Source organism: Pyrus communis, chromosome 4 (assembly GCF_041283825.1).
Source record: "Pyrus communis isolate YQ-2024b chromosome 4, ASM4128382v1, whole genome shotgun sequence".
In the NCBI taxonomy this organism is placed as follows: Eukaryota; Viridiplantae; Streptophyta; class Magnoliopsida; order Rosales; family Rosaceae; genus Pyrus; species Pyrus communis.
This window is the reverse complement of record NC_142568.1, coordinates 23,314,535-23,384,784: the sequence shown is the minus strand read 5'-3', so window position 1 is coordinate 23,384,784 and position 70,250 is coordinate 23,314,535. Positions and strand designations below refer to the sequence as shown.

The 70,250-nt window shown below is 36.9% G+C and overlaps 6 protein-coding genes and 2 pseudogenes across 10 annotated transcripts; 3 read left to right on the top strand and 5 right to left on the bottom strand.

Annotated features, from left to right (window-relative positions):
* Positions 1-14,749: 14,749 nt before the first annotated feature.
* On the bottom strand, positions 14,750-15,563 carry LOC148697663 (uncharacterized; annotated as a pseudogene).
* A 12,328-nt stretch (positions 15,564-27,891) lies between these two features.
* On the top strand, positions 27,892-31,787 carry LOC137723583 (GRF1-interacting factor 1). Its single transcript, XM_068462782.2, has 4 exons — positions 27,892-28,412; positions 30,286-30,362; positions 30,926-31,010; positions 31,121-31,787. Exons 1-4 carry the CDS (start codon positions 28,332-28,334, stop codon positions 31,526-31,528), a joined length of 651 nt encoding a protein of 216 aa, XP_068318883.1. The 5' UTR covers positions 27,892-28,331; the 3' UTR covers positions 31,529-31,787.
* Positions 31,788-35,050: 3,263 nt separating this feature from the next.
* XIC (Myosin family protein with Dil domain-containing protein) lies at positions 35,051-45,837 on the bottom strand. The gene is made up of 38 exons (XM_068461424.2): positions 45,553-45,837; positions 44,775-44,903; positions 44,453-44,596; positions 44,196-44,341; positions 43,952-44,108; positions 43,763-43,821; positions 43,457-43,616; positions 43,206-43,355; positions 42,983-43,119; positions 42,743-42,889; positions 42,541-42,642; positions 42,315-42,372; positions 42,103-42,204; positions 41,884-41,921; positions 41,546-41,672; positions 41,296-41,466; positions 40,995-41,126; positions 40,782-40,891; positions 40,615-40,675; positions 40,235-40,412; positions 39,913-40,118; positions 39,681-39,800; positions 39,353-39,451; positions 38,918-39,139; positions 38,572-38,711; positions 38,201-38,312; positions 38,077-38,124; positions 37,721-37,972; positions 37,461-37,616; positions 37,161-37,367; positions 36,911-37,054; positions 36,675-36,745; positions 36,476-36,575; positions 36,341-36,397; positions 36,168-36,224; positions 35,995-36,075; positions 35,775-35,857; positions 35,051-35,498 (listed from the first exon to the last, which is right to left on the bottom strand). Exons 1-38 carry the CDS (start codon positions 45,553-45,555, stop codon positions 35,375-35,377), a joined length of 4,590 nt encoding a protein of 1,529 aa, XP_068317525.2. The 5' UTR covers positions 45,556-45,837; the 3' UTR covers positions 35,051-35,374.
* Positions 45,838-47,480: 1,643 nt separating this feature from the next.
* On the top strand, positions 47,481-51,117 carry LOC137722685 (Peptidase C13 family). The gene is made up of 10 exons (XM_068461746.2): positions 47,481-47,877; positions 48,555-48,596; positions 48,694-48,838; positions 48,925-49,154; positions 49,432-49,489; positions 49,648-49,725; positions 49,869-49,957; positions 50,076-50,157; positions 50,525-50,716; positions 50,809-51,117. Exons 1-10 carry the CDS (start codon positions 47,699-47,701, stop codon positions 50,947-50,949), a joined length of 1,236 nt encoding a protein of 411 aa, XP_068317847.1. The 5' UTR covers positions 47,481-47,698; the 3' UTR covers positions 50,950-51,117.
* LOC137722686 (phosphoribosylaminoimidazole carboxylase, chloroplastic-like) lies at positions 51,077-57,541 on the bottom strand. The gene is made up of 17 exons (XM_068461747.2): positions 56,862-57,541; positions 55,340-56,092; positions 54,996-55,211; positions 54,779-54,890; positions 54,459-54,521; positions 54,203-54,341; positions 54,060-54,115; positions 53,843-53,916; positions 53,558-53,705; positions 53,249-53,422; positions 53,009-53,096; positions 52,805-52,921; positions 52,304-52,401; positions 52,085-52,202; positions 51,901-51,995; positions 51,604-51,710; positions 51,077-51,510 (listed from the first exon to the last, which is right to left on the bottom strand). Exons 2-17 carry the CDS (start codon positions 55,564-55,566, stop codon positions 51,417-51,419), a joined length of 1,926 nt encoding a protein of 641 aa, XP_068317848.1. The 5' UTR covers positions 55,567-56,092; positions 56,862-57,541; the 3' UTR covers positions 51,077-51,416.
* On the bottom strand, positions 56,983-61,624 carry LOC137723249 (myosin-binding protein 1-like). Of its 4 annotated transcripts, none has more exons than XM_088693094.1 (5): positions 61,373-61,563; positions 59,387-60,579; positions 59,106-59,204; positions 57,669-58,982; positions 56,983-57,541 (listed from the first exon to the last, which is right to left on the bottom strand). In XM_088693094.1, the coding sequence occupies exons 2-4, from the start codon at positions 60,432-60,434 to the stop codon at positions 57,691-57,693; spliced, it is 2,439 nt and encodes an 812-aa protein (XP_088549220.1). In that variant the 5' UTR covers positions 60,435-60,579; positions 61,373-61,563; the 3' UTR covers positions 56,983-57,541; positions 57,669-57,690. The 4 variants fall into 4 exon arrangements, with proteins under 4 accessions (XP_088549220.1, XP_068318505.1, XP_068318504.1 ...); XM_068462404.2 differs by having other exon boundaries at positions 57,691-58,982; positions 61,373-61,506; XM_068462403.2 differs by having other exon boundaries at positions 57,669-59,204; positions 61,373-61,624.
* A 780-nt stretch (positions 61,625-62,404) lies between these two features.
* Positions 62,405-66,547, top strand: LOC137722982 (uncharacterized). Of its 2 annotated transcripts, none has more exons than XM_068462123.2 (2): positions 62,405-62,950; positions 63,984-66,547. In XM_068462123.2, exon 2 carries the CDS (start codon positions 64,103-64,105, stop codon positions 66,323-66,325), a length of 2,223 nt encoding a protein of 740 aa, XP_068318224.1. In that variant the 5' UTR covers positions 62,405-62,950; positions 63,984-64,102; the 3' UTR covers positions 66,326-66,547. The 2 variants fall into 2 exon arrangements, with proteins under 2 accessions (XP_068318224.1, XP_068318223.1); XM_068462122.2 differs by having other exon boundaries at positions 62,410-62,950; positions 63,974-66,547.
* A 257-nt stretch (positions 66,548-66,804) lies between these two features.
* On the bottom strand, positions 66,805-68,391 carry LOC137722208 (aspartic proteinase CDR1 pseudogene; annotated as a pseudogene).
* Positions 68,392-70,250: the final 1,859 nt, after the last annotated feature.

The window sequence follows — 70,250 nt, the reverse complement described above, 5'->3', positions numbered from 1 at the left end:
ATTAATAATTATTATAGTTTTTATAAAATTTAATATATATATATATAATTAGTATAGATAGACTTAATATTTTGGGGGTATAATTATTATAGTATATATAATTATTATAATTATTATAAATTTTATAGTTAATTTAATATATATATATATATATATATATTTATTATAATTTTTAGGGGTATAAAATTGTAAAATTAATGTATATAATTATTACAGTATTTTTTGAGGGTTATAAAATTATAAAAATAATATTCTGCTTATCGTGTATCGTGTTTACCCACGTGTATACCCGACCCAACCCGTTATCTTAACAGGTGCTTATCGGGTTACCCGATAAGACCCGATTCGTTATCGTGTCGACCCAAACACCTGTTAATTTCGTGTCGTGTCGTGTCAGAAATTGCCAGGTCTAGCTGGAAGTGTGCCGACGAGGACGTCAGGCCCCTAAGGCGGGTGGATTGTTAGATCCCACATCGCTCAGGGAGTGGATCCTCTTTGCCTTATATGTACATGCTCACCTCCATTTAGCACGAGGCGTTTTGGGAGCTCACTGGCTTCGGGTTCCATCGGAACTCCGAAGTTAAGCGAGTTCCAGCAAGAGCATTCCTAGGATTGGTGATCCACTGGGAAGTTCTCGTGTGAGTTCCCAGAAACAAAATCGTGAGGGTGTGGTCGGGGCCCAAAGCGGACAATATCATGCTACGACATAGTCGAGCCTGGGATGTGGTGGAGCCCGGGTCGAGATGTGTCCTAAAAAAAAAACCGTGAGAGCATGACCGGAGCCCAAAACGGACAATATCGTGCTACGGCGGAGCTGGTCTGGGATGTGACAATAACTATGGTCTACTTTCTTGAAAAAAAGTACCAAAATGTTGCATTTGCTTTCACAATATTGTTATGCGTATCTGGTTTCCATGAAGTTTTGGCTATGAGGTCATTAGAGGGAGATCACTGGACCGAAAATGATTCTCTTCAATCACTTCGGGGTAAGGTGCCTCTGACCGGGGGCAATCCTTGCACTCATATTCCGGGACGCGGCAGCGGACGGTGCGCATTTGGAATGGACGTTGCCGGTGGAGGACATGCAACGCAAGAAGCCTTCCCAGGTCACGTTGTTAGTTTTGCAGCGGCTACTGCTTCTGTTCCCAGTGACACAAAGAAGCTAAGACCAAATTAGTTCTTGATGATCATGGTCTCCCAAGGTAGCTGAATTCAGCTATAAATTGAAAAATATTGACATTGTAATTCTTTTTACTTTTTTTTTCCTTAAATTTGTTTATTCTTTATTACCTTTGAGGGCAAGCATAATGTTAAAGCTCAAGCAAGAAGCATGGTTGGTTGTTTTGCAACCCCATTTAAGGAATCCATTGTTTAACAATTTACAGGCAGTAGTGCTGAATGAAATTTAGATGATTTTTCTTTTTAATTTTCCGGACACTTTTTTTATTATTGATATGGACTTAGAGAATGCAAATTTGTCATGCATGAACAATTATGTAGGTTATTGGTATAGCCTGCAAGGTTTGGGTCATTGGATGGGGCCTTAAATTTTTTTGTCTTTCTTTGGCTCGTGGGGCCTCTTCTGGGTCTAAAAACCCCTACAAGCACTTGTATTTTACAACATTTCCTTCTCAATAGACATGATGAATTTGACACCTGTCTCCACTCATTAGAGGTGCAACTCGGATGGGTCGAGAAGGTTAGACAATCAACCCAATCTTCATAATACAGGTTTCAGTTGGGTTTAATTGAGTTCAAGCTTATTTCAGTTGGTTCGGGTTAGTCCAACTTTACGAGTTCAATCCTTTTTTTTTCTAAGTCAAATGTCGAGTTCAATTTTATAACACCTTATGCTGCATGATTTTTCAAATTTGCAATCAAACTATGTCAATATCAGTTAAAATTTCATTTACATATCACTATCCACACAAAAGTTAGAGCAAACAACTTGGAGACTATTTCTAATGTTTCAACCATGCAAAGTTGAAATTAAATTACAAGACGTTTACCAAAGCTTCAACCAAAGGAAATGTAAAAGTAACACTATCATTCATTATCCATATTAAAACCAACAATAAACTTCAAATATAATCATTTCAAACTTTCACATAATTTATAATATGATGAGGGATGGGTAATATGTGTATGAGCGATTTTGAGCTCAAAATCGGATTAGGTTTGGGATAACATGGGCGGCAAGGCATCAACCCAGCCCAACCTAATAAATGATGGGATTGATTTCAGGTTGGGTTTGGGCGCATTGTTCTTTCTTCTAACCCATCTGATTTGGTTCGAAATCAGGTTGGGAATTAGCTGATTCCCAACCCCTATTGTGTCTCTACCACTCATTAATGTATTACAATTACTTACATCATTGGAGATGATAGTGCTTTCTAGCCCGACCCAAGTACTAGTCCACCATAGGAAAAAAAAATTCTCATTTAAACAATGTCGCTTAGAAATTTCAAAAAAAAAAAAAGTACTTACCATTGTCACTACGACACTGTCAATGATTTGCTCCACCGCAAGCAAGCAACAATACCCAGAGCAAAGCTACCATCGAAGATCACATGGATGACTTGTCGACAATTTTGACACGATTTCCCAAGACCTCACCAAAACTTCCAAAGAAGTATTTTTGCTCGCATAAGCGGTGGAGAAAATCATTGACAATGCTTTAGTGACAATAGTTGGTACCTCTCTATAGAAATTTATGAGCGACATTATTTGATTGAGGAATTTAGGGCTTATTTTTTTTCTTTTATATGGTGGACTGATGTTTGGTTGGGCCAAAAAAGGTGTCTTCAATAATGTAGGTAATTGATTAGAACATCTTCCTCTCAATATAGAATATCTTTGTTAGTTTCTTCATTATAAGTTTCTTACCCAACTAATTAGCTTCTTAATAAAAAAATCAAGAAATTATTTCAAAAGAAACTTCTTTTCTCCCTAATAAACATTTTTGGCTGCCCCATTTCATATATGTTCCATTTTGTTAGTCCTCTGAGAATGAGATCTGTGCCTCCTTCCCATAGACAACAATCTCACTTTCTCATATCTGATACCAAATTAAGGACCCTGTTGCCTGCAGTTGCAGATTCACCCTTTCATTTTTCATATCGACTCATTGGTGCAGGTAGTAGGAGACTCCTCTCAGTCACGAAAAAAGCATCCAAAAAATGAAAAAACCGGCTCTTTTTTTTTCTCTTTTTATTCGAAGCCATGAGAAATGAAACTTGAAAACTTTATTTTGCAGTTGTACAACAAGTCCTCCCCTCTGAAAACATTATTTTTATTTTTATGTGCAACAAAAGCAAGTTTGTGTTGTGTGTGTCCTACCAAAAACAGTGTGTCAAACATATGGTACATGTTTCTGTGGCCAGTCACATGGTTAGTGCAGCACAGGGAAAAAAACAAAGTACTATATAATTACAAGTTTTGTTCGGCAATGGCCCTGCCCCCCGCCATAGGACCTACAAGTATATAATAATTTCAGTGTGACTATCATATCGACATAAGTGATCCTCTGATGTAGAATTATTCATCATATCATGATGCATTTAACTATTAACTATTAACATTATACTTTGATTATATGACTCCACAACTATCGATATACTGCTGGTAAGGACTGAGGAGTGTCAAAGATATATCCATAGGATGTTGGATACTGCCCTGGAGTCTTCGACGTCAACAAAAGCCTAGTCAAAGGAAAGAGCGACACCGCATTAAAAAACAGTTGGTCGCAAGTTAAAGAACCACATTTGGACCCAACCACAAATCCCGAACCTTTTGACAAAAGTCAACTTGCCATAAGTGCATCTGATGGATTCAGCCGACGCTCTACGTAGTTCAAATGTTACATCATTTTATTAATACTATAGTTTCATAGCATATTAACTGTTATTCGCTTGTTTTCTAATACAGTTACATTATCCATTATATCATCTATCCATATTATAACACGTAAAATATTAACATCACGTAACAGAATCCCATTAAAAAAAATAAAATAAAATCTCTCCCTGGGCTAGGGCCCAATGGCTATGGGATTGCTGTGCGAAAATAGGAATGTGGTGTAACATTTCAAGCCAAAAAATTATAGACATGTGGAACTGTGCATGTCATATTGAGCAGTACTCTAGCAGCAGGTTAGCTGTCGTTTTGACTGCAAAACATAGTCATATAATTTGGCACCCTCTTCTCTGTGCTTCGACTCCCACAATCCCACCTCCCACTTCTTCAATTCTAAACAAATGGTTGGTGACTTGGTTAAATTATTACTTTAGTAAACAACTGAACCTTTAAGGATTCTCAGCAAGGCTATGGGGAGGAGACCAATGCAACGAAAGTATCATCGAAATTGTTTAAAACGATTGCATGCATGATTTAGAACGGGTGAATGTGCATATATTGATAATGTATGAACAAAAATAAAATAATAGAGGATCAATATCAATGACTAAGATCATGTGATTACATGAGTTGTTATACTCGCCGTTTCCAATGCTAATACTAGAAATTTATGTGATCTCTATGAGTTGTATATTTAAGCGTTCTCTAATACTTAAAGACTCAAATCTTAAATTACGTAAAAATATAAATTAGGGGTTTTCCATTGCAACGTAAACTCAAAACTCAAATTCGACTTTTATTATAAGAGTAATGCTAAGGAGATTATTTATTTAAATATATTTTGTATTTCAAATGATGTGGTTGTTAGGGACGGATAAAAATAGAGACCAAGGTGGTCCTAGGACCACCCGATCCCAGAGAATATACATGTGAAGGTCTTTCGACGATTCTCCGAATGTTTGGTATGAGTTATTTTTGTGCCTACTAAATGTTTAATGTAATAGGCATATATCGACATGTTGTGTCAACAACACTTGACAAGTTCTCTCTATATCACTCATCAGATTATTTCGGCATATGTCAATCTCTGTTGACATGTGCACAACAAGCCCACCAAGTAAATAAACTGATTTTTTTTTTTTTGCGCGCTTTTGCTCTAGTTCCTATCTAAAATACTTGTATTTAACATTGGGACCACCCAAGGTTCAAATTCTGGATCCGCCACTGGTGGTTGTTGATAATTGAATTACTACTTAAATGTGAATTCACGTAATTATTTTATATTAGTAACACATCACATAATTTATAAATTTGGTCTAACAAGTTGGTCCAGCATTACTCTTATTACAAACTCAGACTTGTATGTGAGTGAGTCATGTCATGGTTGTCATCATTCATCATTTTGCAAAACCAGTCAACATGTGTTTGAGCACCTACAGATTAGTGTCGACACAAATATCTAACGACTTACATTAATTATAGTAGAGTTCTAATAGTCAAATGTGTGTTGGTATGAAGTGTTATCGTGTGTCGCACTCATAAATATGGCACCGACTAGTGTTTAAGTAAGCATCCATATTCATCCTAATACTCCAACAAAAGAAAAAAAATATCATCCCAGTACAGATTGCCTTGAACCTATTGCATCGGAAGTCAATTGTGATGCTTGAATGCTTCTATGCACCTGGTCTGTCTTTTAGCTTGGGTTTGATATAAAGGAATCAATATTTACAGTAAAGAAAACAGAATGAAAAGAAGGATTTGATGATTCTCTTCATAGTAAATTAAGATGAGGAAAATATCAAATTAAAGACAGTGGCAATGACAGCTTTTAGCTAGGGTTTGATATAAAGGAATCAATATTTACAGCAGCAAACAGCAGTACTCTCCTTTGAATTTAATACTCTTTCAATTTTCTTCTTTTCCTTTTATTTTTCTGTAAATATACTCTTTTATATCTTTAAAGAAACAACATTGCAGATTTGCAGATACTCTTAAAACGATGATGTTTTTGGACCTGGTCTGTTTACGTACTCTTAACCTTACACAACTGTGCACGAATCTTATTCTTAAATACTGTGTTTTATTAATTAATTAATTACTTTTAAGTTTTATTTAATTCGTATTTGCAGATGGAACCAGACCAGATATTCTTGATTAGATAATAATCTTGTGCTTCGTAAGAGCAACTCCAGCGTTGCAAAGGCCCTCTAGGGCTATTCACTATTGAATCCACCCAGTGAACAATAATTGTCCTTAATGAATAGTAACATCCTTTAGCATCCTCATTCCTAAAACTGAATAGCCCTGACAATAGGCAATAAAATATTAATATTTTTTATTTTATAAAATAATTTTATTTATAATTTCAAATAAAACACTGAGAACATCACAATAATTCCCTACCATTTCTTCACATCGTGAACTTGGAACTTGTATATTTGGACTCCTGACAACTTTAGGAACATAATTGGGTCCTTGCATGCACCATCGGTGCACTGGGAAGTGCAGTGATCGTAGACCCAAGAGCTTCAAGCTCTAGCTTGTAGTTTCAGGTGAGATTTCCTTGTTCCTTTGAATAATTGGGATTTTCTTGTTGGTGTTGTAATTTCGAGTGAAGACTTAATGGTTAAATTTTGTTCTTTTCGCTGTGCATGCTTTCTGTTTCGTTTTTCCAGAATCCAGCAAGCTTCGTGACCAAATCCGGCCAATCTCGACCACGGTTGTTACTCATAGTGGTAGAATCTTGTTCCTTTTCATTTTAGCATCACTTTTTGTGCTTAAATTACAATTTTTAATGGAGTTTTAAGTCGATATCGGAATCGGGATTAATCCTTACCAAATTTTCCGATGTTCTCCCTCAATGGGTCCGGTGACCTATGTTTTAAATCGTGGCTGACGTCAGCCTTGCATCATCTTCACCTCGGGCTCTTGGGCCAGCGATTCATGCCGGGCTTGTCGCTCGGGCCCCCTCCGGCGCCGAAGCCCACATGGGCTGGACTTGATCGCTCTAGCGATTTGGTCCTGTTCTGTCCACGGTCCATTGGGCTAAAGGCCCCTCTGGACTTGCTCTAAGTTGTACGTTGTATAAATATATAAATTCTGGTGTAATTCCATCACGTCATTGGCGATTACTGGGCTAAAAAAATGTATACTAGCAAACCCTAATCTGGAGAAACCCTAATATAATAAGATGAGATACAGTCATGTGGCTGTTATCGAGGAAACATACTTTGTGGGATCCTGACAGGAGACAAAAAATAATATTTATCACCAGAAAGGCCGAGTGGAATCCTGAGAAAATTAAAGTACAGAGTCAAAGTATGTATATATGGTTTGAAGTTTGAAGTTTGAAGTTTGAACCGTGGGACTCTCCTGTAGCAGTATGCCAGCCCAGTAAAATTCCACCTATGTACAAGTCCAAAGGCGAAGCCTAATCCTCCTCCACAACTTTTCCTTCTGACTCCTCCTCAGTCGTCAGTAAAAAACAACAAAAACGAGATCAAATTATGGGGTAAAATTAGGGTTTCTAATTTGGTTGATATCTCTGTTCAAATGCAGCAAACAACCAATCGTTTATAGGCTAGGGGTTTGTCAGTCCCTAGGGTTATAACTTACTTTTATACAATGAGAATATGAGAGTTCCAGTATTACAATGAGAATATGAGAGTTCCACTATTTCAAATTAATCACTGTATTATCGTGTTAGAAAATTATAATACAGGATAATGTGCAATTAATTTGAATATTGCCAAATTAAATTTTTTATTTTGATTTATTACTGTCTCTATATCTCTTGGGAGACAATTACATGATAATATTGAGGACTAAATAAATACGAAGGATATATCTCTGGTTATGAGATATAGCCTCTCAAGAGTCAAAATGCCTAATCCCCTTGTGGTTATCATAGTTTTGGTACAATAGCAATAAACAAACGAAGTATCATGCAGTAGAAATGCTAGATCAGTTGCTTTGACGTGAGCTTATCCAAATCATTCATATTTCTGTGATTCCGAAAGCATGAACAAATCAAAACCAGCACTCGTCATTGGTGCATTGTTGTAATGGTTAACCCTACTCAGACTTACGGGTCGAAGAGTGGGAGGAAGGGTCAGGGACAAGCCCCAGAGCCTATATACAAAGGTGGCAAAAGCATGAAAGTGAAAAGAAAAAAAGAAGCTAAGGACTAAAGGAAAAGACAGGATTGGAATATGAGTACACAAATCAATTGAGACACCCCAACCACCCATCATGTTAGCTATGTTGGGAGCACCACCAACCTTAACTATCTACCCATCAACCCATCTCCTTCATGATTTGACTTCATCATTTATTCACCCAATAACATGTTCCTATTCTTTCCAAGTTTCCAACACCATTGGGGACTCTGGGATCCCTCTTTAAGTAAAGCACTGTAATTCATATGACCTAGCTTTTTATCATAACGAAAATTATAACCTTAATTCTTAACTTAAGTGTAGAGGCACGTGATATGGCAAGTGTTCGGATTTCACGAATGCATGACTGTTTTGAAATATTGTTACTTTTGACATCTAATTTAGTCTTTTAGGCAAGGTTTTCTCCACGTGCTGGAGAAAGTAAGGCAACTTGTAATTGTTTTAAGGAAAGCATCATATGGTTGATGGTTCAGTGACCTTCTATCTCACAACCACAAAACGAAGCTGCACGATTAACCCTTTTAAGATGGTGATCCTCCTCAATTTCATTAATAGCTGATTTAAAAAATTTTGTGTTTATAATTGGAACTGTTCATATTATAATTTTTTTGTAAAGATTATCTATATAAAAAATCAATTAAAACAAATGTTGTTTAGTCAATCAATTGTACCAAATAAATAGATGGTTTTTAATACTTCAATCGAATCTATCCTTTTTTTTTTAAACAGTTCATTTACTAAATTGTCTCAAATTTTGATTTTGATTTTGATTTTTTTTTTTTTGCAAAAATGATCTTTACAAAATACTTCATAATATGAACAATTCTGATCATAAGTATAAAGTTTCAAAAATCGATCACGTAGTGAATTGATGAGGATGAACTCCTCTTTATCACGATTCTACGCTTTCCGGAAAGAAAAAAAAATCTAAAATCATTAAGGAGAAAATATGCCTCCAGAAATGAACGAAACGTGAAGGATGTGAGTCCCTTCTCATTTTAGATCTTTGAATGAGGCGATCAAGTAGTCCGCCCTTTGGACTGGATAAAATGTCCTTTTAATTTGTTCACATTAGCTTGAAATAATGCAACTATAGCATCTCGTCCCAGAACCACAAAATGAAGTTGCCCAGGATGTCTCTTTCAAGATAGTTAGATGGCACAATGCTCTCCTTATGTACTATCATGTTAAATTGTTCCGCATAATAATGCATGATTATATTGAAATACCGCAGCACTAACATGTTATATAAGCTCTTCTCAACAACCTCAAAAAGACTTGCCCAGCTGACCCTTTTAAAGTTTAAGGTGTATAGCTAGAGGGATAACTATTGATAGTAGCTTTAACATTGCTAAACTATTGAGGGGCCTAATGAGGGAGAGATAGGACAGTTGGAAAGGAGTGGAGGACACCACAGTACAGGGGACATGTGAACTCTTTGGGGTCCCTACTAGCAAGATTATAATTTCCAGGATTTAATGAATTTATACGATGAATCATGCATGCAGATGCCAATATATTTCTTCCAGATATTCGACAGGTTACTGAGATATGAGATAAAAGCAAATAAATATCTTTCTTTGAGGTATTCAAGTAACTGGTCGAGTAGTTCAGCAAATGTCTACACTTCAATTATTGTGCATTTGATGGTAGTGCTGTCAGGTCAGCTAGCTGTGACATTTTGCAGTAAATTTTCTTGAGCTATGCTTAGCGGTGGTTGTAAATTAATTTCTCTCCTCGACATGTACAAGAGAGCGAGGAGAGAGAGAAAGAAACTGACCCAGAAAATCAAAACCAAGCAAAACCCCAAAAGAGCTTTGCTTGGTTTGCTTTGCTTTGCTTGTCCCTCAAGTGGGCTTTCACTGTATTTCTGACTTTCGCCCTGGTTATGGATGTATTTAGTTCTCAAAAAAAAAAAAAAAAAAAAAATCCCAAAACCCCAAAAGGGCACTCTTTTCCATCATATATAATCCACTAGCTCTCTCTCTGTGCCTATATCTCTGTGCGGTGTTGGTGTCATTATATTTAAGGGGAGAGAGAGTGAAACAACAGAGAGAAAAAAAATAAAAAATAGAAGAAAAGAAACGGGAAAGGCATCCCTCTCACAAAAACTGTCTCTCTATTTGCTTGCACCCTTCGCAGTGAGGATGGCCTCTCAACTCTGTAAAAAAAGCCCTGTTCATACTTGAGGAGTGAGAAAGTTATAGAGAGAGAGAGAGAGAGAGGGGGAAACAAAGAGAGTGTCTTTCTGTTTGTGGTAGAGGAGCATAGCAGAGAGGTAGTAGACATATATAAAAGAGAGGCAGCAGAACCTGATGCAGATGCAGCCTATTATCCCAACAACGTCACTACTGATCACATTCAGCAGGTCCTCCTTCTCCTTCTTCTTCTTCTTCTTCTTCTCTGCTTTTTGCTGGGTTCTTTTTTTCTTCAGCTGTTTTGCTTCTGCATTTCTATTTGGTTTTTGCTTTCTCCTGCCACTTTCTGTATCCACTTTTATTTATTTTACAAGAATTAAACTTACCCTTTTCCTGCTCTAATGGATTTTTGATAGGCTAATGATTTTCTTGTTTGATTTTTATTTGTTTTTTGGTTTGTATGTACTTGTATGAATGCATGTTTCTTCTGTTTTCTATATGGTTTATCCAAGCACTTTCTTTTATCCCCGTTTTTTCAGAAGATTAATATTTGCTTCAGAACGTTCATGGGCTTTTGTTGTTTGATTTTCCTACACATTACCCTTCGTAATCTACTCAAGCTAGTTTCTGGTACCATATTTCTGTTCTTTATGGGTATTGAGACTAAATGGGTTTGTAGTTTAGTTGGTTAAGAGTATTCGTGAGGTCCCGAGATCGATTTCTCCTCCCAATCTTGCTTTTTTAAAAAAATGGGTTTTTAACGAAAAATTCACGCTACTGTTCATTTTAACGAAAAATCATATTTTTATACTAAAAAGTTAAACCTGTTATTATTCACTTTATTCTTTATTTTATCTTTATCATTAAAACTCAAAGTTTTTAAATATTTTTTATTAGTTTTTGTTTTAAAAAAAACACTTAAAAAATCTACTTTTGCTGTTCTTTATGGGTATTGAGACTAAATGGGTTTGTAGTTTAGTTGGTTAAGAGTATTCGTGAGGTCCCGAGATCGATTTCTCCTCCCAATCTTGCTTCTTTTAAAAAATGGGCTTTTAACGAAATGTCCACGGTACTGTTAATTTTAACGAAAAATCATATTTTTACACTAAAAAGTTAAACCTGTATTATTCACTTTATCCTTTATTTTATCTTTATCATTAAATTCAAAGTTTTCAAATATTTTTTATTAGTTTTTGTTTTAAAAAAACATTTAAAAAATCTACTTTTGCTGTGCAAAATAAATTTGTTAAGTGTTTGGTATTTTTTTTTTTTGTAAATGTGTTTTAAGGCAAAAAATAAAAATAAAAACCTATCGTGAAAGTTGTGAATATAAAACTTTTTTTTGTAAAAGTTGTTAAGTGTTTGATAAATTTTATATAAAATTATTGTCAATATGTTAAATGATATGATATTAAATGTGATATAATAATCGCAAAAAGAGAATAATTCAGGGGTAAAAATTGTAATTTTGTAAAATATGTGAGAATATACTTTTCTACTGTCATTGACAAGTTTTAAAAATAAAATAAAAAATTTGTTTTACATAACACATTCGGTGTTCATATTTTTTAATGAGCTGCTTTTTTTTAGATTCACAACATTCTCAAACCAACATTGAGATATGTATAAACTAGCTTCTTTAAAGTTGAAACAACACCCATCCCCAAACCTCACAAAAAAAAAAAACTAGATTCTTGAAAACTGCTAAAACAAATATGATGAGAAAAAAGAAAAAAAGATTTTATATTTCAAACATTTGTTTTCCTACTTTAACCCATTATTTCTAAGGGTGAAGTGCTAATTTAATCCCTAAAATATCTTCTCAGTGAAAATTAGGTCTCTTAATAATTTTTGCGATAAATAAGTTCCTAAATTTATTAAAAATTGCTAATTTCATTCCTAATATTATATTCAAAGCTATTTTATCTAATTTTTCGTAAACTTAAGCCACTTGACACACTTTAGAATTTAATACCGTCATTTTCTCGCCTATAAAGCCCTAAACATTTTATATATGTTGCGAATCTTACATCTAATTCATCTTCCAAAGTTAAATTCATACACTATTTCTTTACGGAAAATTACTAATCTACCTTTGTAATGTGTGTCACATCCAAGTAACATGACTTAAGTTGACAGAAAATTGAATATAGTAGTTTCAAATATGATATTAGGGATGTAATTAAACTAGTATTCGATATTGGTAACCGATATTTTTATGTCAATGGTGGCACACGAATAGAATGGCGTGCGTACATACGTGCACATTAGACAATCTTGTACACACCTTACTAAGGGAAACAAGTGTTCAATATTAGAATGATATGTGTACACTTGACAATCTTGTATACCTTACTGAGGAAACAAGTAATTAAACTACTACTTTTTATCTGAATCACTAGAAACATTTCCTATAAGAATACTGGAGGTATGCTATTGCCGCAACATCAAACATGTGTATCATGTGGTCAGGATATAATCCACACAACAACGCATCAATACCTGCTTCTGTCAATCCCTAAAACAAAATTAATAAAAATATCACTCATAAAAACTCAAATAAAAAATAAGAGAAAAAAAATCCAAACCCTTGCTTTATGCTCCCCAAGTTCCTTGCAACTTCTATGAAGTCAAGCAAGGAGTCTTCCTTGCTGCGATCAAATCCTTGAAACGAATAAGGTCTCAGGCCTTTCTTCCACTTTGGAAATACAAATGGCCCATGAATAGTTTTTTCATAACCAATCCATGCCTTCTCCAGTTTTGCTCTAGCCGCCTTCACTCATGTATTCGGCCCCTCACAAAGTGGGCTTTACCCTAATGTCTTGCAAGATCATCATCCATCAATGATGAATGTTTTTCCAGCAAGAACTAGATTGTGTTGTCTAATTAAAGAGAAAACACACATTATTTTTCAGCTATACTAATCAATGTGAAATTAATGTCTCATAATTTAAAATATTTGGGATACTTACAACTTTCCAGAGACGACACATGTTTTCATGTCGTGTAGCTATGAAGAAATTTTGTTCTTAAAAATATTATTCAGTAATTGATCAAATGCTTAGGATCTCGTTTAGCTTCACGACTTGTAGATTCTAGCATATGCGAAAAGCATAACTTTGTATCGCCTGCAAAAAAACACTAAAAATATTGTCACAAGATTAATATTTAAATGATCACTCTTTGTCTGGAGCTCGATATCCCTCATACCACACAAGATATCCCTAACATAATACAACAACAACATAAGATACAACAACAATAAAGAAAGCCTTACCCCCTAAGTATGTTGAGTCTCAAAATTTACCTAACTAATAGTAGCAAGTTCGAAAATAGAAGATGAGGATATCTCGCATTAAAGCAGGGGTTACACTTAACCCATGATTTTAACCAATCGTCTACTCTGGTTGTCAATAAGAACACGTGACCATTTTCGTCCTTTATCAAGAGTTACACGTATTTGCGTATTCTTATTGACAACCAGAGTAGACAATTAGTTAAAATCATGGGTTAAGTATAACCCTACTAATACGAGATATCCCCATCTTCTATTTCCAAACTTGCTACTGTTAGTAATGTAAATTTCGAGACTTAACATACTTAGTGGGATAAGGCCTTCTTTGTTGTTGTTGTATCATGTTATGTTGTAGTAGTTATATCATGTTAGAGATATCTTGTGCAAGAACCTACTAGTGGTGACGTTAAATGGGATATCAAGCATTTGATCAACAATTGATTGATATTTTTAAGGACAAAATTGCTTCGGAGTTGCACGACATGGGAACATGTGTCGTCTTTGGAAAATTGTGAGTATCCCAAATATCTTAATTTATAAGACATTAATTTCATATTGATTAGTGTAACTGAAAATAATGTGTGTTTTCTCTTTAATTGAGCAACACAATCCAGTTCTAGCCGGACAAACATCCATCATTGATGGATGATGCTCTTGCAAGACATCAGTGTAGAGCCCACTTTGTGACAGGCCGAATACATTAGTGAAGGCGGCTAGAGCAAAACTGGAAGCTTCATGGATTAGTTATGAAAAGACTATTCATGAGACATTTGTATTTCCAGAGTAGAAGAAAGGTCTGAGACATTATTCGATTCAGGATTTGATCACAGCAAGGAAGACTCCTTGCTTGACTTCATAGATGTTGCAAGGAACTTGGGGAGCATAAAGCAAGGGTATGGAATTTGGATTTTGTTCTCTTATTTTTTATTTGAGTTTTTATGAGTAATATTTTTATTAATTTTGGTTTAGGGATTGACAGAAGCAGGTATTGATGCGTTGTTGTGTGAATTATATCTTGACCACATGTTACACATTCCATGTTGCGGCAATAGCATACCCCATTATTCTTGTAGGAAATGTTTATAGTGATTCAGATAAAAAGTAGCAGTTTAATTACTTGTTTCCCTCAGTAAGGCATAGAAGATTGTCAATTGTACATGCTTGTATCATTCTAATATCGAATACTAATTTAATTACTTGTTTCCCTCGGTAAGGCGTACAAGATTGTCTAATGTATACGTACGCACGTCATTCTATTTGTGTGTCATGGCATAAAAATATTTGGAACACTGAATGATACTATTTCTCGATCCACTTTTTAATGATACTTTTAATGTTCAAAAATAGAGGAACTAACCATTAAACTTAATTTAGACCGGTAACTAAATTCCATACCTTAAAAAAGCAAACCCTAAATTTTGTTATGTGTGGGTAAAACACACACATGTAATTCAAGATTGGATCCCCACTCGAGTAAGAGACTACACAAGAAGGCCAATGCACAAACAACAACCCTAAACAAGGGAAAAGGAGGAAAGTTAAACACAACCCTTAAGCTAGGGAAAAGGAATCGACAACACAACCCTTAAACTAGGGAAGAGGAATGGACAAACAATCCATGTTTTTAGGAGATTTGCTTTTAATCTGGAAGTGGAACCGAGTGCTTGTGTCGCACAAAATGAAGATTTGGGTTTGGGTGGTAGTGAAGGAGCGAATACGGGTAGTAGACGGAGGAGGTGGCAGCAGCAAGGGCGGCGGCTAATTTCCAATTAATTGCTGTCTGTGATGGTTGTGCTGGTGAAGTTTTTAATGGTCTAGAGGAATTTAGGGTTTGGATAGAATTAGAAATGAGACGTGCGCAGAGCTGGTCCTCCCCCCCCCCGGGGGCGAAATTCCTCCTCGCCATTTTCGCCTCTCTCAATCTCGATTCCCTGATCCCTAAAACCAGCGTTGGTAACTAGGGTTTAGCCTGGGCGAATTTCCAAGGGAGTGCAAAAGCCCATTACATAGCCCATATTCAAAACTCTGTTTACGGCTACGTTTATTGTTGGGCCCAAAAATGTCACCCACAAGCCCAATCCCGTCTCAAAGTCAAATTGTTGTGGAAGCGTCACAAGCTGAGCTTAAATTCATGAATAAAGTGCAAAATGAAGAGTATGCAAATTTACGATCATGCCACACCAATAAAATAATAGTTTATTAGACGCCAAGCCTATACAAATCACATATATTTATCATGCAAATCTAATTTTCAGTATACTACTATGAAGTTTCTTCGTTTTCAATATTTTATACATTAAGTTTTTTTATTCCAATCTAATACCTAAAATAATAATTGTGGGACACTTTCATACATTCATTAAGCTTATTGTTTAAACAACCATTAACCTGTGTATGTGAGAAGTAAAATAGGGTGTAAGGATAGCACACCCCTTCGACTAAACCCCATGAATACTGACCGCTTAGTTGCATACAAACGATCATATGTTCAAAGCTCTCACAACTCTCAACACGGTTCACACTTACTCCAGTTGTATTATAAACTGGTCAGAAACAATATAGTAAGGGTTGACAATACGAGCAAAAATGTGTGCAATGACAATGAGATTTAAAACGAAAAAGCTAACATCTAACTTTTGAAGTGGAAGAATATGTAGCTAATAAGAACATCTGAATTCTTGAGCAATATTCAATAAATCCATATGAATTTAGCCTAATTGGGTTGAGCTAGCAAAAAATCTAAAACTTGAATCTAGGCTCAAACAAATTTTAGATCACAGGGTCAAAGAAATGAACTCACTCAAGCGCAGAGGAAGGCTTCTCATTGTGCTCATACAATGCAACCAGGACTCTTCCCCACATAAAAAATCACAAAAATATATGAAAAATAAAACAGAAAAAGAAAATGTGCTTCAAATTAGTCAATAAAAAGAACACAACCCACAAAATAAACCAGGAAAAGTCTCAAACTTTAACAAACCTTTGGTGAGGACATCAAGAACTCCACTGGATTCTAACTACTTCCTGAATGCGGAGGTGGGATGGGGGGTATTTTTCTGGGCTTGTTTCTTTCGATTTGGTCTAGCTGTAAGTGGAAGCTCTAATGGTTGGAAATGGGCCTATCTTGTTGCTGCTGCTAACGGTCCAAAAAAGATCAGCGATTCAAACCACAGTTTTTGTCATGTTAATCGATTGAATTTCTTCTTATTTTTGGGTAGTGTTCTTCGCACATAGATTTTGTTATATTAGATTTTAGATTAATCACTGACGGAATTTGAACCCAGGCCGTCATGCAAGGATTCAACTCCTTTCCACCACTGTGATAAAGGGCCATTTGCACATTTTTTTGGTATTTAGTTATTTACAAATGTTATACTTTGAAATGTTGATTCTCTTTATCATAATAATTTGCCTTTTTATTTTTCCTACCTTCCCGCTTATCTCATCACACGTGGAAAAGAAAGAAAAAAAAACTATCATTCGAACAATGTCACTTAGAAATTTCAAAAGAAGGGTACCTACCAAACGCTATCATGTTGGAGAAGAATTTAGAAATAATAAAATAACAGAAATACAGAACCAAAATACTTATACTTTATTATTAAAAAATACTTGCAATACAGAATGCAATAACACAATAATTACAAAAAATTAAAATGATACTAACTTGGATACTGTGATTGTAAATATATAGGATGTTTCACACCCTTTCAAATACATGTTCAGTGTATTTGAAAGTACACAACTCTTTCTAATAGTTGTGTCTTTTAATCAAAACGTACAACTCTTTCTAATAGCTGTGTCTTTTAATCAAAACGTACAACTCTTTCTAATAGATGTGTCTTTTAATCAAAACGTTTTTTAATTAATAAATTAATTAAAAAACTTAATCCGAAAATTAAAATTAATGAATCTGATTAATTTTAAATTCCAAGGCCCCTTGTCTTGATTAATTAATATTAATTGTATTTAGGCTATATTATATTCAAGCCTAATCCACACAACCATAAGGCCCAAGCTTTCAATTCATTTCCAAATGGTCAAAGTTCTAATTACTAAGAAGAAGGAATAAGCCTATATAAAGGCTAGTAAAAAAATACTGTTGACCAATGTGAAACAAAAGGGTCTCAAACTCCTACATATCAATGACTTGCTCCACCGCAAGCGAGCAACAATACCCAAAGCAAAGATACCATCGAAGATCACATGTATGGCTTGTCGACAATTCTGACACAAATTCCCAAGAGCTCACCAAAACTTCCAAAGAGGTATTTTTGTTCGTATAAGCGGTGGAGAAAATCATTGACAGTATTGTAGTGACAATAGTTGGTACCTCTCTATAGAAATTTTTGAGCGACATTGTTCGATTGAGGAATTTAGGGCTTTTTTCTTTTCTTTTATATGGTGGACTGATGTTTGATTGGGCCAAAAAAGGACGTCTTCAATGATGTAGGTAATTGATTTGAATATTTCTCAATATAGAATATCTTTGTTAGTTTCTTCATTATAAGTTTCTTACCCGACTAATTAGCTTAACTTAATCAAAAAATAAAAAAATAAAGAAATTATTTCAAAAGAAACTTCTTTTCTCCCTAATAAACATTTTTGGCTGCCTCATTTCATATATGTTCCATCTTGTTAGTCCTCTGAGAATGAGATGCTTCACAGTCTGTGCCTCCTTCCCATAGACAACAATCTCACTTTCTCATATCCGATGCCAAATTAAGGACCTGTTGCCTGCAGTTACAGATTCCCCCTGCCATTTTTCATATCGACTCATTGGTGCAGGTAGTAGGAGACTCCTCTCATTCACGAAAAAAGCATAAAAAATTTGAAAAAACTGGCTCTCTTTTTTATCTCTTTTTATTCGAAGCCATGAGGAATGAAACTTGAAAGCTTTATTTTGCAGTTGTACAATAAGTCCTCCCCTCTGAAAACATTATTTTCATTTTTATGTGCAAGAAAAGCAAGTTTGTGTTGTGTGTGTCCTACCAAAAACAGTGTGTCAAACATATGGGACATGCTTCTGTGGCCAGTCACATGGTTAGTGCAGCACAGGGAAAAAAAACAAAGTACCATATAATTACAAGTTTTGCTCGGCAAGGGTCCTGCCCCCACCTGTAGGACCTACAAGCATATAATAATTTCAGTTTGACTATCATATCGAAATAAGTGACCCTCTGATGTAGTATTATATCATAGGGATGTGATATCCACATATTCATTTTTACTTCTCTCACACCTTTTTAATTTTCGGCCGTCGGATTGGATGAATTGAGGAAGATCAACAGACATAAATTAACAAGAAGTGTGTAAGAAGTAAAAAGGGATGTGTGGATAACACACCCCTATATCATATCATGGTGCATTTAACTATTAACATTATACTTTGATTATATGATCCCATGACTGTCGTTATACGGCTGGTGAGGACCAAGGAGTGTCAAAGGGATAACCATAGGACGTTGGATACTGCCCTAGAGTCTTCGACATCAACAAAAGCCAAGTCAAATGAAAGAGCGACGCCGCATTAAAAAACAGTTAGTCGCAAGTTAAAGAACCACATCTGGACCCAGCTACAAATCTCGAACCTTTTGACAAAAGTCAACCTGTCATAGGCGCATCAAATGGACTCAGCCGACGCTCTACGTAGTCTGACTATTACGTCATTTTATTAATACTATAGTTTCATGGCATATTAACTGTTATTCGCCTGTTTTCTAATACAATTACATTTACCATTAATACGATTATGTCATGTATCTATATTATAACAAGTAAAATATTAACATTGCATAATACAATCCCGTTAAAAAAAATCTCTCCATGGGCTAGGGCCCAATGGCCATGGGATTGCTGTGCGAAAATGGGAATGTGGTGTGACATTTCAAGCCGAAAAATTACAGACATGTGGAACTGTGCATGTCATATTGAACAGTCTCTGCAGCAGCTTAGCTGTCGTTTTGACCGCAAAACCTAGTCATAAAATTTGGCACCCTCTTCTATGTGCTTCGACTCCCACAATCCCACCTCCCACCACTTCAATTCTAAACAAATGGCTGGTGGCTTGGTTAAATTATTACTTCAGTAAACAACTGAACCTTTAAGGATCCTCAGCCACTCAAGGCTATGGGGAGGAGAACAAAGCAACGAGAGTATCATCGAAATTGTTTAAAACGATTGCATGCATGATTTAGAACGAGTGAATGTGCATATATGGATAATGTATGAACAAAAATAAAATAATAGGGGATCAATATCAATGACTAAGATCATGTGATTATATGAGTTGTTATACTTGCCGTTTCCAATGCTAATACTAGAAATTTATGTGATCTCTATGAGTTAAGCGTTCTCTGATACTAAAAGACTCAAATCTTAAATTACGTAAAAATATAAAATTAGGGGTTTTCCATTGCAACATAAACTCAAAACTCAAATTCAACTTTTATTATAAGAGTAATGCTAAGAAGACTATCTTTTTAAACATATTTTGTAAATCATGTATGTGATTGTTGATGATTGGATTACTACATAAGTATAGATTAACGTTTATTTCATTTTAGTGATACATCATGTGATTTGCAAGTTTGGTATAAAAATTGGTCTAGCATTACTCTTATTACAAACTCGGACTTGTATTTGAGTCATGTCATGACAACCATCATTCTTCATTTTGCAAAACCAGCCACATGTGTTTGAGCACCTACAGATTAATGTTGACAAATATATCTAACGACTTAAATTAAGTAGTTGAGTTCTAACATGTCAAATGTGTGTGTTGGTATGAAGTGTTATTGTGTGTCGCACCCCATAAATATGGCACTTCCTAGTGTTTACGTAAGCATCCATATTCATCCTAAATTCATAATACTCCAACAAAAAAAAATTCATCCCAGTACAGATTGCCTTGAACATTGCATGGGAAGTCAATTTTGATGCTTGAATGCTTCTATGCAAGTCTGTCTTTTAGCTAGGGTTTGATATAAAGGTATCAATATTTACAGTAAACAAAACAGAAAAACTAAAAGAATGTTGAGAATGAGTCTCACATTGATGGGAGAAGGGATCTTGCATGGACTTATAAAAGGTTGGGATAGTCCCTATATTGCCAATTGGTTTTATGGTGGAACCTCAACCTTTTTTTATAGTATCAGAGCAGGTTGTCTCACATGTGAAGCCCAACGGCTACACATATTTCACGTCATCCCGTTGTGTTGTTCACGTGTTAGGCTTGCAAATTTGCTACACGTGAGGGGGCGTGTTGAGAATGAGTCTCACGTTGATGGGAGAATGGACCTTGTATGAGCTTATAAAAGGTTGGGCTACTTTTTATATTGTCAATTGGTTTTATGGTAGAACCTCAACTTTATTCAAAAAATAATTTGATGATTCTCTTCATAGTAAATTAAGTTGAGGAAAATATCGGATCAGGATCCTCTCCTAATCTAAGGATGATGATTCTCATGATTAAGGGATATGGGCCGTTGGATATTATAACTTTAAAAGGATCCCCTGTTTGTAGCCATTAGATTTTCATCCAACGGCCCACATCCCTTAGTCATGAGGATCCTCATCCTTAGATTAGGAGAGGATCCTGGTCCGAAAATATCAATTACAGCTTTTAGCTAGGGTTTGATATAAAGGAATCAATATATGCAGTGACAAAGAGCAGTACTACTCTCCCTTGAATTTGATACTCTTTCAATTTTCTTCTTTCTTTTTATTTTTTCTCTAAATATACTCTTTTATATCTTTAAAGAAACAGTATTGCAGATACTCATAAAACGGAGGTTTTTGGACTTGGTCTGTTTACGTACTCTTAACCTTACACAACTGTGCACGAATCTTATTCTTAAATACTGTGTTTTATTAATTAATTACTTTAAGTTTTATTTAATTTGTATTTGCAAATGGAACCAGACCAGATATTCTTGATTAGGATAATCATCTTGTGCTTCGTAAGTTGTAAGTTGTATAAATATATAAATTCTGGTGTAATTCCATCACGTCATTGGCGATTACTGGGCTAATAAAATATATATTAGCAAACCCTAATCTGGCGAAACCCTAATATAATAAGATGAGATACGGTCATGTGGCTGTTATCGAGGAAACAAACTTTGTGGGATCCGGACAGGAGACAAAATAATATTTATCACCAGAAAGGCCGAGTGGAATCCTGAGAAAATAAAGTACAGAGTCAAAGTATGTATATATGGTTTGAAGTTTGTGGGAGTCTTCTGTAGCAGTATGCCAGCCCAGTAAAATTCGACCTCTGTACAAGTCCAAAGGCAAAGGCTAATCCTCCTCCACAACTTTTCCCTTCTGACTCCTCCTCAGTCGTCAGTAAAAAACAACAAAAACGAGATCAAATTATGGAGTAAAATTAGGGTTTGTAATTTGGTTGATATCTCTGTTCAAATGCAGCAAACCACCAATCGTTTATAGGCTAGGGTTTTTGTCAGTAACTTACTTCTATACAATGAGAATATCAGAGTTCCAGTTTTACAATGAGAATATGAGAGTTCCACTATTTCAAATTAATCACCGTATTATCGTGTTAGAAAATTATAATACAAGATAATGTGCAATTAATTTGAATATTTCCAAATTAACATTTTTATTTTGATTTATTACTGTGTCTATATCTCTTGGGACAATTACATGATAATATTGAGGACTAAATAAATACAAAGGATATATCTCTGGTTATGAGATATAGCCTCGCAAGAGTCAAAATGCCTAATCCCCTAATGGTTATCATAGTTTTTGTACAATAGCAATAAACAAACCAAATATCATGAGGTAGAAATGGTAGATCAGTCACTTTGACATGAGCTTATTCAAACCATTCATATTTCTGTGATTCCGAAAGCATGAACAAATCAAAACCAGCACTCGTCATTGATGCATTGTTGTAATGGTCAACCCTGACTTAAAATCACGGGTCGAAGAGTGGGAGGAAGGGTCAGGGACAAGCCCCGGAGCCTATATACAAAGGTGGCAAAAGCATGGAAGTGAAAATAATAAAAAAGAAGGTAAGGACTAAAGGAAAGGACAGGATTGGACTATGAGTACACAAATCAATTGAGACACCCCAACCACCCATCATGTTAGCGAAGTTGGGAGCACCACCAACCTTACCTATCCATCCATCTCATTCATGATTTGACTTCACTATTTATTCACCCAATAACATGTTCCTATTCTTTCCAAGTTTCCAACACCATAGGGGACTCTGGGATCCCTCTTTAAGCAAAGCACTGTAATTCATATGACCTAGCTTTTTATCATAACGAAAATTATGTTAGCTAAGTTGGGAGCACCACCAACCTTACCTATCTATCCATCTCCTTCATGATTTGACTTCACTATTTATTCACCCAATAACATGTTCCTGTTCTTTCCAAGTTTCCAACACCACAGGGGACTCTGGGGTCCCTCTTTAAGTAAAGCAATTCATATGACCTAGCTTTTTATCATAACGAAAATTATAACTTTAATTCTTAACAATAAAAAAAAAGAACTTTTAGATCCAGGTCCAAAAACATATATGATTTTTAGGAGTGAGTCTAATTACCTAATTATATTTATTTTCTTTTTTAATGCTCATTTTCTATTTTCTAAAAATATTAAAAATCAATTAAAATCTTCTAATATTATGAATTTTCAACCCCAAAAAATATAATTAATATCTTATAACAAAATAATAATATATTGACATAAATCTATCTGCAAATCATTCTACCCTAACTCAAGTAACAAATATATGAATGTACGTATATCATACCTATAAGTAAGATATGAAACTTAACTAAAAGGTAGAAAAAACATAATATATCTAAAAGCAAGACACATGAATCTTACTTGATTATAAAAAAGAATGTCATATAGGTAGATAAATATAATTAACCTATGATATAGGTTGATTATAAAAATAAAAACTAAAATCTATAAATGGGGTTTAAAACGGGATAAAGAACAAGAAAGAACAAAATAAATAAATAATCAACGAGATAATTAGGAAGAAATTTGATTTTTATAATAAATCTTATCATTTAAGAGATAATTATTGATAATAAAATAATAAGATTTAAGGAATTGGACTTATTTTAATAAATTAGACTATTCCTACTATTGGCTCAAAAAATTGGACCTACATCAAGTTTCTCCTAAAAAAATAAGTAAAGTGTAGAGACATGTAATATGACAAGTGTTCGGATTTCACGATTCAACAATGTGTGACTGTTTTGAAATATTCGTACTTTGACATCTAATTTAGTCTATTAGGTAAGTTTTTCTCCACGTGCTGGAGAAAGTAAGGCAACTTGTTACTGTTCTAAGGAAAGCATCATATGGTTGATGGTTCAGTGACTTTCTATCCCACAACCACAAAATGAAGGTGCACAACTAACCCTTTATGATGGTGTTTTTTTTTTTTTAACTTGATCCATACTTGGCTTCTCAGGGATGAGGAGGAGCTCCTCCCCAATTCACTGAATAGCTGATTTATAAAATTTTGTGTTTATAATTAGAACTGTTCATATATATATTTTGTAAAGATTATCTATATTAAAAATCAATTAAAATAAATGTTGTTTAGTCAATCAATTGTACCAAATATATAGATGATTTTTAATACTTTTTACCGAATCTATACATTTTTTTTAACAATTCGTTAACTAAATAGTCTCATATTTTATTGATTTTTTTTTTTTTTTTTTTTTTTTTTTTTTTTGCAAAAATGATATTTACAAAATGCTTCATAAATGAACGATTCCAATCATAAGTATAAAGTTTCGTAAATCAATCACGGAGTAAATTGATGAGAATGAACTCCTCTTTTTCACGATTCTACGCTTTCCGAACAAAAAAAAATCTAAAATCATTAAAGGAAAAAATATGCCTCTGCACAAATGAATGAAACGTGAAGGATGTGAGTCATTTCTTTTTTAGATCTTTGAATAAGGCGATCAAGAAAGTACCCCCTTGAACCGGATAAAATGTCTTTTAATTTGTTCACATGACTACACGATTAGCTTGAAATAATGCAACTTTAGCATCTCGTCCCAGGCCCATAAAGTGAAGCTGCCTAGTATGTCCCTTTCAAGACAGTTAGATGGCACAATGCTCTCCCTTCGTACTATCATGTTTAACTCTTCTCAACAACCTCAAAAGAACTTGCCCAGCTGACCCTTATAAAGTTGGAGGAGGATTCTTTACTCTCTTATTTTTATTTTCTTTCATTATTTCCTCTCACACATTACTTTTTGTCTTATTATTTCTAAGTGGTTTAACCGTAGTTATTCAAATAGGAGAGCATGAAAGGATACAGAAATTAAGAGAATAAAGAATCATCTTTCTATAAAGTTTTAAGATGGTTAGATGCTCTCCCTTTGGAGGTGTATAGCTAGAGGGACAACTCTTGAAAGTAGGTTTAGCATTGGTAATCATTGAGGGGCCTAATGAGGGAGAGATAGGACAGTTGGAAAGGAGGGGAGGACACCAGAGTACAGGGGGCATGTGAACTCTTTGGGGTCCCTATCCTAGCGAGATTATAATTTCCAGGATTTAATGATGCAGATGCCAATACATTTCTTCTAGATATTCGACTAGTTACTAAGATCATCTTCGATCCTTGATTTAAAAATTAAATTTTTTAGTTTAAAAAATTTAGGTTTTAATTTAGAAATAGCTTTTCTACTTTAATTATTTTGGCCTAAAATTTTAACTTCAAATTATTAAAGAATGAATTTAAGTTTTTTTTTTTTTTTAAATTAACTTTAAAAAAAAATTATGTAGACTATTCTAAATTAATTTTATGAACATTTTAACCTAAAAATATTTAAATTCTGATAAATATTTAAATAATTTTTTTTTAATTATTTTAGCTGTTGGATTTGAATTTGGGCCGTTAGATCTATTTTTTACCATTAGATTTGATTATATTCAATCTCAGTTGTCGGATTCAATAAATAAATAAATAAATTGAATGTAGGCCGTTGGATCAACCAACGGCTTATTTATCTCAACCGTTGGATTAAAAATAGCCGTTGGGTCTCTAGCACAAGTGGCCAACATGCCCACGTGGGTGGGGCCACGCCGGTCTCAGCCTTGGCATGTCGCCCGCGTGCACGCGTCTCCTAGGGCTTCTGGTGCTCAAGCGTCGAGTTTCACTTGTGCTGGTGGGGCCGACACTATTTTATAGGCTAAATCTAGGCCGATTTCTATCTATTTTTTAGATTTTAGGTTTTAAGCCCAAATTAAAACTTGGAATGGAATGAATTGGAGGAGAATAAAAGGGACATTATAGTTTTTAGTTCATGGATTGGAGTTGGCCTAACTGAGATATGAGATAAAAGCAAATAAATATCTTCCTTTGAGGTATTCAAGTTGCTGGTCGAGTAGTTCAGCAAATATCTACACTTCAATTATTGTGCATTTGATGGTAGTGCTGTCAGGTCAGCTAGCTGTGACATTTTACAGTAAATTTTCTTACCTAGCTAAATGGAAATGATTAAAACACATGCACAAATTCCATGGTCAGTCGATGCAGTAACTTCGTTTTCAGGAGAAAACCTATTCTATGATACATATGTCTATGTGTATGTTCGTTTGTGAAGTATTTTTAATCAACTCAGTACTTTTTACACGAAACACATCAAGTGTTTTTGAAATTTAAAAATATTTTATCTAAAAACTTTTTTAAATTATTTAAAAACATTTTTCAAACGAACCGAATATCAATTATAATAACATGAGAGTTGGACACAAAATCATATACATAAAGAAAGATCAGAAGACCGACATATATCACTGGTTACAGGATATAATATCTTCTTAAATGCCATAAAATCCTACCAAATAAGCTAAATCTCAGTACTTGTACTTGATTACAGATGAGTTTACTACAGAACTGTCCATCCAAAGCTAAACGCCAATCTCCTTAATCACTGCCAGTCCAGTAAACATGTTGTTTTACCAGTTTTGGCGACGCACCACACTCCAAATTAATGTGCAGCTAAATATCCAAAGAACAATGGTTTGCTGCCGCTTGCAGAACTTGCGGTTGCAGACAAAAGTAGGGAGGCAAGCAAGTGAGATCACGTGCCTGTCATCTGGAGAGGAGAGCGCGGGCATTCATGCAAGGGGAAGGAGCCTTCATGGAATCTCTTGACAACGCCAATACGTCATCAACATTAATATGAGAGACCGCAAGAGTTTGGATTCGAGCTGTGATTCCAAATAACTCAACAGACATTGTTGTGACCTGTCACCTATTGAAAATCCTATTAACATTTAACATATCTTCATGTTTGATCCATTTTGTCTTTTATGGTAGGTCACGTTACCCTAGTTACTTTGTAACGAGCATGTTATTGTAACTATAGCGTAAGTTAATTACATGTTAAATGTGAAAGTACAATCTAGCTGAAACGAAGATATAACTGAGACGTTATAATCAGCGATATGTAAATGTGATGATAGCATCAACATTTTTTCAAAAGGCTAACTTATTCAACTTAGATATTATTGTGATGATATTTTATATCGATATACAGGGGCAGATTCATATAGGGACTCGAGTGGCTCCAAGACCCTTCGGAGGTTAGAGAAACAGCTAGAGTAGGTCCTTTAAGGATCCTTCGAATGCCTAATACGAGACCCTTTTGTGCTCACCTAATATCGATGAAATGTTGTTCACATCTAATAGCACTTGGCATGAGGTCTTGAGAGGACTCATGGCTGGTTTGGTATAGCTGTGCTTTGAAAAAAAGCTGCTTCTGCTGTGCTGTAACAATAAGCAGCTGTGAAATAAAGCAGCAGAGTGTTTGGTAAACTTTTTTGTAAAAGTGCTTTTGAAAAAAAAAAAAAAAGCAGTATTATAGTGTTTGGTAAACTTTTGTGTAAAACAGATGTGAAAAAAAACCAGTTTTTCAAAGTTGGGTTTTGCAGCTTCTTGTTTTTTGCTTTTTTTTCACCCAAAACTGTGAAAAAAAGCTGAAGCTGAATGTTTACCAAACACAAAAACAGCTCCCAGCTTTTTTTTATACCAGCTTTTTTCAGAATCACCTCAGTATCAAACCAGGCCTCAGTTGGGTCGATCAATAGAGGACAACATGCACACCACATGCTTGACAAAATGTCCAACTGAACAGAATTTGTGCATTGCAATCATACGTATTTGTGATAATTTTCTAACTCAATCACACAAAATTAAATTTAACTTGCATACTTCCAACGAGTTGCCATTATAGTCATTTTTAAATTCAATCATGCATGGTTAAGTTCAGCTCATCTACACTGAGCATGTCACTAAAACAGTTCATCCAGCCAGTAACGTGTGAAAAAAATTAAAACACTGTAAACTAATGGACTTGAGCTATATGCTTAGCGGTGGTTGTAAATTTCTCTCCTCGACATGTACAAGAGAGAGAGAGGGGAGAGAGAAGGAAACTGACCCAGAAAACCAAAACCAAGCAAAACCCCAAAAGGGCACGCTTTTCCATCATTTATAATCCACTAGCTCTCTCTCTCTCTGTGCCTATATCTCTGTGCGGTGGTAGTGTCATTGTATGTAAGGGGAGAGAGGGTGAAAGAACAGAGAGAAAAAAATAAAAAATAGAAGAAAAGAAACGGCAAAGGTATCCCTCGATCAAAAACTCTGTCTCTCTATTTGCTTGCACCCTTCGCAGTGAGTGTGGCCTCTCAACTCTGTAAAAAAAGCCCTGTTCATACTTTAGGAGTGAGAAAGTTATAGAGAGAGAGAGAGAGAGAGAGAGAAAGAGAGAGAGAGAAGTGTCTTTCTGTTTGTGGTAGAGGAGCAGTGCAGAGAGGTAGTAGACATATATAAGAGAGATGCAGCAGCACCTGATGCAGATGCAGCCCATGATGGCAGCCTATTATCCTAACAACGTCACTACTGATCACATTCAGCAGGTCCTCCTCCTTCTTCTTCTTCTTTTTGCTGGGTTCTTTTTTTCTTCAGCTGCTTTGCTTCTGCATTTCCATTTGGTTTTTGGTTTCTCCTGCCACTTTCTGTATCCACTTTTATTTATTTTACAAGAATTAAACTTACCCTTTTCCTCTGAGCTCTAATGGATTTTTGATAGGCTAATGATTTCTTGCTTGATTTTTCTTTGTTTTTTGGTTTGTATGAACTTGTATGAATGCTTGTTTCTTCTGCTTTTTAATATGGTTTATCCAAGCACTTTCTTTTATCCCATTTTTTCATGCAGATTAATATTTGCTTCAGAACGTTCATGGGCTTTTGTTGTTTGATTTTCCCACACATAACAATTCATAATCTCCTCAAGCTATAGTTTTCTGTTACCATATTTCTGTTCGGTTACGTTAGTGATATTTAAATGGGTGTTGAGAATACAAGGCGCTTGCAGCTTTAGTTGCTTAAGAGCATTCCCGAGGTCCCGAGTTCGATTTCCCCTCCCAATCTTGCTTCTTTTATGTTGGTTATCTTGTTTTGCTCTTATGTTATTTATACCGAATCTCTTTCAGCAAGGCCACTGGATCAAATAATATGGGCCTTTCAAATTTCATTTAACGGCCTACCTGTTTTGATCTCTTAAAACTGTAGTAATTTTTTACCGTTGGATAAAATTTGAAAGGTCCGGATCACTTGATCCGGTAGCCTTGGTCTCCGGATCTCTTCTCTTTATATTGTTTCTTCCATGTTCTATCTGGTGGAAATAGTAATAGCTCACATCATCGAGCATTTTTGTATGCTTAATCGATATCATGAGTGTATTTAGGGGCCTTCTGGCTGCAATCTGAGTGAAAGAATGGTGATTTGGTTCTATTTTGATTAGTTGTGACTAGTGAACTAATATTTTGTTCTTTCATTTGCGAGTCGGTATCTCGAAAAATCTATGATAGCATCCCTAGTAGTATGAACCTTTTAGCTTTATTCTTACTGATTGCATTTATATTATGTGAATCTGTTTTGGCAGAAATCCTATGGTGCTCCGAATTATAGGATACTCCGGACTTTTTAACCATTAGATCTCGATTTTTGTTTTATTTTTAAACAAAAATCTAATTACTGTGCCACCAACTTTATAGGGCATAAGTTGAAGATTTTGGTAGTTCCTTTAAATCGTTCTCCTTTTAGAATACAGCGAGCTGATCTAGTTAGATTTCTGAGTTGCACCGAAAAAATCGTTGCAAATAGAAAATTAGTCTGGGAAGGGCATTGAAATTAAGAAAGAAAGGGAATGTAAGCATACTCAAAGATCAATTATTTGTAGTTTCAGCGAAATGGAAACTATGGATTGGTTTAAAACTAAGGAAATCTGCTTAAGGTACTCTTTTGGCATGTTCTTCTCTTTGAGTTGGGGCCAAAACAGCGAATTCCACAGGATTTTGTTCCCTTGAATGTTTCTAACACAAGTCACATCTTCATCTTGCGATTGAGCCTGTTTCCAGTGTCGGTTTTCAGTTCTGAATCACGTGAGTGTGCGGCTCTTTTGTCGATTCTACAAGAGTTTGCGTAGTAATAGGAACTAATGACCAATAATCTTTCTTTTGTACAGCAATGAGGTCTGTTTTTTCTTCGAGTGTCTTTTGGACTGTGTCACTTGCCCCAGTTCCTTACTGTGTCTTTCTCATAAATTTGAGTAGCACTGTTGGTTCTGTTCCACCTACTAGTAATAACCGTATTTTGGCTCCGTTCGTTAGCATTATTGTGCATTTCTTACTCTAGAAATTTTAGAACATTTTGGTTTTACTGCACTTGTGGTCTGTATTATCTTCTTGTTATCCTTTTGTTAATTACTTTCATTAAATTTTACTGCAGTACTTGGACGAGAACAAGTCGTTGATCTTGAAGATTGTTGAGAGCCAAAATTCTGGGAAACTGAATGAATGTGCAGAGTGAGCATTTATTTCTTACTTAACTGCTGCTTTGCATATCTTTTGTTATCACTGAGTGCTATTTTGTGGCTGAATGTTGTAAATTGACACCGTCTTGTGTAGAATATTGGAAATATGAGCACACATAATTTAGTTTAGTGGATACAGTCGATTTTAACGAATTCATTTAGTTTGGCAAATTTCTATTTGAGTATGTACTTTGTAGGAAGCATGTTGTAAGTTCTCATCGCAGCGTAAATTAAGTCTCTTTTTGAAGAATGCCGCTAAATTACTGCAAGTGATGGATGCCGTTTTTAACCACTTTTGAGTGCAGAAAAGTTCTTTTAGTTGACTTGCACGAACATAGGTAACAATATATGCCTTTGTGATACAGCATGGTTGCATCTGATGGCGTAGCATCTTCTTCCTGTTAGCATAGTAAAAGTCCGATATAAGCTTGTCACATGCCTGGCTTTTGTACGATGGTTCAGTCTTATGACAAGCTCTTAAGCTTGTGTCAAAACACAGAATTGTTATGTTTAAAGCACTAGACAGGTCAGTAATTCTTTTGCAATTGCTTGCAGGAACCAAGCAAAGCTACAGCGGAATCTGATGTACCTGGCTGCCATTGCTGATTCTCAACCCCAGCCTCCTACCATGCATCCTCAGGTACAAAACCTCATTTGCAAAGAACTTAAAAACTTGAAGGGCATATCACCGCGTAATTCAGTGTCCCAAAATTGTATGTTTCCTGATTGTTTTTATGAAATGCTTTGTAGTACTCTTCCACCGGTATGATGCAACCAGGAGCGCATTACATGCAGCAACAAGCGGCTCAACAGATGACACAACAATCGCTCATGGCTGCGCGCTCTTCCATGATGTACTCCCAGCAGCCGTTTTCAGCTCTACAGCAACAAGCCCTGCACAGCCAATTTGCCATGAGTGCTGGAGGAAGCGCGGGACTTCACATGCTCGGGAATGAGGGAAATAATGCTGGAGGCAGCGGGCAACTTGGGGCTGGAGGGTTTGGTGATTATGGACGCAGCTCTCCTGGAGAAGACATGCATAGGAGGATGGCTGGCGGGAGTAAGCAAGATATGGATGGGAGAGGTGGGAGCTCTGGAAGCCACCCCGGAGATGGGGGTGAGACTCTTTACCTGAAATCAACCGATGATGGGAATTAAGAGGTGCAAAAGATGGACATTTTGGTCTGTTAGCATCTGAACTTAGGGAATTAGGTGAGGAAATGAAATTAGAGGGGGGAAAAAAGACTTGCTGCTTAAGGGACTAGTGTTTTATCTTTGAGCGTTTATCCTCAAAACTTGAACTATGGTTTTTTTTTTTTTTAGTGAGACAATGCAGTTATGGTAGCATATCATGTAAATTTTTGTAGGCTATCTTCTTGATGCGCTTTCATTTTAATGTCGAAATTTTCGTGCTCGATTCGTTGGTTATTTTGAATCAATCAGTCTGAGATCCTCCTAGCCATGTATATGGTGGCCATATTAACACAAAACCGCCTTTGAGTCGTGTCAGGATTTCAAGATGATGGATCAGCGTTCCACTACTAATCAATACTGATAGTCTGATGTTGTAATTAGCTTGCACATTGTCACACGTGCGACACATCAGTTGTCGGGGTTTATCACAACACACAAGTTTTGTTACAGATAGGAGATCATAATTTAGTGTGTCAATTTTCCGATGTGAAGCTTTTTACTTTCTTCAACGTGGCGATCGCTGCAAATGTAGGTGCTTGTGAATTAAACCCGAAATACAACATAAGCTTACAACACTACGTGCAAAAATTGCTAGGAGCACTAGAAAATCACAATCACATTAAACTGTCCCAAAGAAAACAAAAACAGTCCTCTGTTCTAATTCATCACACATAAACACATGGAGGTTGGTAACTGCTCAAGCTTTCAGCAACTGCTTCCCATAAGTTGTTTTCATCCGTCTGATCGAGAACAGCCGCCGGCGGAGGGTGGTTCGAAAACCTGATCATCGTACCGGGTTTCGAAGCTTGGAATTTAGAAGAAGTAACCCATCTAGCTTGTTCTTGTTCATGAGCAGTAGTGCAATCTTCATCAAGGGCAGTGTTGGAATTTTGGCCTGTGAATTGTTGAACAATTGCTCTGAACTCAGAAGCACTTCTGGCTTGGACCATCATAGGGCTGGAGATGTACTTGATCATAGGTGCTTTTGATTTGGTGGGTTTTTTGCTCTGCTCAGGCTGAGATTGTTGGTGATGATTTTTGAGTGATTCCATTTTTTCTGCAGAGAGAAAGAGGGGAGAGAGACAGAGAGAAGACTGTGATCTATGTTTACTTGGTTATATGCTTTGACATATATATATACACACACATGCATATATATATATATATATTTATGTATATAGATAGAGATGGAGGGTAAGTATGTGGAGCTTCTTGAAGGGAGGAAGCAACGAAGAAGGAACCTATGGGACAGAAACAAATGTGGAAAAGTGAGGTAGGACAGAAAGAAGTTGATTTAAAGATATATGCAGCAGAAGATATTTTATGGTCAACAAGTTCTAAAATGGCTGCTTAATATTTTAGTCTAATTCCAATTTTGCAGCATCATATCAAATATATATTATATATTTTTGTATATTAATATATATAATATACGTACAGGGAGTGGTTTTTTCAAACAAAGTACGAGAGTTCCGTATAAAATATGTATTTATTATGTAAGACTATACTGAAGCAATGATAAAACACGAAATAATATAAGAAGTCTTATAAAGCCCACTATCGTCATATACTTATCTTAATTTTGTTACAATAAAACGAAATCTCTGCTAAGAAGCTTCTCTGAGTCTCTGACATGTGATGCAAACAATGATTTCTAATAAGCTACTCTCATATATAATACAAACATAATTTCTATAAAAAAAAAATGAGAGACCAAAGAACCAGATTATCTTAAGAGGAAATTTGTTTTATTTAACTTTTTGTCAATTTTTAGTAAAATACGCGTTACTTATCGGTGTGGCTTCAATACTACGTAGCACTCTTGCTACGAACGTTTCTATTTTATTTCTATGAGTGTTAGATCTTTTATTTTAAATTCTAACTATTCATTTTTAGTACACTAAGTGCCACATACCATTACCAAAAAAAAAAAAAAAATACTCATGAAGAAAAGTTGTCGTTTTCCAATCCCCGAGTGTTAGATCTTTTATTTTAAATTCTAACTATTCATTTTTAGTACACTAAGTGCCACATACCATTACCAAAAAAAAAAAAATACTCATGAAGAAAAGTTATCGTTTTCCAATCCCCGCAACTCTACCTTCAACCTGGATAAAATTTGAAAATAATATTCATTTTCCTCTTCAATCCCCGCAACTCCTTTTTAACACACTAAAAGGTATAGAAGAAATTACAGATCAGGATTCAACCAATTGATCAAGGAAGCGTATTTGCTCCCCTTAACATTCGGATTCAAACCTCTTTCTCGTATATCAAAATTTAAAATAGAATAACGCATGGTCATAAAACAACTGGAAATAGCAAAGCAATTTTGTCACTTTGGATAAAATGTGGACTTTAGAGGTGATTTTTTCTTAGTATTTGACCACGTGCCAAATACTATATTGTGGTAAATCTACAATTTGTCACAGCACAACCCCTTCTAGTAATGCTGACAAAATTATACATTTCCATCTTTGACTTTGTCTCTAATTAGCAACAATCATTGTAGCAAAAAATTTAAATATATGAATAAATTAAATATGATAACGGATTTGTGGCATCACCTTCTTTATATAATTTTTAACACACGTTTTACGTCCACTTTCAAAGATCATGTCTGCCAAAAATCACTCAAATTTGAAGCTAGATGACCTTTGGATTAAAGGTTTCTTTGTAGAATCATATTCGTCCATTTTCTTCATTACAAATGAATGTCTTAATTGTTTTGGATTTATCTAGTTTTTTGCAAGGATGATTCATGAATGATGTTCTAAAAGATAAGTGGTTTAGATTGTTAAAATATATTACAGAATGAGACCGCACAAAAACATATGTAAAAAATAATGTATAAAAAAGATAGTATCACGGATCCATTCCTATTAAATAAATAACTTAAATAAAATAAAATGTTTTATGGCTCCTTTAAGGCAATCCAATTGAAAACAAATTTCTAGATGGATAAGGACATGGATCATCTTTATTTGGATCAATAATATTCAGATTTCTTGTTCATTCATCTTCCAATTTTTGGGTCTCCAAGTTCCCATTTATAAAATCACATGATGCTTGAAGTGTCAGACTTGCCGACATATTTTAATTAATTTTTATCCGAATGTTCAACGTTCAAAGATCTAAGTTATTGACCAACAAAGGAAGAACCTGACGAATTCAACTAAAAAATATTTGTACATTGAAATGGGTGCACGCAATGGCTAACGAGTCGTTTTCACGCCCACGAGAGTGAAGTTTTTTCTCGAAAGGAGAGTTTCTCCGTACATCATTTTTTATCTTCTGCACAGTTCTTAATTTTAGTACCAAACTCGTTTGATTTGTCCAATCCATTTGCTAGGAAAAAAAAAAAAAAAAAAAGCGTGTAAAGAAAAAAGGACGTGCATAAATCATTCATTTTTTTCAGATCGTTATCTTCACCTGAAAGACGTTCAAACTGAAATTATAAGTTCATGATGTAGTTCTTGGACAAGATTATTGACTACCATAACAAAGTTTGGTTGAAAATTTTGATTAATTAAATGAAAAAAAAAAATGCACTAAGCTTTTAATTTCTTTCCCTAAAATCAGCTAGTTTTACAACAAAAAATGACGATCCCAAGCCAACTCCCCGCTTTGCTAGAGTCGGATAAACGTTTGTCGTATTCGACTTACATTTGGTGGGGATCCAAAAGAAAATCTGTGGGGCAAAGAATTGATGATTCATGAACAATGCACAACCCCATAATGTATCCCATGAGTGAAGAAATCCACTACTTGACAGTAACAGCTACAGGCTCATCGTAGAGAGACCGAGACTCAATCTGCGCGCGGCAACAAGAAACTAAAGCCTGAGTTCTCGTGGATGAGAGGAGGTGGTTCAATGTCGGAGATGTCTATTTGCTTCATCGACTTTGATATGTCATCAACGGAAAATGGAATGCTGCAGTGTAAATGCTAGCGTCAGTCGTATGGCCAGAATTTATAAGTAAAAATGGAAACAAATATGTTTAGGAATGATAACAAGCACTGTGAAACAATGCATGCTTGATGCACGTCTCATTTTACGCATACTGAATTAACAAGTAATCGAGATCTTAGAAGAACACGAACATATCAGTTTGACAGGAAAAACTAGTGAAACGGGATGTAAAGAGGAGGAGGAGTCAATAAAGAAAGGATGTATAACGGCCAAGACATGTTTAAACGTTGTCATAACCTGGAATCGTCATCCAGCAGGAAAGAATTACTGACGGCGTTGTTGGAATCCTCTGTCATCAGCACTCTCATATTCGATATAACCTAGATGAACCGTTGAAACAGAAAAGTGTGAGAGAGTTGGTAGATGCATGTTTGCTATTATGTTTCTAATTTATTTTACTGTCTTGTGACGAAGATGACTCGAACCTAGTTGAGTAATGGCATCCATAAAAACTTACATCCGAGGACACACTGTGCGTGCCATATTTGTCATCCCAGTACATTGTACTGATACGATAAAGCTGCTGTATACTGAGGACCTGTTGAAGTACAAGTTGTGTCAACTGAGATTCAAGGGAGAGGTTACTAGACTTAAAGATGTTTAGTGTATCCTTAGATACACATCACTTACCGGGCATAGATCATGGCTTATTTCATCAAGCGTCTTTTTCGGTTTTTGATGTATGACCTGAATAGAAAGCATAAAATTTCAGGACAACTTCACTAATTGTTCATTCGTTGCGTTTCATCATTTTCAAAGGTAAACACTCGCAGTAGAAATGGAATATGATAAATGAACGATACCAGGAATCCAATAGCCTGCCGAATATGCTTGAGTTCATCCCAAGCTGATCCTGCATACTGCATTTTCGTTTATTGAGTAAGTCCGTTGGTATAACAGTTATCGCACAGCTAAAAGAGGAATTAGATTCAAGGTACCTCATCTGTTGCTTTATAGCACCAATGCTCCAGTTCAGCCAATCCAGCTTTAACATATTCACCATTGCTAAACGAACAGCATTCTCGTCTTAATAGAAGACTGTGGAGACGGAAAAATACATGGAAGACATTAGGAAAAATTTTAGTGCTAAATAGCATGCAAACAAGGATACCTCAAATTTGAGCTTAGACTTTATACCTGTTGAATAGCTGAACATTGATGAAGGAGAATATTTGCGTGAACACCTTACGAACTAAAAATGGTGGTACCTGTAGAAAGGAACATTGTGTGTATGAGAAAGAGGGAGATCGTTGCAAAATCAAGCGAGTATGATCATTATCTGTGGTAACAATCAACTTCTCTTGAAGTTTACTTAACCAACAGAGGGAGTGGTCTGCAAAGATCGATATATTGAGAAGTAGAAGAGTACTAACATAATTTGCTTTTAAAGTATTTAAGAAGTTTCCGAGGCTCTTAACGATTCCTTGCCAGTGAGCAATCAAAGCTCTCTGGGCCTCAGTGTTGCCAACTGATCGCGACGATCCTTTGACCAAGCTTGCCCGGGATGTTCTTGGTGCCTGTTAAAGTTACAAATTTAGTACTCGTTCTTGAAAAATCATGGAAGCACAAATTTGTTTTATCAGTAAATTGTTTTCTTGTTTGTAGATGAACAATGTAATGGACCTGAATGCACAATCCAAGCAATGGAGAAATCTCTTTCTTCAAATTATCTCGAATCATCCCATAAATCTTTTCTACATATGCTGTAAGTTGCTGTTTGAAAAGCAAAGCTGGGTACTTGGCTTCAACTTGCCGTAAAGTATCCGCTCCGCCACTCATTCCACCATTTATTAAGGAGATATTGACACCTTGAGGGGCTCCACGGAAACTCTAGAGGAAAACAATAGAAAAAATGTGAAGCAACCGAGGAATTGAAGATCTATGAATTCAAATATACAATATTGCCAAAAGACGATGAATTACTTGTGTCATCCTTCCAAACAAAGTAGCTGATGATGATCGACGTCGTTGGGGTGCCATTCCAGCAGCACCACTTGCTTTCAGTGTGCGCTGGAGGAGTAATAGAAGTGTTGAGGCATTGGATAACCAATAGGCCAAGATATCGTTGTTATCCTGGGTCTGAATTCCAAGTGGTAGTATTCATGTTAAAAGAGGTTCGTTTTGTGTAATGAATAAACGGAAAACCAAAATACCAAAAGGGTTAAAGGATGGGATTTCGAAACCTCAATGGCATTCCCTATGGTCTGAATAATCCTATCAAAAATGCTAGTCCGCTCAACTTCAAATGATCTCCACTGCAGAAGGCATTTGTATATGATGCAGGCAGCAATAGGCCTGTTCCCAGCAAAGCCAAGATGTTGTGCGATACATCGAATGAGCAACTCCTGGTTCTCTTGCTGTTTTTCATTCAATGATTTCTGTGGCTTATCCTCCAATTCCGACTCCCTGTGGTTTACTGAAGGACTATGCAGATCCTGATCCATTTTATCGGGACATTAGCATAAGTGAAAAGGTAAAAAAATACTGCATCGCATTGCCTTTTTTGTAGGTTAATACTTGAAGCTCAACGGAAATTTACCAGAGGTGTCTTTGCATCCCCTGGAATATGGCCACTTTCAGCTGCCCTCTGCCAATTATCAAATAATAAGAAAATCTTAAGCACCTGAACATTATAGAAATCCATATTCTACATTTAAAATTACCTGAATAATTGATCTGGACCGTCCAGAAAGGAATTTATTAGGCGTCATGGACACAGCTTGTTGGCGTAATACTTGGTTTTCTGATTCTAAATTGGTAAGCTTCTCTTCTAGCCTAATCAAGAAAGTTTAAATTTTCAGTAAACCACATCACGAAAATTAGAGTTGGTAATTCATGTCTCTCCAATCTAACTTATCGGTTTGAACTTAAATACTACACAAGTTTAATACATTTTGTTTTTTTGGTGAACGTTTAAAACTTGTTTGGAATGAGATACTAAGAACAATTTCGTATTAACGTCTCAAATGCACATAAGACGCCGTGCATTTTGATGCTCTGCATCAGAAAACTCATGCTTTAGGTGTCATATTACCTTGTCAAATTTTCCTGGAGCTGACTAACTTTTTTCTCCGTTTCTTTTAATTTCTTGCATCGTTCTTCGCCTGATGTTTGAGCTTCATTATATTTAGTTTCATTTTCTTCTGCTCTTTGTTTCTCTGACTCCAAAGAGGCCTGGTGAGGCGGGACAATGTCAGGTAGAGAAAATCCAAGGTCAAGAAGAACTAAATGAAAAGATCAAAATCTGTCGCTGCATATATGAACAAATAAATGACGATGACACATGACAGAACAGTCCGAAACATGTTAAAGTCTTGCAACCAGAGACTTATGCGAGACATAGTGTTATAGGTGCTGTTTATTGGACGGAACATTCTTACCTTTAAACTGTCAACTTCTGCAGTTAGAGATTCAACTTTTGCAGTGTCCTCAACCATAACTTGGGTTTCCTGAACCACAGGAGGTGCCTCTTCAAGAGCTTTCTTTGCAGCCTCTCTTTCCTTCACAATCAATGCATTTGATTCATCAAGTTTGGTCTGCGTTTCTTGCAATGAATTCTGCAATTTCGCTATCTCTTGTGCTTTAGCTTCTTCTAGGTCAGTCTGCAAACATGACACGAATATTTAGCATGAATTTTTTATGCATAAAATACCTAAATTATAATCTACAAACTTCACTGCATTCGTGGAAAGTACATCAATGCATTAGCATAGTAGTTTTTGGCGGTTGGACATGAAGTGAAGAAAGTATTCATCAGATGTCCACACAGCATTTTCTCTGCCAAACAGAAATACTCGGCAAGATATAGAAATTACCCTTAAACGTTTTTCCAACTGTAGTCGCCAATTTAGTTCCTCCACTCGTTTTTCCAGTGCATCTTTTGCTTCTTTAAGTGCTCCTGTTTCCCTTGCAGCCTGCGGAAAATTGGAGAGGAAGAAAAAAGAGAAACATACGTAAGAAGAAGATTTTAAAATGTCAGCTAGAAAGGGGTAAGTGTACATAATACAATTTATGGCAATAATTTGCAGTATTTGGAAGAAAATATGCTCCGTCCTCTATACAGTAAATTTTATGTATTCCCCTTCATCTTGGTCACTACCCTATAGATTGATGATTGTTTCACCGAAAACTATATATGCTTACCATTTTGAGCTTCCTAAGTTCCCGCCTTGCAATTTTCCCCCTCATTTGGGTCTGTGCAGCTATTGAACCCCTCTTGAGCCTCTTAAAGTATTTGGCAGCTCTATGACAACGCCACACCGCCTGCAGTTTTCATGTACATTTTTTTTGGCAATGGCAATAGCAAATCAGTAAAGTTTCATGTCGTTAAATAATAAAATGAATCATGCAATTTGCAGGATATTTTGTATGCAACCTGAAGAATAATTGCTGCTTTGCTTTGCCTTTTAAATCTGAATTCTTTACGAGCAGCCATTGCTCTTAAACCTGTTTGCAAAACTAGAACTGAGACATGGAGTTTGTTGTAAGTTGTTCTGGCTTGGTGTTTACGTAGGTGCTTCTGAATTTTCACTGCAGCTGCCTCTTTTTGCATGCCGTGGAAGACTTTGCAAGCCAGGCTTCCTACAAGTTAATACCAAACAAACATAGAAACAAATTAGCTGCATCCTTCTTCTAAGATACTCTCTAAGAATTCAGTAGCACTGCATTGGTTCTAATACACTTTTTATGTGGCTCACCTCTGCATATCGATTGCAGAACTACGGTTGCCTGTCGCAGTGCAATAAACCGTTTCCTAGCATAATGGGTTCGTACACGCCGCTGTATAGTTTTAGCTGCAGTACTGAGTACTTCAGTTCTTCGTGCATCTAACTCGGCCATCTGACCAGCTCTTAGGAATACCTTTGTTTTACCTATCTGCAAAACAAAGTCTCTACGATTAGTATGTGAATGGATGAAGACCATTAGCTATATTTACACCTATATCGTCCATATGCATGAGCGTCAGTCCTACTGCAGATTATGTCCATGTTATAAAGTTTGGAGGAAATACTAGGTGAAACAACGATTATATACATTACTAGAGGCCTCCAAATCTGCAAGGAACACCTCACTTTACCTGAAACCCTTTAAGACCCTTCTTTTCGAGTATCTTCGCGCACGCAACCTTTTCATCATAGCTGCACACAAGTAAAACAGGCTCATAATGCAGATCCACCAAGTTTAATCAGAAAGTTGAGATATTAAGTAAACCTTTAACGGAAAATCCTAGGAGATAATACTTACTTTCCTTCCAAGGCCTCTGGTGCAAGAAGTCCGAATCTGTTTATGAATTCGAAAAATGGTTTTCTAGTAGGGTAGCCAGCACAACTAATTCGGATTGCCTCTAAAACACCCTACAAGGGGAAACTGTCAGCAGCAGCTGGAAAAAAAACATAAATAAAATTAAAATTAATTTTCTTAAGAAGGTAGAAGGGAAAAGGAACACTTTTTACTTACACCACAGCGCAGTTGCTGCATAATGTTCACGTTCTCAAATACGGCTGGTTTTAGAAGATTGTTTGGCTTTACACATCTAATATAGTGAGGTTCTGTAGAGTTTAGGGTCTCCATTAACGATTGCAGTTGAAGCTGCACCATTTAAAACAGAGAAAAATTAAAGTTTCAATTCCTTGCTGCACAAATTGACATTGCAGAATATAAAAGAAACCACACGAGAGCTTGCATGTAGCTTTAGGTTGATAGTTGATTATCTAGGGTTAAATTGACCTTCATGCTCACCAAAATAATATGAAAGTACCTTAAAACGAGAACCAATCGAAGAAAACTTGGAAGATTTGGCTGTCTCCTCTGGAAGTGGAGGGAAAAGGCCTGCCACAAAGGAACATTTGGAAGCTCCCAACAAGTCTTGATGTTCAGGAACCACGTAGTCTTTGTTTTTATCCAAAAACTGGTCAGACTGATACAGGACCTGCAAGTGTTTACCAGTTAAAATCCAAAATGTATAAGTATCATACTTTCAGAAATAGTTGCTTTCGTAATTAATTTACCTCTCCAGCATAATGAGCGATGGTAAAATCCGTGCGAGACAATTTTGGCTTTATAAAGCGCTTATGAGTTTTGAATGTCTGGTATATCTTATTTGCAAATGTTTCATGGGTCGACTTTGGAAACATGCTGGAAAAGGAAAAGAAAAGAAAAGACAAGCAGTTAGCAAGAACGAAAAAAAAAGAAAGAAAACAAGTCCAATCTGCCATTGGCTGAAACTTTTTATTTTTATTTCTGAAATAAATTCTTAACACTGGAGGAATGAACTCAAGAAAACATTGACGGCATTGCATTTAAGGAAGAACGAGAAAACTTTCACAGCAGAAGAATAATAGCTTACCAAGCTTCATCAAGGAGAGCAACTATTCCACCAGGTTTCTGTGCAAGGAAACATCATATGTGAAAACTTGTAAGCAAAACGTTGATTGTAGACTAATATGACCGAATATAATGAATATTCGAGAAGTCATTATCATCTGAATGTGTGTGTATAACTATATAAGTATACATATAGGTGGCTGATTGTGCAGGTAGATGTATATGAAGGAATAGGAATAACCTTTTCAATAAGATCCAAAACGTCTTGATTATCGACAAACTCAATGTAGCTCCAATCAATCTGCTCTTTTGTGTATTCTTCTTGTTCCATCTTGAAGACGTGCTGAAAATATACAGGAAAAACTTAATTTACAAAATAATACTAGTTATAATAATAACCTAAAAGATAAAAGTAGAGAAAGCTAAAGAATTCAACATGATCTGAGGCTTTACCTGATTGAAATGTTGCTGTAGTTTCTCGTTTGTGAAGTTAATACAGAACTGCTCAAAACTGCACAGGATGATAAGCTAAAATTAAGTTGCGGAATACCATCAATGCAAAAGGGATATGAAATGTCATCATTAGTGCATTTTCAGTTTCTCTTTTACTCAAAAAGACACAGAATGCACATATATATGTGAGTACTCGAAGTATGGTATTATACTTAATAGTTGTTACCTATTGGTCTTAAAACTTTCAAAACCATAGATATCAAGGACCCCAATAAGTGATTTTGAGCTAGCATCTTGCCCAATTGAGACATTAATTTTGTCCACCAACCTGCATAGATAGAAATAGCTTAGCATCACATCAGCATTTAATCCTTACTCTACGTCATGCTTTTCATAAACCAGATGTAAATTTGATGATTTTGACTAACCAATCAAACAATCGAGAATATATTGTCTTTGCTAAACCATCACGGCTAATAGCTGCACTTTGAGGATCAAGACTTCTCTTGATAACTTCTTCAGGTGTGATCATCACACGCTTGCATAATGCATCTTCCAGTGCATCAGGGTCGCACCTGAGGTAATGTTATCATCACTATTATAACAATATGAAAAGTGAACAATCTGGAATACAAACTACGGGGGCAATAGCACGAAGGAATAAATACATGAGAAGCTCTGCAGTCATTTTGAGATGGAACTTCGCTTTGTCATCTTTTGGAACTGATGAATCAACTTCCGAGCCCTTGGTAAACTCAATATTTCCGACATGAAGAATTGCAGCAACTACTCTAAAAATTGCTTCCTAAGAGAGAAGGACAGAAAAAAGGGGGTGTGAGACGACGGTCTTTCTAGGTTCCATGTTTAAATGGTAATAAGAACAGGCTGTACCTGCTCCTTCGCACTTATTCCAACAATATCCATAGCTCTCCTTGTGGCAAGATATTCATGGGCATCACTTACACCAACCAGTTCATAGCAGCGTGACTGGTTAAGATAGCGAAATGATTTAGGATTTGCCAACTTGTATTTATCAATTTCCTGTCAGGATCAACAAATATTAGCAAGAAGTTGCAAGAACAGAAATTTGCAGCAATACTTTGATTGTCTTAATCGAAATCACTGTTCCTACAGGATCTTACCTCCTGTGGTGCAGCACAAAGAAGGTAGAAGCAATGGTAGTTCCGTTCAGGATCAGAGATTTGGCAAACACGAGACCGTTCCAGAAGGTAAGTTCTAATGGCTGCTCCTGAGATTCTTCCTTGCTTATCAAATTGGATTTCAACAAATTTACCAAAACGACTACACCAGTACCAAACAAAGAGAATACCGATGTGAATTTATCAGAACATGATAATAATTCGGGAAAAGTAATTTATGCCAGTAAAATAATTGCTGAAATTAAGACAAACTCGACACTAACATGTGATAACTTGATATTGTCTTACCTAGAATTGTTATTTCTAACCGTTTTGGCATTGCCAAATGCTTCAAGAACTGGATTGGACTGCACTCAGAAAAGAAATAAGCTCCATAAGAATTGCATCAGAAACTTATAGAGCTTGATATAAAGAAGATAATATCGAGTGAGTGAAGCTTAACATCGACACTAGTCAAAGGTATGATAACAATCATACTTCAAGAACTTGCTGTTCAACTGTCCGTCCTTCAGTTGCAGCCCGGCCACCAAGAAATGCAAGGTACCGCATAAGCATTTTTGTGGTCTCAGTTTTACCTGCTCCACTTTCACCACTGACCAGAATTGAATTGCTTTTTCCCTCATTGATCATTGCCCTGATTTGTTTAAAGTATTAACTTTAAATATTTGGTTTATTGATATACGGAGCAATATATAGCATATATAATAGGATTGAAAGTAACCTATATGCAACATCTGCAACTGCAAAAACATGAGGGCTCAATTCTCCAAGTGGTGCTCCTTTGTATTGTTGCATCATGTGACCATCGTAAAGATGGGGAAGTCTTTGGAATGGGTTAATGGCAATAAGGATATTTCCGGTATATGTCTATCATGATAGCAATGGAGACATATATCATTGCAGGATTACAGAGAGTAAGAATTCCCGATTTGAATAAAAACTCTGTAAGTATTTTAAGATGAAGGGAGGAATGCGTACATAGATTTCATTAAGTTCGTATCTAGTTTTTAAATTCTGCAGAACTCCAGGCTCATGCAGATAAGATAACTTTGTCATGTCATCAACTCCGGCAGCAGGAGCTTCCATATCTTTTGGATATATTTTTGCCAATTTGACAACCATCTTAATAGCACCAAAAAAATGAACGGGAATCTCATTAGAGTACAATAATGTAATACTAGAAAGTTTTGTAAAATAAGCAAATTTCGAAGACCAAATCATAAAAATAATTTCTGATGAAATGGTTGATCTGCAGTTGTGATAAAATTAGTTTTTGATGTATCAGTAAAAGGATTTACACCTTCTTCCCATTGCTACCCTCGATCTCAGCTTCCTGTCCAGTAATCTTCGACACCTGTCCATCGATCCAAGCCAATTCTGGGTCTTCAACCCAGACATGAGAACCTACAATGATATTCACTGGCGTTCCCTATCGAAAGATATAAGAGAATGAATAGTATTAGTTATGCAGATGAAGTGCCATCACAAACATAAATTTCACCAATAACCATTTCCGAAGACTAATTTGAATCGTTTTTATATGGATTCTGGCAAAAACTAAATGGAAAAATTATTATGTGGCCAACGCCTTTGTTCTATTTCTGTTGCTTATCTATGAGGACTATGTTAGCTATCCCCACAACCAAAAGCATAGTGTGATGGTAAGTGCACTTGTCTCTCTTGCTCAATGCTTCACTCAGAGTTGTCTCATAAATTGTGTCATTCGAGTTTCTTTCACTCGAGAAGAAGCAACAGATTCCCAGTCTGTCCACAATCTAGCACTAACCCACACACTAAACGATTGTTCCGCTTTGTATTGCAAGCACTAAATCATATCTTTGATCGAAAAACAAAACTTAATCATTTGTAATTAACAAACCCAATTTCGATATACAGCAAAACTCCAAAGTGAAGTTCCTTAAACTGTAACAATCATTCATACCCTGGAACGAGTTTTCGGCCGCATGTACATTTCAACCTGAATTTAAGGAACCTGATCTAGTCTACAAATTAAAGCAAGAAAAAGAAAAAAAAAAACTTTCACAAATTTACGAAAATTCAACCGAAACCCAACATACCATTTTATCCTTTTAAGCTGCCAATCCAAAGCTCATCAATTCATTAGGCACTTTCATCAAACATTTGAGCCGGGTGACAACAAACAACCATCAGCTCCCAGCTCCAGCAGATAAGTGTTCCTCTCCACCAGACACCATAAGAAAAAGAGACCCTTTTTCTCGAAAGCATCAAACTTTCGCAACGAAACGCGAATCAAGCTTGATGGGGGTCAGGGATGTCTGATCAACGCGCAGAAAGCTCCATTTTCCCGGAAAATTGGCAAGAAAGTGAAGGAAAACCGAAATGGGGGACGGAAATGGATCGATTTGCGAGGTGGGAAAGTTTTGTTCGTGTGATTGCTGTGTGTTTTGTGTGTGTGGGAAGTGAATGTGGATCGAGTGGATTGAGGGAGTGGACATTCTTCACAAGGACCTCTTGTTTCGCTTCGCTTTCCGCTGTTTTCGCGCCAATTAGTGGCTGCTAACCAAGTCTTCTTTCTCATTCCTTAACGGTCACATTTCTTCTTTCATGTTCAAGGGACGTTCAAATCTTGTGTGTCCGGATCTATTGTAAGAATTTGTTACTCTTCGTTTGTGCCGTTGGATCGAAATCGTGGTCTTTCTGATTTTGACGGATTGGATTTTCTTTCTCGTCCAATATGTTTTTTGTTTAGAAAATGATTTTCGCAAACTTATTTTCTCTTTTGCGTAAACGTTGGCACGAAAAAATTTGAGTTTGTCCATCTTAATTTTTTTGTGTAAAACAAAAGAAACATAAGCACAAGTTTGTTTTTCATAAAATTACTTAGTAACATGACTTTAATCACAAGTTCACAATCATACATAAATTATTACACTGCTTGTCTCTTTAATATAAAATCATTGTCTGACACATATACATGAACATCTCCTTAAAACCGTAAAAAGAAAAATCTAAATGAAACTCAAGTCACTAGCAGGGATCATACGACATAGATTTTCAAACATTTTTCTTGTTGGAAATGATAATTCAGCGAGCTATAGACTAAGAAGAGTGTCATCCTGTTGAATTGAAGAGTCACGACCAAGATATCTTCTTCTTATTCGAAAAGTCGGATACTCGTATCTTGACAGTCAAATATGTATTTGTTGAATCTGATTTGTATCTAATGTGTATTTACCGTGTATCGTCTCTCGTGTGTCAGATATGAGGTAAACAACCATGTCGGTGCATAGTAGGTTTAGCTTGTTTCGAATGCTTTCCATGGTCTCGTTCTGTTTCTACATTGCCTTGAAACCTCGTTTGTAGCTGAAAACCCAATTGTAGTTGTCATTTAGGAACATGAAACATCGATTGAAGATAAGCCAATACCTCAATAATGTCATTGTCCAACAGGATCCTCTCTGGATACTTTTAATGAGGATCATAGGGATTCGTAAACCGTGTAGTCAGTTTTTGTCAGATATTGTTTGTATTTAATTTTAAATAAAAATATTTAAAATAATTTCTGACCGTACGATGTACGATGAACGAATATGATTCATGAATCTCTAGAATCCTCACAAAGATGATCCGGTGAGAATCTGGATTCTGTCGTTAGGGTATTGGTGTAACTTACAAGTCAAGCAAACAACCAAAATTCATGATTTAATACGATTTTAAAATCTCAATGTGTGTTGCGATAAAAATTGGAGGAAAACTAATAAAATAACTTGAAAACTTTAAGTTTTAACGGTAAGGAAAAAATAAAAGGTAAAGTGAATAGTACTAGGATCGACTTTTTAATATAAAAATGTGGTTTTTCGTTTAGGTGAACAGTACTGAGAGCTTTTCATTAAAGTTCTCAAAAATTAAAGAGCGTAAGATGTAATTGTCTGTAAAATTTAATTTGGGTTTTTCGCGGATCGGCTTTTTTTATCCTCGGACCGGGTTTGTTGGGTTTCGGTTTGGCGGGTCAAGTTTTTAACTTGTCAACCGGCCGAGAAAGAAAATGGGAAAAAGCAGAGTAGGAAGAAGAAAGAGTGAGATGCTGACCGCTGATCTCCGGGGGGCAAACATATAATTACTCAGATGGCGAGGCTTTTTTGCAATTAACAGATTTGGGTCTCTGATTACATACGAGCTCAAGGCAAAGATTTATGCTTTTTTCTTTTTTAACCCAAAATTCATAAGAATTCCATTTCCAGCATGCGCTGCAAGATGCGCACTTTCTTCAACTCCATGGCGGCGGCGGCAGTGGCGGTGGCGGCGTTTTTGCTTCTGGGCCCGAGCACCGTCGGCAAGTCCATGGCATTTGCTTCTTCTTCTTCCGAGACCACTATGCACACTAACAATTGGGCTGTTCTGGTCTGCACCTCTCGATTCTGGTAAATCATTCAAATTTGCTGTTTTCAGCTTGAATTTTGATATATTGTGTAAAATAAATCGTGCCCATTTCATAGTTTTTGGTGATTAACGATACCCTTTTCCGAAATTTGTTTTCTTTCTATTCTGGCAACTTAATTTTTATGATAAATTTTTGTTTTTTGGACATGCTTGTTTATATAATTTCTAGCTTAATTGCTCTATTTGTACCATCATGCAGAAAAATAAAGCCCCTCTGATAACCATTTCGTTTTGAGTTCTCGTTTTCGGATGAGTTTATGTTCTAGGTGAAACACAGCTATTTTCAGGTTGTACATGTATAAATGCACCTTATTCGAATTCATTCGAGTTCGCTATAGGTTTGAACTTGTATAAAACCCACATAATGTTTCAGCATTTCATATTTTCAATCTGAATTGAGTTGTTGCTATTCACCTATTCAGTGTTATTTTTGAAAGCTGAATTGAGATATGCGATTATTTGTCTTGGCTACATTAAGGAGCAGTAAGAAAGCTGAAGTGTTTCTTATTTTCATCTTAAGGGTTTTATTTGAAAGGATCAATATATGCCGCTAAATTCTCTTAATCATCGTGATGAGTCTTGAGCTGTAACCTATTCCAGGCTTTCGTAGTTCTACACGATGCCAGTTTGATTTATCTATCCCAATGCCTTTCTTCAGGTTTAATTATCGACACATGGCCAACACTTTATCCCTGTATCGGTAAGAACACAGGTCTTTTCCTCCTAGATCATATTGCCTGTCATTTTTTTTCGTTTCTGTCATAGTTACTTTAGCACCTTTTTCTTTTGATTTACAGGACGGTTAAGCGCCTTGGAATACCTGATGAGAGGATAATACTCATGCTGGCTGATGACATGGCCTGTAATGCTAGAAACAAGTACCCTGCTCAAGTTTTTAACAACGAGAACCACAGACTCAACTTGTATGGAGATAATGTTGAGGTAAGGTTTCTTTATCCTGGTTAGGTTTTTACTTTAGTTTGAATAAATGTTTTTTTCCGAATAACTTGCCAATTGGAATGTATTAGGTGGATTATCGAGGTTATGAAGTGACGGTTGAAAACTTTTTACGTGTATTGACTGGGCGCCATGAGAATGCTGTTCCAAGATCTAAGCGTCTTTTGAGTGATGAAGGAAGCCACATCCTTTTGTATATGACAGGACATGGAGGAGATGAGTTTTTAAAATTTCAAGACTCAGAAGAGCTCCAGAGTCCTGATTTAGCAGATGCAGTTAAACAGATGAAGGAAAAGCATAGGTTAGAAGTTGTTAGCTCTACCGCTGTTTCCTTTGACATTTGTAGAAGAATTTTTCTGCATTCCAATCTTGGCAACAATGAGAAGATGATTATAAGATGACAAAATTACATCTAGTTCTTTCATTTTATACAATAGTTCACATTTCTTATGAAACTATCTATTTGAGGTAGTTTGGGGCACTTTTTTTCTGTTGTACGTATTGTGTTATCCATTTTGGTGATCGTTCCTACTGGGCACTCCTGAATTCATCTGAATAATAATCTGTCAAAATTTTAGATTCAAGGAGTTGCTGATAATGGTGGACACTTGCCAAGCTGCCACTCTCTTTAATCAGGTTTGTGGTCTGCCTCTTAGGAAGTTCTCAGAAAAAAACGTATCTAATTTTTTTAGCATTATCCTATTGCATTTGTTTTGGAACTTAAAATCCGTGATGAAATTGTTCTATTTACATGCTTCTATTCTAAATCAAATTTGATTTCTTGAGTTTTACAGCTTCAATCACCTGGAGTTTTGGCTATTGGAAGTAGCATGAAAGGAGAGAACTCATACTCGCATCACTTGGACTCAGATGTATGCTGTAGTTTTTGACATAAATGTTTAAGTTCATTTGGCTGAGAATGCTATACCATGTTCTTGATTCATATTCGATCTACGTATTAGATACCACTTATTGACTTTCATCTAATTATGATCACATTGTTTGCTTGATACAGGTCGGTGTTTCAGTTGTGGATCGTTTTACTTTTTACACCCTTGCGTTCTTTGAGAGGCTAAATATGTACGATAATGCTTCATTGAGCAGGTATATTTCTTCTCATTGAATAAGTTTCATGTCTTTTAAATTTTACAGAACTTTTGTAGTGTAAGTAACTTATTTCAAAAGTCAAAATTCATTGTGGCCTTTGATTGTTGTTTTTCAGTCTTTTCACTTCCTATAACCCAAGCTTGTTGATGTCAACCGCATACTACCGAACAGATCTATACCAGCAACACCTGGAAGAGGTATTGAAGTTTTAGACTTGTCTTCTCAATCTGAAGCTACTGAAGTTGCTTGCATTACCTTTTTTCAGTTGACAAGTTGGTTTCTTTACTTTTTTTGGGTTGGCAACACTCGGATAAATTTCCTTTTTTTAGTAATCCCTCTTGTTATGAATATAAGCACTTGTACCTGCAACTGGTACCACTATAATACTGTTTGGCGTGTCTCTTATCGTAAGACAAAAATCAAATGTTTTTGTTTTATTCTTAATGAAACTTTCCGTGACCTTTTCATGGATCAAAACGTGTTTTATAAATGTTTCGTCCTAAGCAATATGAGAGAGGGCTAAACGTGTTTTTTAAATCTCTCTCTCTCTCTCTCTCTCTCTAGGTGGCTGTGACGAACTTCTTCGGTTCAGTCATGGAAACAATACATACTGATTCAGCTTACAAAGCCCTTTCGAGAACAAGTTCAAGCAGAGCTGAAATCAAGATGCCCTTTGATCAATCCGTCAATGACAACGAAAGAAGAGTCTTGGCCGATTCAGACAGACAGGATCATATCAGTGACCTGAAAAATGAGGTGCCCTTTTATATTCCCGTTATGATTATCTAGAAATCTCTGTCCTCGCATTTTTAATACACTGTTACGATTACAAGCAATGAATGCTGCAGGATCAACAAGGCGCTGTCGGACAATTGTGGAAAACTATAAATGACCGAGTTGATAAAATTGAAGACGTTGATTCCTTCGTGCGGTACAGCTTGTTAGTAATGCTTCCGTTGCTGCTACTTCCCACGTTGTTATCTTGGTGAAGGTTTTGGTGTATCTGATGCAAGTAACGTGTTCCGTTTAAAGCATGTAGTCCTTAATGTCTCTGTTGTCATGTAGGTCTCTGTGTTTTTAATGAAACGGTGTTTTTTTTTTGCTGTGGGATGGTGATTTTGGCAATTAAAGATGCAAATCCAATCGATTAGTTTGAATGTTTCACGGTTTTACATATCTTATGCTGACATAAACATATCAATAGAAGGCTTCTTCTGCCCCCCTGCCGGAGTCGTCTGTTCCTCTTTCTTCTTTCCCGGTTTGACCTCAATCGATTTTCGTAGGCAAAAACATTCCGTCCTCAACAACATGCTTCTATTCATTCTACTGCGCGTCGATCAGCTGTCGGATACTTTTTTCCTGCACATCTTTGTTGGATAGCATATTCAGGAAACTGTGGACTTCAAGAGAAAGTGAAACTCCAAAAATTGAACAGATGTTTGTTGTCTCTTCGACTTCAAGGATTCAAATACAACTCCCATCCATCTTTCTGTAGTTTCTCCGCCTTTGTCAAAACTTCGTCCCTTGTGTTTTCTTGATACTGGGACATTCTGCACTCGAGTTAACTACCTCGTTAGAAAATGCAGGCAACCGAACATAAAAATTTAATCTCCAGACGTGTTTATCAAGTGACAGAACCCAACCTTGATACTAGATCGGCATCACAAACACCCAATATCCTAACTGCCAGCAAACCAGCGTTGGTGGAGTTGTTTACAGCTACTGTTGCAACTGGGACCCCTCTCGGCATCTGCATAATCAACACAAATACAAAATAACTTCCTGATAAGTCATAAGACCTCAATAGTCGCAACAACAGAACCGAACCCACATACCATTCTTGTCAAACAGAGTACAGAAAACTGCAGCAATGAAGTGAAAAATGAAACAAAGCATAATTTTATAGGAGAAAAAGCAGAACAGTGTGAAATAATATGTACCTGCACGATGGACAAAAGAGAATCGATTCCATCCAATGTAGAAGCACGCACCGGGACACCGATAACGGGCAAAGGAGTGAGGGCAGCTACCATGCCTGCAAAACTCACGCGTTATTTCAATTAACCCCAGAGAATGTATAATGCACTAGACGAATTTGTTTGAAGCACAGTTTATGTGACTTGCCTGGCAAGTGAGCAGCACCACCAGCACCAGCAATGATGACCTGAATGCCTCTCTCCCGAGCAGACAAGGCATAAGAATACATCAATTCAGGAGTTCGATGTGCTGAAACTATTCTCACCTGTAAATTATATCACATTAACATCATATAGTACTTAAACGCATAGCTCGCATTCAACAGGTGATCATTTGACAGCAAACAGTAACATGTGAGAAGCAAACCTCATTGGGTACTCCAAACATATTTAAAATCTTTGCAGCATCTTTCATAACAGGAAGATCTGAATCAGAGCCCATTACGATACCAACACGCGGTGTGACTGCATCCAGAAAAAAGAAAGCAACATGAACGCAATTTGAAGATAACGAAGATTTCAAAAATTGCCAAGACTATTGAAGTACAATGAAATGAAAATGGAATCTATACGGTTTGGTCTTTCGAAGGGGTGCAGCTACGGGCACAAGGAAGGGAATCACCACAAAATATACAAGATCAATATTGCCGATAGTGTGGTTGCCTTGCCTTTCTTGCCCTAGACTTCTTTATAAAGTTCAACCATTTTCATTCCCCTTGTACCCTTCCAAATTTACAATAAATTTTCCACAATAATGATTTGTGATTTTTTGAAATTTACTAGTGGATGTAATAAGGAAGCCACCTAAGGTTAATGCATATAACCACATAGGACCTGTAATCATGTGAAACCACTCTACTACAACTACCTGCAGACTGACTATCCAATCTTTCTTCATTTAGCATCGATTCTAGCAGTTTTTCGGCATTTCCCAGGGAAGGTCCAACAATGGTGATATGACCCATCTTCCGTTGCTTCCGCATTTCTGCCACAGTATAAAAATATAGGTGATTCTTGAGTATGACTCCGAAATAAACAAGACGATGTAATATGAACATATGCAGAATCTAACCTGGCTTATCATACCAATGCACAGTGGCCCCTGGAGTACGCAATGCTCTTCCAATCAACTGCTGAGCTAGTAGGAAACCAGGTTCCCCCTGAATGCATAAAAGAGGCATGACGGCCATCAGCATTTGATTAACTGATTTATCTTTCATGACCACAGTGATAACTATACATTGTTTAGAACTAAAATCAGAAAATAAGTGCTAACAGATGGTGATCTGCACAGAATTGAATAGAACGTCACCTCATCTTCGCCAAGTAAATTGTACATGATTGCAGCTGGAGTTTTCATTGATGGATCACCAAGTGGAAGACCAACAACAGCCCTCAAATGCTGTTCATACTGTGAAGTGCAGCAAGACTCTATTGTGTGATGACCGCTATTGTGAGGTCTAGGAGCTACTTCATTTAGCAAAATCTGACAAGAAGTAAATACATGCATAACTTAGTTGAATGCTGTAGACTTTTAAAAGAGAAAATTCCAATACGTCAATCAATTGATCACGAATAAATAACCATAATGCAAAGTCGTTAAAGAGAGGTCGATTGCTACCTGGTCATCCTTTGTCAAGAACAACTCAACTGCAAAGACACCAGCACCTTCTAATGAACTAACAGCTCTGGATGCAATATCAGTGGCCAGCTTTCTGATCTTCCATGACATGTTAGCAGGAGCCTTTACAATGTGACAAATGTTTTCCCTACAAAACAGATCCCCAAACATGCATGAACTCATCCGGCTTTATGTGCATATTATCGTCTAAATAAACAGATTGGAGCAAATTAAGATCAAAGATTGGCTGCTGACAGATAGTTCAAAACTTAATCTACAGCTTACTTGTGTATTGTTTCAACAACAGGGTAGCACACGATAGAATTGTCTCTTCCTCTTGCGACAATAACAGCCAGCTCCTACAGTTACATTGCCAAAAATGTAAGGAAGTTTCTTTCTTATGAACTCACTCAGAAGCATTGTATTTTGTTGGGGATTAATGTGTGGCATTGTAAATCATCAAACAATGCTTATAGTCTCATAGTAACTTTTAGAAACCAACCTTTACAAATGGGGCCCATTTCTCAACATATAAACCACGATCAAACCCTCCAAGAGCTGGAACAAAGTTAGAACTATAAAAACCACATAGCCTCAACTAGTTGAATCAAGGCCAATAACAATCCATTTTGATGAACATATTACCAGCCACAGCAGAAGAAAGCTCATCCTCACTCTTAGCAACAGCATTTCCACGTCCATCGTAAGCTAACCTTTTACTTTTTATCATAAGAGGATAGCCAAAGAGGTCCCCTGCTCTCTTGGCACCTTCAAGATCATCTATCTGCCTTAGCCACATTTTACAGTAAATAATACATAATCTTGCACTCTCTAATAGAAATCAAATTCACAAAATCACGTATGCTAATACTTCAATCAGATAGATAAATGAGTAACAAACCTGCATGAATTCAGGAAGCGGAATATCATGCTTCGAAAAATGAACCTTTTGGACATACTTATCCTGTTACATTCAAAACATGAGCCAACGCTTAGCACACTACAAAATAACAATGCAGCGATAAATGGAATGTCGAGTTAGTGCAACGTGTCAATACAAGGATAAAATTTTATGACTAAATGTGAATGTTCCTCAAGAAAAACGAAACTCTGTACATAAACCGATCTGTCCAAATGGATTACTATTGTAGCATACTAACTTTCATATGCATTAACGCGGTGATGAAAAATAAAAAGCAACATCAAAAGGAATAGACAAACCTGAATTATTCTGATTGTAGAGGCTTTGGGTTGGCAATCCACTCCTTGCTGCTCAAGCTTCTCTAACGTCTCCACATCCACATGCTCAATTTCCACAGTCAGCACTCCACATCTAATTACCACACAAATACGATTACACTCCATACATATCATTTCCAACTACACGAAACAACACAACACAACACAAAATTGGATTACAAGAACATAGAATCTTCACCTCTTTGCGAACTCTTGGACCATCGAGCTATCATCGAAACTTCCAACCATATGATAATGGGCAAGCTCACTAGCCGGGCAGTTCTCTTGTGGGTCCAAGACCATCACTTTAATCGCCATTCGCGAAGCCGCTTGGCAGAACATCCGACCCAGTTGGCCTCCTCCAAGAACACCAACAATTACATCAGCAACTCCATGAACAGCTACATCATCTTTCCTGCACAACAAAATATTCAAATTTTCTACATATTTATTCAAATACAATGCACGAGCGCTCAAACGCTAATTAGTTAAAAATTGTTGCTTTACATAAACTGAAACGAATTTCGGGAAAGGAACATTTACCCAGTAATCACGTGAGGGTCACGTGATGCTCGACAGGCCAGGACAGGATTGCGCTTCGTTTGGGGTTGCTGCTTGAGCGAGAGAGAAGAAGAAGAAGTGAAAAGCTTGTGCTTTTCCATGGAGCAGGAGAATGCGTTTTTCGTTTTCGGCGCAGCCAAACACGGCCTAAACCCAAACTCCGGCGAAGCGAAGAGCGAGTCGGAGCAGCCAGAGCTCTGTTGGAACATTGTATAGAGAGAAAACCGAAACCTCACGGCGGCGCTCTCCGTTTCTCCCTCCACACTCTCTCTCTCTCTGTCTTCCTCGTTCTTGCTCCCTTCGAAGGGATGAATAACGCTAGGTAGAATAGTGCGACCCCACCTCTCGGACTTTTACTTAAATCACGTGACCCTCACACTTACTCGTTAGTTAATTTTTTTTTTTTTTTTTTTTTGTAACTTTGGATGCTATCTCTATTCATTTTTGTTATTTGATTAAAACCCTGTGGTTTTTTATTTTTGATTGAAATCTTTGAAATTAATGCAATAATACATTTCTATGTAGGTTCTTATAATTTTTAAATTAAAATTTGATATTTGTAGTTATTTGTATTAATGAGATATTAAATAAAATCCATGATTTGTCATTACTTATATTAATGACATTTTACATACAAAAAATTGGTAATTTTTATACAATTCATTTTACATAAAAACAAATGGTACATTTTATACAGAAAAATGTGATATGTTCTATATAAGAGCAGTTCCACCCCTAAGACTTCGCGCCAGCACCCAGCGCATTTATCCACTCAAGTGAATAGTAATATACTCTAGTGAATAGTAATAGGCTAAAGCATCTCCACCCCTAAAAAAAATAGCCTAGTCAATTTATTAAAATATTATTTTTATTATTATAAAATAATAAAAAATAATATTTTTATTTTTATTCTCTGACTTTATAAAAAAAATAATAATATTATTATTATTAAAATATTTTTATTTTCCCATCTTCCACACTTCCCTTCCCTTCCATTCCTGCACGCCATCCACCCAGCACAGATAATCCATTCCCACCGCCGCCTCCAAACCTCCTCTGACGCCGTTGCCCTCCTGTCCTTCAAATCCCAAGCCAACCTCAACAACAAGCTCCTCTACACCTCCTGTCCTTCAACGCCGTCGCTTCATCCTCCTGCATCTCCACACCTCCGATGCCGTCGCTTTGTCCTCCCGTCCTTCTCCCTCCGTGGCTCCTTCCCTCCCGACACCTTCTCCCGCCTCGACCAGCTCCGCTCCTCACCTCCACAACAACGCCCTCTCTGGCGCAAGAAAAAAAAAAAGGCTGACATCATATGCCGTCCGACGCCATGCTGACGTCAGATCGACCGGTCTCAAGATCTGTCAATTTTGGGCTGGCCTGGAGACCAGCTTGGGCTGGGTGCCAAGCAATGGAACGGGCTGGAGTGGATTGGTTGAGTGCCAATCTTGTTTTTTGGCTGAGTACCGGCCTAACCACCTCCCGGTGGAACTGCTCTAATGGGTACATTTCATACAAAAAAATCAATGGGTACATTTTACATATAACAAAATGGTACCATTTTAGAGACAAATAGGTATATTATTAATAAATTATGGGTACAAATAAAAGGTCAAAAAAATATGAGGTTGCCCAAAATGGAATGACATCAATCTTCTTATTGATACTTGACAGTTTACACACAATATTCACCCGTTTTACATTTCAATCACTCATCCACTCCATTAAAAATTAAAAACCAAAAATGGTGAAAAAAAGAAGTATATTAAACCAAACAAATAAACTCCCACTCAAACTCAATTAGGAAAAGAAATAAAAATAAAAATAAAAAGCTCACCAAATCTACATATTTCCAAAGTAAAATGTGAAATATGTCAGACAGTCTCAGACCCCAAAAAAGGCGGGCGGAGGGAGAAAAACGACCAACTGTATAGTATAAGGGAGGGACTCAAATCCTACTATTTTCTTTTTGTTGACTGTTGGGGGGAAAAAAAAAGGCAAGTATTACTGTACACATGATACGCCAAATCTTCGAGGGTAGTGATTTTCAAACTCCCGTTCTCTCATTTTCTGGTCCTTCCGTTCCTTTTGTCTCTTGATTCTTCTTCGATTTATTCAATCCAAAGACTCGATAAACAGGTACCCACCTTCTAACTTCTCGAAGATCATGTCATGTAAGCATGCCACCTGACATAGAACAATTTACATATTAGTGAAAGGGAAAAAGCTTCTACTATCCTCGTGATTCCGTAAATTGGAACGCAGAGATATAAGATATGCTGGCAAGACTAGGATGTTTGATTACAGAACTCACTTTTTGTTACGGCATTACATACTCAAGCTGATGTTTGATCTCTTCTTATCCCGATTTGTCGTAGTTCTCCCAGGTAAGAAGCTATATCTTGAATGAACGTCAGTCCCTCCTCACCGTGTTTAAGTGAGTTAATCGTGTGTTCAAGAAACTCTCGGTCTGCCTCCAGTGCCTTCAACCTCTTGATCATATTGGAACTCAGGATCCGGAGAGAAGCTAAATCTGTTACTTGACAGAGATCTGCAGAGTTTGGCCCACTGCAACGAATTTCACACTGTCCCTTGTCATTTGACGATGATACAAACACTTCATGTTGCACTGACAGAGGGTTTTCTTGGGAACCTCCATTTTTAGAACAATCACCTTTGGACGAATCTGAGTTTACCCCATTGGCAGAGAACAAAGAAAGTGACTTCTCTAACTTCTCTAAATACTGTAAGATTTGTATCTTCTCATCTTCAAAATCCAAAAGTGTGGCTTTTACACTACTACCATCCTTGTCACCAAAAGTCGTAGTGGCTCCTTCAACTTTGCTGTGTGTATGAGGCTTTCCATTATCCACATGTTTATGTACACTTGAACTATGTTCCATGCTGCTTGATTCGGAATGAACAACCCCAATATCCCTTGCCTGAATATCACCAGTTGTCTCTGCCAGATTATCTAGCATCGATTCATTGGGATACTTATTCCTATAAAATTCCAGCTCCGCTTCCAGATCTTGTACTTCCTTCTCCTTCTCGACAAGAAGGTCGTCTGTCTTTTGCAGCGCTTCATTATCATACTCGGCTTGCTCTTCCATCATTCTTAGTTGCTGGAGTGCTTCCATACGGAGTGCTGCCTTCTCCTCTTGCAGTCTTGTAATCATGGCCATTGCTTGATCTGAAGCAATTGAAGAAGCATTTCTTTCTTCCTCCAACTCCTTATACAAAGCGTTCATAATTTTCTTATCATGCTCAACCTGACGCTTTAATCGATCAACCATACTCTCACCCTCAATTTCACTGACAATGCTCCCATCCACAGACAGCCCAGACTCATTTCTTTCAAGTGAGATCCTCTTGTTATGCATCTGCATTCCAAAATAATTGGAAGTATCTGAAGCTTTCAAATCACCACTATTTGCTGACAATCTTGGACTCATTACGCTTCCACTATTTGCAGACAATCTCGGACTCATTGCACTTCCACTATTTGTAGACAATCTCGGACTCATTGCGCTTGTTGATTGCTCAAGCCCTCGAGTTGTAGACAACTGTGACAGCAAGACCTTCAAATCTTCGGTAACTTTAGAAGAGTCCTTCTCAATCCATTGTTCTGCAACCACACCAGACAAATGCCTTCCTTTACTAACAACAACAAGTTTATAAGCATCACCAAGGTCTAGAACATTGGTTACTTGTTCATTAGCGTTGCTTGAAACAAGGTTTGTTTCCAAACCTGTTTCAGATGTTGTAAGTGGCTTGACTTCTCCCTTGTACAATTCCCCAGATTCCACCACAGATGTTTGATCGATTTCATGATTTCCGGTAATATCAACTGAGAGAAACCACCACAGAAAAGAATGATCATTGTAAAGTTAATTTACAGCAGTAAACAATGGGTGCTTAATGCAGAAGCATTTCATACAAAAATCAATAATATGTTGAATTCAAAGAGAAAAAAATAGCGAAATCAAGACAATGTGGAAAAGAGGAAACTGAAAAAAGTTCCGAACTCACTTCTTTGTTTTGATACTTCAATTGGGGGTTTCATTGCATTTGATGATGAAGGGTGATTGTCAACGATGGGTGCAGTTGACGAAGGGAGATCAGCCTTGCTTCCAACTTGTTGCCAGTTAAGTTCCTCCAGTCCATGGCCGATAGCAACAGTAGATGCTACAGATGTACTACCATGGGACTTAGAATCAACTTGTGTCTGTGAGACCAAAATTGAAGGCTTGAGAACAGATACTGGATCTCTCGGAGCTGATTTATCTTCCTTGGGATTGTCTCTTTCATGAATCAAAGCACTTGCATCTTCATTGTCAGAACAATGAACTTCCGATTCAGTATCAGAGTTAACCTTGAGTTCTGTGTATCGGACATGAGATATAGGGTGAATCCCATTCTCTATCATATGAGTGGTTCTTGCTGACATATATGATTCATCTCGTGCCTTCCTCGGTTCTTTCTGATTATATTCAATAGAATGAGATAGGGGCATACCGAGTTCAGCATCAGCGCTAAATATTTTTGTTTGAATCAACTTTTGAGAATGCCCCTGAGAAATCCATGGCTGATTGCAACAAGAACACAACGTTCTCCTTGAAGAGCAAGTATTATGACCCCCGAGTAAAGGGTCCTGATCGAAATCAAATTTAGGATCATCCCCCAACTTACCCACCAGTAATCTGCAAGTCTCAGCATTGGATCTATTAAATGTTGCAAATGAGAAGAGGCAACTTTCACACATTCCATGAACATCTACAAGCTTATTGTGAGCACGGCAAAGAACCAACGAAGAAATCTCTGACTTATGATTTCCGCAGAACAAGTCCCAATAATAACCAAGTTTTTCCTTGCCCAAAACATCATCAATTCTTGAACACAGCGGGCAAGGCGCTCGCAATCCACAGTAATAAGCAAACTTTGTAATAACATATGAGAATATGGCGTAAACAAACAGCATAGAAATCAGCAGCCATTCAAAAAGAGCGTGTACCAAAGCTTCAGACCAATCCCGGGGGGCTTTCTGCGTCAATGCAGATGAAGTCCCCGAGGCAGCCATGTGCTCAGAGTAGGAAACACTAGTCCTTCAAATTGGAATCAGTAATCCAAGGTGAAATACAGCAACATCTCCCACAACGGACAAGGGAGATTCGGGATACTCAGAACAATCACCAAAACAGCTAGTTTAGCACCGGAATTCAGGCCTGCATTACAACTCCTGTTAGCTGAGAGGGCAGCAAGGAGCAATCTAAACATAACAAAATGATCCCGAAAAATGAAACATCTTAAACCAACAACCAAAAAGGGAAGCAAGTGACATTCATAAACAGAACATTCTTAAGAACACACACCACATTTCTCGTAGAAAAACCGAAATCAAAAGAATCGATAACATGCAGATCGAACCAATTGCTAATGCCCCAAATCTCATTTCTCAACAGGATCAAAACCCACCTAATCAAAAGTTTACATTTCCATTAAAAGCAGAAACTTTTAAGGGTCAACGCCTGAAAAGCACAAGTTCATAGCAGCAAGCACTAACCAATTCATCTCAGATGATCAAACGAAAACTCTGAGACAACCCATATCGAAAATTCCAAATGCAATTTCACCAACCACAAGGATTAATTCTAAGCAATAAAACAAAATATTAATTTCGAAATTAAATTTGATCACTTGAAATGTCAATACCCATCAGAAGGTTTAAGGGCCTGATTCAATCTAATTAAGCAGATTTAATTTTACACAACAGAAACTCGGTTCACGTAAAGAATCAATATTTAACCAAAACCCAATTCAATTAGCAACAAAAATTTCAGATCATCATATATAACTTGGGAAATTTTGATTAAAATGATCAGAAATCAAATTCCGTTAACCAAAACCAAATATCGACCACATTATAATATAAAGATTAAATATTTATGACATAACAACATATTAAAAAACTGATCATTATTGTAATTGGGTCAGGTAACTACGAAATTAGAAACTGACCTGTTCATGTGGTGGAACAAAAAAAAGGAATGGAATGATTGAATTTTTCAGAACTAATGGCAAACACCAAAAAAGGAATAACGGGTTTGGTGAGAGAGAATTTTAGAGAGAGAGAGAGGGGAGAGAGAGAGAGAGAGACAGCGACGAAAGTATCAACCCAAAGGTTGAAGCTTTACGACATCTGACGACGCACCTTGTCGTGCCACATCGCAAGAATTCGAAAGTTGGGAGTTGAAACAAAAGCCGACGGACAGAAGCCAAAATGTCGGCTGCCGATCGAGGACAAAACGACACCGTACGCAAAGGTCCCCTCTATAAAAAGAAAAATAGAAAGAAAAAAAATTAATGAAAAAAAACTTAAAAACTTAAAGTTTTAACGAAAATGACAAAAATGTGTTGCAAGTGAATAATATCAGGATTGATTTTTTAGAGTACAAATGTGATTTTTTGTTAAAATGAACAGTAACGGTAGTGTTGCGTTAAAACTTAAAAAAAAAAAAAATTAAATAGGCTATTCGGTTGGACTTGAATCAACGGCAAGGATTTTCCCACCAAAAAAAATAAATGAACAGCAAAGATTCCCAGGGAAATTTTGTTTTATCTCAAAGTTATCAAAGAAACAAGTAAATTTTTATTTGGTTTTTTAGCTAAAATGGTTATTAAAATTAACATAATTTTTTGTTTGTGACAATAAAAATCGATAGAACTTATCTTTGAGTTTATCTACTATAAATTATTTTAATCATTCACTAAATAAAATAAACGATGAATAATTTGAATTAAAAGACCCTAATCATTAAAGCAATTCATCATTTTAATTTTATATTAATAAGATATTCTACCAGTGTTTTTTCTTAAGTCATCACATATTGAATACAAAAACAAATGACATATCAATTGTCGTATTTATACAAATCAAATATTACAATAAGCTCCTTAAGTGCTATCACACCACTTAATAACCCGCTTGTACAAATTATTTGACCGTACATGTGATTCGATATATCATGTCGATAACGTTTTCAAATGTTTATATTGAGTACGCGTTCACACTGCAACAATTACTTTATTTTTCTTGAGAGTGTGCTTGCCTTTCCGACGTTTCCGTAAAAGGCAAATCCTCCATAAACCAATTAGGGCAAAACAGTAATTCCAAAAATCAATTCCCAATTTCTTTGACCTAAATGCCCTCTTTTTTCTCAATTCCATCGTACCTGTATTTCCCTTCTCAACCCTAAACATACACTGCCTCTTCTGCCCCTGTAATTCCCAATCTCTCTTCGTCTCCTTCTTGCCCTTCACGATTTTCTTCGCAATTTACCCGCCAATTTCCTTCCACTCCATCTTTTCAAACTGTCGCTGTTTTTTGCCCCTTTCTTTTCTGCACTCTCCGTCCCTCTTCTTCCTGCAATTCCAAGACCTCGACTTTCGAGCTCTATCCGTCTTCCATCGCCTCGGGACTTGGATTCTTGGTGTTTTCAGCAGTACCCAGTTCGTGGTTTTGTTGATTGGGTCGATTTTGAAGATGAATTTGTAGGATTTAATTGGGTCTGGAACTAGGGTTTTCGGAAATTTCAGGTACCCTTTTGTTTGATTTTCCACTGTTGAGAGCTTTTAGTTAATTGGGTCTGTGTTGTTTGGAGTATTTTCAATTTTGAAAGTTTAATGAATATGATCGTTTATTTCTTGAGTGGCTCTTTAATGGGTTGTGTTAATTTAGCTTGTTTTGCTGTTAATTTGGGGTTAACGATTGTTTTTTGGTTGAAAGATTATTGCTTTGGCTTTGATGTCCATGATGATTGAAAAAATAAATGTGTTCATTCTGTGGTTTTTGCTTTTGTAAGAAGCAGGAGGTACTGAATTAGAGTACTTATTTTCAGTGGATCGAAATTTTTTTTCGAAGAACAGGTGAGTAAAAAGTATGGATTTTTATGCTGAAATTATGTTTTGGTTTTAAAGAATGCAAGCTCGGTTTAGTTAATGGCCATGGTATTGGTGAGCCGCCCGAGTGATGCTTATGCTGTAAGAGATCTGAATGTGCAGGGCTTGGTTAGACTTTTCGATTTCCTTTGTTTTCATACTTTTCACAGCACAAGCAGATGAGATACTTGTTTTATTTGATTGGTTTTGATCCCCAACAGCCACAGCTGATGTTTTAAATGTTTCAAAGTAAAATGTCGTGGCACTTTTTTGTTTCAAAGTTGTGGATGTACTATTTTGCAGTTTTTAGAATATAGCTTGGGTTGTGTGTGTGTGTATATTTTGTGGTATTATAAGACAATTGGCGCACAAATATATAAGTTTCTTCTACTTGCTTTCCTCTCTTGCACTCTTTCTCTTCCCCCTCTCGTTTCTCTTGGCATCTTTGTGTTTTCAATTACATTGTTTCTGGTCACGGTTTTAGCTGGTTACTGTTTTGGAGGCATGCAGGTTTTAGAAGTGCAAGCATGTATAGAAATTGCTGAGTGTTTGTCTTGCTAAGTGTGTATTTATATTTTCCAAATTTATTGTAATATCGTCTTGTGATGGAGATGTGTGTGGATTTAGAGTAGATGCTTGATGCGATAGAGGTATGTGATTCATTACTGACCGTAGTTATAGTGCTTTGTAGGCATGCTTTAGTACAGTTTGAAAGGCAGTGCTTCCAATTATAAATTGGTTGTATCTTTGGGAGGCTGCGAAGCTGTTGCCGTCTTTGTTATACTTAATACAGTGTGATTGACTTCTTCAATGGCTAACCACGATTTGATGCTTGGGCAAAGTCACAATTTAGCACTTGGGCAGAATCAGCAAGTACTGGGCCACAATCATAACATAGGCCTTGGGCAAAATCATGATTTTGAATTGGGACAGGCCCACGACCATGAATTGGGTTTAGGGCATGCTGATCATGAATTGGGTTTAGGAAGCCATGACCAAGAAGGGAACGATGATCACAGCTATGGGCATGATAATGAGTTAGGTGTGGATCAGAAACCTAATCATGATGACCATGAAATGCCTCTTTCTACTCAGAACCATAATATGGTCTTAGAGAACAATGAATTGGCTGTCTCAGAGAACCAAGAACTTGATGAAAATATGGAACTGTCTATGGATCAAAATAATGAAATGGGGATAGAATCTGCCCATGGTTTGAGTATCCAGGAATCTGATTTTGCAGTTGCACTCAGCCCCAGTCCTGTGATTCAGGCCCGTATGGCGCTTGTAAATCCCAATTATGAATTGTCAGTCGGGCAAGAGTTCCCTGATGTCAAGAGCTGCCGGAGAGCATTGAGGGATACAGCTATTGCCTTACACTTTGAAATGCAGACTATTAAATCTGACAAAACTCGCTTCACTGCTAAATGTGCCACTGAGGGATGCCCATGGCGTATTCATGCTGCAAAGCTTCCCGGAGTTCCAACTTTCACAATCAGGACCATCCATGAGAATCATACATGTGGAGGAATTTCCCATCTTGGCCATCAGCAAGCCTCAGTTCAATGGGTTGCAAATTCTGTGGAGCAACGGCTTAGAGAGAACCCTAATTACAAGCCAAAGGAGATACTGGAGGAGATTCACCGAGTTCACGGTATCACCTTATCATACAAGCAAGCTTGGCGAGGCAAGGAGCGTATCATGGCTGCAATGCGTGGATCCTTTGAAGAAGGGTATCGATTGCTTCCACAATATTGTGAACAGCTTAAGCGGACAAACCCAGGGAGTATTGCATCTGTTTATGCATGCCCGAATGATAACAGCTTCCAGCGCCTCTTCATATCATTTCAGGCATCAATTTATGGTTTCCTGAATGCTTGTCGGCCCCTCCTTGGACTTGATAGGACATATTTGAAAAGTAAGTATCTGGGAACTTTGCTTCTTGCGACCGGTTTTGATGGTGATGGTGCTCTCTTTCCTTTGGCTTTCGGGGTTGTTGCTGAAGAGAATGATGATAACTGGATGTGGTTTCTTTCTGAACTTCATAATCTGCTTGAGATTAATACAGAAAACATGCCTAGGCTTACAATTTTATCAGACAGGCAGAAGGGCATTGTAGATGGAGTTGAAGCAAACTTTCCTACTGCTTTTCATGGATTTTGCATGCGCCACTTGATTGATAGCTTCCGCAAAGAGTTTAACAATACAATGCTTGTTAATCTTTTATGGGAGGCTGCTCAGGTTCTCACTGTTATAGAATTTGAAGCAAAAATTTTGGAGATTGAAGAGATATCACAAGATGCTGCATTTTGGATTAGGCGAATTCCACCTCGCTTGTGGGCTACTGCTTATTTTGAGGGAACAAGGTTTGGGCATTTGACAGCTAACATAGTTGAATCTCTAAATACTTGGATATTGGAGGCGTCGGGGCTTCCAATCATTCAGATGATGGAATTTATCAGAAGGCAGCTGATGACTTGGTTCAATGAGCGTCGAGAGGTCAGTATGCAGTGGACATCGATTCTTGTGCCCAGTGCAGAGAGGCGTGTCGCGGAGGCTGAAGAGCGTGCACGTACTTATCAGGTCCTTCGTGCTAACGAGGCTGAATTTGAAGTTATATCCCATGAAGGGACGAACATAGTGGACATTCGAAACCGTTGCTGCCTTTGTCGGGGCTGGCAGCTTTATGGTTTGCCATGTGCACATGCCGTTGCCGCACTTAAATCTTGCCGGCAGCAAGTCAATCGGTTTACCGAGAGCTGCTTCACAGTCACAACCTATCGGAAGACATACTCACAAACAATACATCCTATTCCAGACAAGTCCCTCTGGAAGGAGTTATCCGAGGGAGATCCAAATGCGAGCATGGCTGCTGATGTTCTAATCAACCCACCTAAGTCACTCCGCCCACCAGGACGACCGCGAAAGAAGCGTGTTCGAGCAGAAGACCGTGGCCGTGTGAAGCGAGTTGTGCATTGTAGTCGGTGCAATCAAACCGGCCACTTTAGGACGACTTGTGCGGCTCCCATATAGATTGTGTCACTACTTGGCTATTAGTGTGCAATCTGAGTCCGTCCCTCGTTTGTTTAAAAAGGAATTTTCGCTTTGTGATTATTTATGTAATCTTTGCTATTAAATCGGTAATTAGTTATGTAGTCTTTGCTAGTTGATGCTGTATTTCGTACAAGTTTATGTGCCTCAAGGCTTATTATCTGCAGTCATAATATGAATGTTACTAGCGCCAATAATTTTCAATGTTGATTGTGAGATCATGATGTTTTTATCATTGGTTACACTTGAGATTTTGCCGTGTCAATGGGGGCAACGCACAATAAGTCTTGCAGTGTTAAATATTGTTAACACATGTTGGAGTACTTGGGGTTAACGGAAGATTTGGTGCAAACTCTAGTGCAGTGGTGTTTTAAGATTCATACATCTGACCTTACTTAGTAGGATAAGGTTTGATTGTTGTTGTACATGTTGGCTCGTATCTCAGCTCTTTTTGTAGGGCACTTAATAAGAGAGATTCTTGTGAGCAGATGCCCGTATAGGGCAGAAGACTCAAACAAGTGGGAGAAATGTGGAGTTGGGTGAGATCATATACAAAGATTTTCCTCTTTTGTGAGAATGGCCGAACTGGTGACATGGCACAAGTGGCCGAACCCAAGAATTTCTCCTTGACTACACCCAATTTAAAACGAGAACTAAACGAAACATGAAATACTAGATAACGATCGTGGTCAAAGAACCTTTATTATTATGTAATTTAACTTATCTATTGATGTTTCGTACAGTCAGTTGGCTTGAAAAATGCCACCATTGTTTCCAGGTCATAACCAATCAAGAAATTTGACTGAGCAAATCCACCATAAATACCGACATCCCAAGGAACAGTTTGCATTGCAAAGCAGAAAACCTCATCTTTTGGTGGAACAAATGTTTGTATTGTTGTTAACTTCACATCAGCACCCTCAAAGTGCACAGTCAATATTGGCCCTTTCAGATTAGTCTTGCTCTTGTAGCAAAGCTGAGTTCCCAAACTTGGATCATCACCAATTGGCGTCATCGGAATCTGACTCCTTACTTCCGCCACCAAACGGTCATAAAAATCTTGTGGAATTAGGGTTGGAGGCGTGCCGGTGTCCATGAACATGTTGCCTTTAGAAACTTCGCCCGATGAATTAAAAGGCACAAACTTATTTCCAACACTAATCCCTTTTAGGGTTACAAAATATGGAGTCTTGTCTTCTTTGGTGACCAAAGGCGTCGAAACCACACCGTCTCCAAATACTTCACTACCCTCCCCAAAACTGATCTTACTTTCAATGCTAGGATCAGTGTGAAATGGCACCAAACAGAATGAGAATTTTTTGCCTCCAACAAGGGGACTCAATTGGGAAACAAGGGATAGGTCCCCTCCTCCAAGGCCAATGATACCCATTTCATTCTCGTTAAAAGTCCCAGTATTGTTATGTCCGCAACCAAACACAATATTTTCCAGAGAAGTAGCATTCCCTGAGGTGGATGTTATGGTAATCGTCTCTTTCGATAGGATCCCTTGGGTTACAGCAGCACTTCCGTACGCATAAGTGTAATTGCAAGCGTGTCGAAGTGAACATGTAATAGTGCCAATTGTTTGACATTCTTGTGCGTAACAAGAAAGGTCTTTATACGTTGACGACTTTGTTGGGTCGAATAACGGATTAATCTGCTTGTAGCAGCCGGGACATGGTGCGCATTGTGTCCATATTAGGTCACTGCCTGTATCAGCAATGCCATAAACATCCAATGGCGGGTTTCCGATGGAGAGCTTAAAAAGGTAGTGCCCATTGTCAGCTGTTATTTGTGATTGTGCGCTGTTTGGATAGAATGTCTGTCTCATGGAACGTCGAAAGGCTTTGTTTAAGCTCTTTGGATGAGTTTTGTAGAAGGGTGAACTCAGTGAGTCTCGGTGTATAAGTTTGACGCTGAACCCTCCATTGATACTTGCTGATGATGATTGGAATACAAGAAAAACGAAAAGAATAGTCACTGCACCAAAGGTTGAATAACTCATAGGTGCCATGAGAGAGAGAGAGAGAGAGAGAGAGAGAAAGAGAGAGAGAACGAGAGAGAGAGAGCGAGAGAGAGAAGAAGATGTGCGATGAGATTGGTTGCAAAGATACATGCAATATAAACGGGAGTAGAAGGTGATAGATTTGTATTGATGGCTAAATCCATATAGAAATCAACATGGATCGTCATGGATCACCTGTACATCTATATAGAAATCAACAGGGATTTTCATGGATCACCTGTATTAATGTTGCTTATTCTCAATATAATACTGGCCTTGGATTACCTACTAAAATATATGACAAGGTTCAACTCTAGCTACTAATAATTCGATTTCATTCCTTAATATTTAGAAAATATGTAAGCGTTTAATTAAATATAAAATCTCTAGCCACATACCCTATTATTTTATGCCTATTATATATGATGAAAATATTGGTATTATAGTCTGGTAGTTACCCATGGATATATGGCCGTCTAAGGCTGGTATTCTACGTACGTGCTCAAAGATTAAAGAACTTCAATTTTCCAATCAAAATTTGCTGCACCTACCGATATGAGAAGTTCGTAGTGGATGCAACAAACCATGAAAATTAGTCCCAATCGTATATAGAAATGGAAATACTAGTTAGCTACTTTCTTCCAAGTCAAAATCAGAACCGTTCATCTCCTAAGTCATCAAACGGTTCACAACTTCATAAGCCTATGTCAGCAATCGAACAGCCGAGTTCCAATCAGAGCTTTAGAATTTACTGGCATTGTCCGAAAGGATAGCGGATGAGATGATTGAATATGAGGAGTTATCTGCAGGCCGAAAGGATGGCTTCCTGTACGGAGTTTGTCAAGGAGGAAGTAGGCAAAAAGGAGAGATGCATGCAGGAGGAAGAGGAATTCCACAGGCGAAAAGTGGAAGGGATGAGTGAGGAAGTTGAATGCACACTTGAAAATACGAGGCTTTACAAATGGTACCCTCTACAAACACCAGGCGCTCCTCAGTTCATGAGGTTCTGTGACCATTGATTTCAAAATCCTCGCTAGCTAGCTTCTCTATGATTTGCTAGCACATAAATTCTGTTTAATTTTTAGGTTCATTAGCTATTTCTTCCTTGTTCATCAGCTAAAGAAGTTTACTTTTTTTTTTTTCAATAAAGTTGCTACGCACTCGTGTCAAAGTCCTTAAATTACTTTGTATTTGATTATTTTGATTAGTTGCATGAAATTAAGCATGCAAAATAAAGAGAAAAATATTTTAAAACTCGACCAATTAAATCAGACAAGTACACAACAAAACATGTCCATTAAACCGAAAACGGGTAAGATTCAGAGAGAATTTGAGAAATCAAGCCTCCGGTAACCCTAATGAACACAAACTATAGTGTATATATATAGTACAAGACAACTGAGCTGAAGAAGCTATTTCCCAGGAATAACTTTTTCATTCTCAACTTTGACAAACCAAATTCACAACAAATTATTGGGGGAATACCAACATTTAATACCAGGATTCATCAACATTTTCTACTGATCAAGGCTACCCAGTTTCTCGTACGTGCTCTCCTTTGAAACTCTTTCTGCTGCTTCCAAAACCAGTCGTCGTCTTTCTGATCTTAATCTTGACACGATTGATGTACTCTGAAAATATGTCCCTGGTATGATCCTCATTCTTTGCAACATGTACATGTACATCATCTAAATTGGAGTTAGAGGCACTCCTATTCCAACCGCCCAAATTCGTCCGAGTTCTGATTTTCATCTTTGTGCGTTTAATGTAAGCAGAAAATCCATCGTTGGTAGCCTGTTTCTGAACCTCTGACATGGGTTTTTTATGATCATTAGCTTTCTTAGCTTTCTGATCGTGGGTTAATAGTGAAGGTTTTGGAGTATGAGAAGCAGGGACAGGGCC

Bases quoted from the DNA above. Each gene is read 5' to 3' on its own strand.
- LOC137723583 (XM_068462782.2), top strand. From the start codon at position 28,332: ATGCAGCAGCACCTGATGCAGATGCAGCCCATGATGGCAGCCTATTAT. The intron at 28,413-30,285 runs GTCCTCCTCCTT...ATTTTACTGCAG, and splicing joins CTACTGATCACATTCAGCAG to TACTTGGACGAGAACAAGTC. The intron at 30,363-30,925 runs GTGAGCATTTAT...AATTGCTTGCAG, and splicing joins AAACTGAATGAATGTGCAGA to GAACCAAGCAAAGCTACAGC.
- XIC (XM_068461424.2), bottom strand. The intron at 44,109-44,195 runs GTTACTTTCAAT...TAAACAAATCAG, and splicing joins GTTGCAGATGTTGCATATAG to GGCAATGATCAATGAGGGAA. The intron at 41,467-41,545 runs GTAAATTAATTA...AAACACTTGCAG, and splicing joins TCGCTCATTATGCTGGAGAG to GTCCTGTATCAGTCTGACCA.
- LOC137722685 (XM_068461746.2), top strand. From the start codon at position 47,699: ATGCGCTGCAAGATGCGCACTTTCTTCAACTCCATGGCGGCGGCGGCA. The intron at 49,958-50,075 runs GTATATTTCTTC...GTTGTTTTTCAG, and splicing joins GATAATGCTTCATTGAGCAG to TCTTTTCACTTCCTATAACC. The intron at 50,717-50,808 runs GTGCCCTTTTAT...TGAATGCTGCAG, and splicing joins TCAGTGACCTGAAAAATGAG to GATCAACAAGGCGCTGTCGG.
- LOC137722686 (XM_068461747.2), bottom strand. From the start codon at position 55,566: ATGTTCCAACAGAGCTCTGGCTGCTCCGACTCGCTCTTCGCTTCGCCG. The intron at 55,212-55,339 runs GTAAATGTTCCT...TTTGTTGTGCAG, and splicing joins GACCCTCACGTGATTACTGG to GAAAGATGATGTAGCTGTTC. The intron at 51,511-51,603 runs GTTGGGTTCTGT...ACTCGAGTGCAG, and splicing joins GATGCCGATCTAGTATCAAG to AATGTCCCAGTATCAAGAAA.
- LOC137723249 (XM_068462403.2), bottom strand. From the start codon at position 60,434: ATGGCTGCCTCGGGGACTTCATCTGCATTGACGCAGAAAGCCCCCCGG. The intron at 59,205-59,386 runs GTGAGTTCGGAA...GGTTTCTCTCAG, and splicing joins TGAAGTATCAAAACAAAGAA to TTGATATTACCGGAAATCAT.
- LOC137722982 (XM_068462123.2), top strand. From the start codon at position 64,103: ATGGCTAACCACGATTTGATGCTTGGGCAAAGTCACAATTTAGCACTT.